At 43.1% G+C, this 72,089-nt stretch overlaps 1 protein-coding gene across 1 annotated transcript; it reads left to right on the forward strand.

Moving 5' to 3' along the window:
• Positions 1 to 20,460: 20,460 nt before the first annotated feature.
• On the forward strand, positions 20,461 to 38,343 carry LOC115329887. The gene is made up of 7 exons (XM_040214441.1): positions 20,461 to 20,503; positions 20,574 to 20,641; positions 29,526 to 29,624; positions 32,006 to 32,084; positions 34,948 to 35,021; positions 35,969 to 36,058; positions 38,248 to 38,343. The coding sequence occupies exons 1-7, from the start codon at positions 20,461 to 20,463 to the stop codon at positions 38,341 to 38,343; spliced, it is 549 nt and encodes a 182-aa protein (XP_040070375.1).
• The last annotated feature ends 33,746 nt before the right edge of the window (positions 38,344 to 72,089 follow it).

The raw sequence follows: 72,089 nt of genomic DNA on the forward strand, positions 1-72,089 counted from the left end.
CTTGTACAAAAAAGTGCCGTGAATAGTAGAGCTGCTCACTACGAAGACAGGGATTCTGTTTACTGTGACAATTTGGCCAGGCATCTTTTGAACGAAAAGCAAATGCAACACTCGCTTCCGACTCTGGCCGAGTATGCAAGCAGTGCCCAGAACGTATTTGGACAGGCGGACCGTTTTACCATTGTGATATGTCTGTTCTCTGTCTCTCTGCTAGAAGACGCCGCAGTTTCTTCAAGAGTATAACCACTTTTAAACCAAGACTGTGGCGATGACGAACACGCATATTACGATGTGGGGTCTGCCTTTTAGCGTTTAAGTGGACGACGCCCTGTAGAATTCTGACTCGACATTTTTGTGGGGTGCCTCATTGTGAGGTATGCGGGGCCGTTTAGCAGCATGCATGGTGGGGACAGCACCCGTGGAAAAGCATGGACGATTTTTTGAGACTTCCATAACCTCTCCATTGATCGCCTGGGCGAGACCTTACGCTTGATGTGTTTTCTTCTGTGGAATGGCCAATTGGCCGTTTATGGCCAATTGGCCATAAGCGGCCAATTGGTAACCGGCGTTTGGCAGCAGCCTCAAAACACTATGAGTATTCTCACTTCCGGTTCGCAGCGAGCAGCCGGCACAGCACCATGGCGACTATGGAAGCGTGTGCGGTTGTTGTACCCGATCAATTCAAGCCACCTTCCTCTGCTGCTGGGCGAGTCACGAATGTCTGAGCGTCCGAAGTTACTTCTACGGATATGTTAAGTAGGAATAGGTACGCAGAAGCATTGAGAACGGCCATGAAAGCCAGGAACACGGTCGGCCGCAAGCTGCATTCGCGTCACGCTTTCCGTATCGTCGTATGAAAATTCAGTCTAGGTTAGCTATTTCGTTTTCCTTTTAAGGCAGCGTTCTTCATTCGGATCTGCTTATGTTTAATGGTTGCGCTAGATGGCGCGACTGGGTGAAATAGACGCGACTGCGAATGTAGGGATGGGACTTGGCTAGCTGAAATGCCCGATCCGAGCATTAGCGTACATTTCTCCCGGCGTTCCAAACGCCCCTTGGAGGACATTGGAATACGCGTGAGTCCTTGGTTTTAAACAATGACGTTTTAGAGCGCAGCTCTTAGGGGCCCGTTCTCGGCTTGAGCGGCGTCGGCGTCGCCGTCGGCGTCGGCGTCACCAAGGTCACCCCAAGGTCACGCGACCCCCCAAGGTCATCCCAAGGTCACTTGGCTCCAAGGTCACTCCAAGGTCATGTGACACCCAAAGTCACGTGACCCCGAGGTCACGTGATCCCCCCTCAACTCACGTGACCCCCCCGAGGTCACGTGACCACCCCCCAAGGTCACGTGACCCCCCGTAAAGGTCACGTGACCTCCACGATGACGTCATCATTACTGATGACGTCATCAGTTACGTCACTGATTACGTCACCGACATCCGCATCGTCATCGTCATCATCACGGATTACGTCATCAGTGACGTCACTGATGACGTCACCGACATCCGCATCGTCATCGTCATCATCGCTGATGACGTTATCGGAGTCCGCATCGTCATCGTCACTGATGACGTCATCAGTGATGTCACTGATGACCTCACCGGCATCCGCATCGTCATCGTCATCATCACTGTTGACGTCATCAGTGACATCACTGATGACGTCACCGGCATCCGCATCGTCATCGTCATCATCACGGATGACGTCATCAGTGACGTCACTGATGACATCATCGGCATCGTCACGTGACCCCCAAGGTCATGTGACCCCCAAGGTCATGTGACCCCCAAGGTCACGTGACCCCCCCAGGTCACTTCACCCCCCAGTGCCCTTCCCTCCTCCTCCTCAAGAGCTGCGCTCTAATTCGGTGTTACAGGGTGTTGTAAACGGCTTTCACTTTTTTATACTTCAAGTAGGTTGTCCCCCGTGTACCATGACCCTCTTCCCACACCTTTTTTTCTTCAAAAATGCCGAGTAAGAATTAATGCATAAACGTGCACACAGTTTAATAAGAATAACGGGTTCGTGCAGTGCATGTAAATTAAATATTTTCCGTGAAGAGTAGCCTTTACGTAGACGCCAATTGTTTCTTCGACATGCGTTTTGTCGACACTGACGTTTCATGGACACTCGTTACTGAAACCGCACGCTGTGATCGGTTCGGCAGCTCTTATCCGGCCCACCCGTTCACGCCGTGTCGCGGCAAATGTCTCAGGCGGCTTCTTACAGAAGAGGCTCACCAGAGCTTCTCGATGTAACAAACTATCGATAAATCGGTCTGTCGTCGAAACGTCGCGAGATAAACTTATGGCCTGCGAAATCGCGGGGAATTCGACGTCTACTCATTTATGATGTTTATCGAACATGATTCTTCCAACTACCAGTGACCCCCATTCTCGATTTAATTAAAATTATCTCGACAAAAGGAATTGAGCATACGAGTTCGACATACGAGTTCGAACAACAAATTGAACGTGGACGAGTTCGACTCTTTCCGTGTCGGGCGTATGCCATCTGCGTCGCGCACGTGGACCAGAGGCATTCTCTCCGTGTCGGGCATGTGAAGTTTGTGTTGCGCAGTAGCTGTGTCCCGCTCCTGGAACTTTTATATTCTATGCTTCCAAGGTGAGCTAAAATGTTTCCCAGCCAAAAAAAAAACAACAAAAAAACACTTGCCTAAGAGGACACTGCGCAGAAGCTGAGTAACAAAGGTGACCGAACGGTAAGAAAGTTAGTGCGCAGAAAACAAGATCTTCAAACCTAATCACCGGTTTTTCGACAAGTTGTCCCAGTGACGGATCACCCTATGTTACGAATAACCCTGACACATGTTACCCTATAACATATTTGTCTTTTAAAGAACGGCCCGCATTTCCTTTTGGATGACGTGTGAGCGGTATGACCCCAGCTTAACACGCACGAAGGTTGAGAGACCAGTTGTGTATGGCAGTGCGAATTTGCTTAAGTGATAGTGGCGCAATAAAAAGAGAAAGGTATATTTTGATCACGTATTTATGATCTTATAGAAAGCAATTATAGTCAACGCAAGGTGTCATTAAGTGTGTTTCTTATAAACATCATCTTCTGCCTTCATAATAAATCAAAATCAGTTGATTTTGAATATATGAGAAATAATGATTGTGATATAAACATTCGCTTTAAGTGTTTATTTATGAATTTAAAATAACTATACATTGTGCTTGGTCTGATGTCTGCTGTCATTCAATTTTCTTAAGATGTGCAATTCTATGATTGCACATCTTAAGATAACACAAATCGGCTTTCCGGGTAAGAAACGTGTCAAATACAGCTTGTGAGGGCCTGGCAAAGCGGGTGAGGGACGCCATATGTGACGCCGGAGAGAAGCCGTCCGCATTGAAATAACTAAAGCACTGGTTCTGAAGTGGGGATCCGCGAAGGCAATTAAGGGGTCCGCGAAGCGCTGTCTCATTAGTGAAAACCGGCAATAAAAGTTTTTTTTTTTTTTTCAGATTAAGAAGAGAGGTTTCAAATTTTCAGCTGCGTTTTATCATGTGTATGCAAATGAGAGACGGGTACTTCGCACTAGCACTTTGTTATATTAAGTTATTGAATTGTTATTATAATTATTCTATACCTTTACCTCCCCCCCCCCTACCCTTGCACAAAGGGGGGCCTCCATCATTTCCGCCGGTCTACAAGGGGTCCGCAAAATACAAATAGTTGAGAACTACTACACTAGAGTGCAGTGTCTTCAATGGCGGATTTACTCTCGAGGCTGCTGGAAGTAAAACGTGCAAATGTTTAAGCAAATAGAAATTTGTCTAAACAAATCCATGAAGTGATGAGTTGCATGTGAATTGCGCCAAGATTGCTAAAGGTTAATCCTCTTGCAACATTTAATTTTATTTCGAACACTGTATGGAAGCCAGACAGGCTTCAGTTGACGGGTTTGTCCCTTATCTCACATTCGCAATACGTTTTAAAGATATGTTCCTGCAACAAAAAGTTTCCTGAGGTGAACTTTGTAAAATACTGATAATACCCTTAGCGAAAAACCGGGGCTCTTAGAATATACTTTATTTGCACTTCCAGAAGTATGCTTGATGCTCTAAATTGGCCGGTTTTTAGTATACTTCTGACGCACTTCAAAAGTAGCATTTCGCCATACTTTTAGTATACTTCTAAGCATATCTTTAAGAGGCATTTTAGTATACTTCTTACGCACTTCATAAGTAACATTTCGCTATCCTTTTAGGATACTTCTTCTAGTACACTTCTGAGCAGCATTTTAGTATGCTTTTATGCAGGCCTTTAGTACTATAAATTGTACCCCGGATTAAACTTGGAAGCAGGCTTTCAAATATAATCGGGGGTACACTTAATAGAACTTTTAAAGCATTTCACCAATTTATTCCTGACCAATTCCAGATAAGTAGAAAATTATATTGATTTAACAATTGCAGTGGTTTGCACTTATCGAAACTGAAATGCATTATGTTACAGGCTTTAATGTAGACGAGTTCAAAGTGATGACAAATTTAAGTAAGAACTTTTTATTAAACAAATATTTTTTTTCAATAGAATGAACACATGTTGCCTACAACAAACACTTACGATGGAACAAAAAACGTAATACTTTTAGTGGCTTACAAATATCACAGATGCACTTAAAGCTTTATAAACAAGCTCTTATTAGAAGAAAAAAATAATTACAAACTATCATGCTGAAGAAAAACGAGTAAAAATAGTATTGCACCTGTTAATATAAAACCTACAATATTTATCATCTACCATGACTGAAGTAACATCACCGACATGACTGAAGTAAAATGAAAGAAAAAAGTTAATGCACTTGTTAAATAAAATCTAAATTAATCGCTAATCAGATTTAAGAGAAAAAAAAAGCCAATGCGCAAAATAAATAAAAATGAAAGCTAATTTTTTTCATTTTTTTTTTCATTCTGCAGTTTTCTTCTGTGTGTTGGAGGCTTTGTTTTGAGTGTAGGAAGCATTGCTGCACTTCCTTTACAGGTATTCTTTCACGGACTTCCGAGTTTCGCCAGGGAATTGGCAGTAACAAAAGCTGAAAAGAGAAGACAATAGACAATTAAGAAACTTGCCTTAAGACTCCATATGTACTTAATACTACTTAAAATTATACTTCAGGTCCACATAATTTTAGAAAATTTCACAAAGAGAAACCAACAACAAAAAGTTAATCATCTAAATATATTGAGCACGGGGACCAATGACTATGTTTATTGCAACTGTGAAATATTGCTGCTGTGAAATAATGTAAAACAAGGCATTTCGTCAATTTGCAATGCATTAAAGGGATCATGAAACAAGTTTACTGTGGAAACAGTCTGGAGCTCGTTACTTTTATTTCTTTTACCTTATCACAAGTAAGAGAAAACACACCGTGATCCCTCAAAATGTCGCGAGTGCACTGCGTAATCAGAAAGGAAAAAAGGGTCCATTTTTCATCATGGAGCTTATGGTGGCCACAGGAACTACTGGCTTGGCGCCAATAGTGGTCGAGTTTGTGAGTTGAGCAGATATCTGCCCAATTTGAAGCTAAGGTTTTTATAAAAGTTGTCATTCACTCATTTGGCTCCCAATTCATGTCACACGCACATGACCTGGAAAGGACTCTAAAGGGTGAGGGGCCCCCCAAGCTTGAGTCTATTCAATTTTTTAAATAAAACTAGTGCACCTTGGAAAAAAATTGTTTTCTGATCTTCACTGCACATGCGATGGTGAGATACAGCCAGACTTACTTGGCCGAAGTCTGAAGACTATTTCATAACCCCTTTAAAAGCCTGCAAACATAACATTCTTTGTGACTGGGACTCTCAAACTTTCTGACATCAGCGAACAAAAATTTACTATTGTTATTGTTAGCCGAGGAGCCCCTTCCACTCTTGGCATTGTTGCAATTGAGTGTATGACAATGGTGTAGGAACGATTGAGGAAGCTCAGGTGCTGAAAGAACCCTCAGTATACTGTACTAGGAACCCTGTTCGAGAACCAGTGCCTCAGGATATTTGGCTAGAAAGTCGGAGATAGCGTAGCTAGACAATAATTTTAAAAACACAGATGACCACATTTTTTAATTTTGATTCTGACATCTATTTTATATTATAATTCAGGGTTTACTGATATAAAACCAACTGAGGCCATACTGTACCAAACAATTACTTTAAAAACAACTGAACAAGCTGAAAGTTTTTGAAAAATTCAGCAGCCTAAAGCTGGGGTAAACAGTCAGCTATCTTCAGAAAATTGTACACAAAAGTAAACAATACTGAAGTTTCGTTAAGTTTAATCGCTGATATAAATCGACAATCAAAATTAAGCAGAAGGAACATCAGAGTGAATTATAATCTAGGCAAAAATTAAAGTATGCTTGAACTGGGGCACATTATTGGTAACCAGAGGTGTAGCGCAAGACCCCAACATAAGCCAAAAAGAAACAACCATCCATGAGTACCGAGACACAAGTCCAATGGTGACCAGACAAAAGCTCACCGGACAGAAGCTCATCCGTTTTTTTCGCAGACCCACACAATAGCTCACCCCCTTTTTTTTTAGGCGACCCGGTGAATCACGAGCTGGGCCAAAGTGCGGACGCAATGGACATTGCACTATTTTTAGAAGAAGTGGTACCCCATCTCATGCAACGGTGTCGACAGGTAAGCCATAACAGGCACAGAAGCAACGATTTGGGACAAAAATTTAGGTCACCAAACTGAGTGGAGCTGAAGCTGATAAGATCAATCTAGGTTGACTGACGGTATGCCACAACCGTCTGGAAAATATTTGCAAGGGGCTCCAGGTACAGGAAAATATTTGCAAGGGGCTCCAGGTACACCGAGATCTACCAAGACTGCTGGAGGCAGCCTGCACGGGACTGCATTTCCTTCTAACCAATCGATAAACTTGTTTCCAGTCTAATCAACAAACCATGTGCCTATCAGATTTAATTCATTGTTGTGTTTTAGTGTCGCACGCATGCACCTAAGTTGTCTGCAGTCGTGTTAAGACGAACATGAAATTTTCACGTGGTGAGCTTTTGACCGGTGAGCTTCTGTCTGGTGAGCTTTTGTCCAAGATTTAAGTCCAATATATGTCAAGAGTAGACTTGGCATTTGTCCCTGTTAAGTTTGATTGCAATAGTGCCTTGCCATTTCTTCTTTACGGCAATTTACTCACCTACCAAGTCCTTAACTCCCTTTTTAGGAAGCTTTCCCTTCATTGCCGACTCAGTAAGGCAGCAGTTTGTCAGGGCCTCAGTTCCAAATACCATGACCGCGAGTTCCTGAAAGTAAATGGATGGCTGCTTCGTGTCGACATGCTTCAACTGCGCTTCAGGAAGCGCAATGTCTCCAAAGGTTATCTGAAACATAAAAATAGAACCAAATACGGTCATTACATCCATATGAATGCCTTTTAGATGAGCGCATGTGCACGAATGGCCGTGACATGCTGGTGGTAAGGAAGTGTTTGATGAAGAGAGCTAGCTAATAGTAAAGAGGGTAATAAGGCTAGTTTGAACATTTACTATATAAAGTCCACTGGTCAGGCTAGTCACCATCACATTGGTGCAAAGCATTTTTGTAGGGCGATTGATGCCTCACTCACACGCTTTTTTCCTTTTTCCCAAATTTCATATGCTTCATGCAGTTCTCTGCTTGTTCTGTCATTGTATTTGCGAGAATCTTAACATAATGCAATACCGGGGAACAGAGGCATATGCTGCAGTGAATGGCGAGGTGGCCAGACAGGCTGGCTCGCGTGACAGCCACATGCTCACGGGCAGGGTCATTCACACATCTGGCCCATATACACTGCCCCTCACAATATTGGTATCTGATACACAACGCCCAAAACACACCCAGCAATTTTATCCTTGTGTTTTATGCTGCAAGGCTAAGACGGCGGGCCTTGGGCCTGTTGATTCTGTGGCAGAGCCAAGCCATCCTATCGTGTGCCGAAGACATCACAGTAGTGCGGTACCGCTGACCGGCTTCCTTGAATTGTGTGACACTGAGTGTACATACCTGCCAACCTGTCGACTTTCAAATTCGTAAAAGTCGCACGGCTGCGGCCGGGGGGGGGGGGGGGGGGGGCGGGGGTTATGCGAAGCGATGTGCAGCTTAATGGCAGCCTGGCCAGCGTGCAAAACGCTTACATCACACGTGTGCGTGCTACACAATCCAAACTTCTCTTGCTTTTTGGGCGGCATGAAGCACGAAAATTTCGACGTGTAGGACTTCAGGAACACCTGAAAGTACCTCTTTTGAGGTTTCGAGTTCGGCATTGCGCCGCGAAGCCACAGTGACCAGGAGAATGCTACAGTTACACGTGCAACAAACACAGACGCCATACGTTTTGCCTCGAAACTGGCCGAAACAACGAAGCCCAACAACGTCTGAAGACGCCGAACCAACGTGCACCTGTGCACCGCTGAACACACGAACAAAGGCTTTGAGCTTTGGATTGGTTTTCGATCCGTAGCCACCGGATAGACGGATAGTAAAAACCACGACGCTGCCGTTGACGGTGCCTATCGCCCTCTTGTGGCAATGCAAGATACCACCAAAAACGGAGTTACAAAAACAGCAACAAAAAAATTTTTTTTTTTTTAAAGATTTGAAGCAAGATTTGTAAAATCGTAAAATTAGTCCCAATTTGTACATTTTACGAAAAATTCGAAAGCGTTGGCAGGTAAGAGTGTAAGTATGGTACCACATCTGGTCTCACATTGGGCCTCTCACGAGCAGGTTTGTTTATGCCTCAACCTTATTTAACAAGCTTTTGGCGACCTGAATTATACACATCTGCAGGTAGCTTGCTTCTGGATAAACAAACCCACTCGTGAGAGGTCCATTGTAAGACCAGCTGTGATACTATACCCTCACTTTCACACAATTAAGGGAAGTCGGTCAGCGCCACCGCATTCCTGTGGTGTCCTTGGCATCCAATAAGATGGCTCGGCTCTGCCACAGAATCAACAGCATAGAGCAGCCGTCTGAGCCTTGCAGCATAAAACACAAGAATAAATCTGTGGATGCATGAATGAACATGCCCATGAGCACGTGGCTGCCACGCGAGCTAGCCTGTCTGGAGATACAATGTGCGGGACTCAAGAAAGTTGCCACGAGATACAATGTGAATGTTGTTTTTTCCGCCCGCTACAAGCTTAGATCTGTGTGCTCCACAGTCAACAAACATGCTAGAAATGACGATCCTAAATCTCACAGCCGCTGCAGCATCAAACACGGAATGCAGTTTGTCGCCTGCATAAAAGGTGTGGTCTATAATATCCCGTTTTCCTGCGGGCGTGCCTACATAGGACAAACTGGGCGTTGCCTCAAGATAAGACTACGAGAACACCACAGTTCTACGAAAGGAACCGCTCACACACATCTCGCGATGCATTGCCGGGATTGCGGATGCCAACCCTTTTTTAACAACACGACAGTGATGTTCCGACACAACCAAAAACTACCCCGAGAAATGATGGAGACATATTACATAACACAAAACGGATCTCTGTGTGTGAGCCAGCCCACAGTGACTTTGATGAAGAGCGAGATCGGCTTTTCGGATCTCGGATAACTCGGCTGGTATTGTGTTGAGTGAAAGAAGCGCCAGGGCCACGGAGGGGCATGCCTGCCTGAGCAGCAGCAGCATCATATGTATTTTCTTTTCAGTAGAATCAGTTGCTAGTTCAGCGCTTGTCCTGTGTTTTCTCCTCTGTCTGTCTTTGTCCTAGTCGCACTGTAAGTTATAATGTTGAGGCTTACTACTCCCTGCCGTTCCCATATGATGTATCTGGGAAATCAGTTTCCTTAGTACAACCCTGCCGTGCCAGTGTGCGTCGGCGGAGGAAGTTAGGAGGTCAACTTTTGACAAACACCATGCATTATTTTGAGTGCTCATTGCCTATGCTCATTGCTCAGTGACAACCAAGAAATATGCGAGCACCGAACGAAAGCTGTCCACAGCACGGGGTCTGATTTTCGTCTTGGCGAGAGTGAAGGAGTTAAAAGACTGTTTGCAAATATGTTGCCTGCATGTTGCCTGTCAGTGCGAGAAAAAGAAGAGTTTGGGAAGTCAATGCACTGGATTTTCTGTGACCAAAAGGGGGACCGAGCAGAGCACAGATTTAAGATTAATAATTAGTGAAGCATCATCAATCAGGTGCGACTCGTGTTCTCACCGAATGGGCAGTCAAGGCTGACATGACACTCGCGTTCAATCCGCGCTTCACACTGACTCCTTTCAGGTGACATGGAAAATCGGTGCTAAAACCTCAAGTTTGTCTAAATTGTGTTGGTTTCGCCTGCCATGAAGTGTTAATCACCGACGAAAACACAACAAAAAAGACATTGATGTATCGTCTGCTAAGCGAGATTTAAAATGATCTGTGAACGTCTGCTATATCACAAAGGATGCAATAGACCTTTTTTAAAAGCTGCACCTACCTACCCTGGCACCAAAAGGCAGTGTGCTGTCGCAAACCAACTGTAGCTGAGGACAGAAAAGGCCGAGCAATACAAGGAAGGCAAGGGGCAAGGCCATTGCAAGCTGAGGAGGCATGTGACAGAGCCTTGCACGAGACATCCTCGCGTCGCCGAAATTCATTTTCTTGCTGCACATAAGCTGACATTTCCCTGGTGTGACATATGGCAATACAATTCCTGCCTTTTGTCCTAATTGAAAAGCTTTCTCCAGCAAAAAAGAAAAAAAAAAGATCAAAAAGGTCTTTGATCGATCCGCTTGCCATAGGATATTCCACAGAGTTGTGACACCCAGCGTCAAGTCTGCGATTGTGGTTCGAGCATCAAAATAATCCGATCAAATTTTGACGCCCAGCGTCAAAATTTCGTGTGAATGAGCCATTACGGTTAGGAAAAAGACAAGATAAAAGATTCACACCTTTAACTGCGATGTCAAGAAAAAAAAATTGTTACATACCATATTCTACACAATATCCTCTTGAACCACAGGGCCTGCCACTCCACGAGTCACCATAGCCGCAACAAGGGATGGCACACCTGCCGGTAGGAAGCATCAAATTATGAGAAAATTACTTGTTCAACAGTCAACACTGAAATCACAGGCACTTTGAAGTTACACACATGTGAAACCTGGTTTAACATCAAGGAAAATTAAAAGTGCACACGATTAAAGCAAACACTGCACCAAACTTGCTTCTAGACTTCAAACTTTTAATATGAATGGTGGGAAAGCATGAAGCTGTGAAATCCAAGCCTGAAATCCCATGCTGGACATGTGTATACTCACCATAAAGAAACCATTCGTGGAATTATCCGAGCCCTTTAACTTGCACTAGAAATATTGCTCTCCCTTCAGACTGCTTCGCCACCCCAATACCCCTCAAATCTCATTCCCTGACCTTATTCAGCTCAGTTCAGTGGCTGTCACTTTTATTTTCAAAATTTCTCTCCTAGTGCACATTGAGTATTTTTGTGCATATTTCACTGCTTTCGACACGGGCACTCACTGTCAACACGCCGCTTCACAAACCGCTCCCAAACCGAGTAAGAATGCTGCTGCCACTCTATATCATACTATGAGTGGCCCCATTTCACCTATGTGCGGCTGCAACTTTAAAGAGAAATGCACAAGCTATTTCTGTAAGGAGAACAGCAAATTGAGGCATGAAAATTGACACTGTGTGTAAACATAGAGACAGTCAAACTCCAAACCCAAGCAGGGTCAGCTCTCGCATCACGATTCAGTGCTTTACCATCACAGATATTGCCTACCCTGATTTTGAAAAAGTCTATGAAGAAGCTTGTTGACCATTTAACGCAGGGAATTAAAGCAAAGTCTAGATAAAAAAAAAATGTTTTAAACTTTCTTTTTTTGCTTTGTATGCATCTTTGTAAGTATGGCCTATGGGCGCCGCCATCTTGCTTGCTGGGGGGTAATTAGGTACACTGTGGGCCGCGCCATAATCTGACTACAACGTCGTCTCAAGGCATCGTAATTAGGTTATGGCGCAGCTCACGCGCTCTCCAGCTAGGAAGATGGCGGCGCCCAGGGGACGTACCTGCAAATGTGTATATGTAATCGATCACTAAAGTTACTTTTGATGCAAATGAACTTCTAAGCGAAAAATCTTTTAGGTTGCGAATCTGCGACATCGAGCAGTTAGGCCTGGACAAATAGGTTATACTGTTTCACCTTACATCCGGATGCAGAGGACGCTATGTTACAACCTCGACCTCCTGTGCTCTGGCCTCGGCCGCCCTAGCCTCAGCATCCCCCAGTCAGGTCGGTCCTGGTCTCAACCTGCTCCATGCTGGCTTCAGCCTCGGTGGCCCTGCCCTGGCTTCGGCCTCGTTAGCCCAGGCTTTGGCCTTATTAGCCGTGGCTTTGGCCCCGGTCTGAGGCTCACTTCCCTGGTCTCGGCATTGTTGGCCCAGGTCTCGCCCTCCTTTATCCGGGCCTCCTTGGACCTAGCAGAGGCCTCTTCAGCAGAGGCCAGGGCAGGTACAGCGAAGACAGGTCCTCGAGCTTGTGATGCAACGTCCTCAGGATCCCCAGAATGTGCACGGAGCTATAAACAGAAAATATAAGCAGTAATGATAGATTATCAGAGTTGTACAACAAAGTATAACATTGGAAGTCCTAAGCAACTGCTTCCCAGAAGTGACCTCTGACTGACTTGCAAAGTTGCATTCCCGTTGCCCACCAACTTTTTCTAATGCTGAGGAAACTAACATCATATGTCATCTGCCCTCACAGTGCAAAGGTTACTGAAACAGTATATCTAGTCTCCAATAACTTCAGCGTTCTGAACAGCTTGCAGTTTGCATGAATGAATAATTGATAAGTACACTTGAAAAAGCAATAATGACATTGATTAAAATATATCTAACCAAGCACCAAAATGGCAACATTATATAAATCTGATGTGCTCTCCATAAAGCTAACACTTTCTAACAAAAATGTTGTTATACATACCCTGTGACCTTTCAGCTCCTGGCGAATCTTTTTGAGAAGCATGTCCTCCACAGTGTCTTTTTTTTTCTTGTGGGCTGCTTCTTCTGCAACGAGTGATTTCAAGAAAAAAAATCAGCAAGTTTTTGCAAAATGTCGAAAGACGTTGCGAACGTCGCTGCTGAAGCCGCAGGATCAAAGCGTGGTTCATGTTCCGAAGTTCCGCAATTATAAGCTGCGCCATTGTAAACTCATTTCCTTGACGTCACACTTCGAGCAGAAGAAGCTCATGTCGAAAAAATAATCAGCGACGGACTCACCCGGTCTGTGTCCGCCGGAGCATCATCTCGTAGAGTGCGAATCGTCATCATCGGGGAACACCATCTGTAGTTCTTCAGCCCATTTCGACCAAGTTTCCAGTCGCTTCCCGGTCGTTGGATGCCACTCAAGCCGTCCCGCTCACCTTCGATGAAGCAACAGCGAGCGTTATTTCATCGCGCCACCCGGACTGCGTTGCGCCGCCACCGTGTTGATATGCGCCTCCCAGTCCCGCGCACTTCATGGCGCTCGCTGCCGACGACGAGTCAGAGAAGGCGGGAATGGACGCCGTCAAGTCTGGCATCGCGGTCACCGATGCGAAGCCCGGTTGCGACGCTAGGGTCCGTACGAGCTCACGGTCCGCGGCCATGGCTGTGCTTTCTCGTCGAGTCAACGGGAACACTGAACGGCCTCTCCTCGGTGGCGGAAACAATGGACGCGCATCACCGCCCGTGAAGAAGACTCACGTTCGTCGGCGTGAACGTGGCTGTCGCAGCCACCACTGTTCCGGGAAGGCTCAGCGGTAATCCCACTTCTGAATGCTAAAGTTTTCGAAGTAACATCATCGAACGTTCATAAAAAAAACTGGTTTATTTAAAGACAACAAAACTGACGGCTGATCGATCCGGCACCATCTGGATGATTGTTTGGGTATGGATACTACTGCGGCACCTTGCAACGCACTTTGTAACGGGCGGTAGCTTGCGCCACCTAGCTTAAGTCTAAAAAGCGACGTAGTTGCAAACGTGGTCGGTCACGCTCACGACTGATAGAAATACGAAGAACTCAAACGCGTCACGACAGCAACAAACCCCAAATCATTCGAATTTTAACACTGCAATGAAACCAATGAAACCACGTGGAGCTCTCAGACGCAGACACGATGGAGCTTGTTTTTTCTGCGTCGACGAAACTCAGGAGCATCGATTTCGCGACCCGGTGCACCACTACACAAACTGCACTGCTTTATAATCCGACTGAGAACTATCGACGACAGAATCTTGCTCGTCGATGTTGGTGGGGCAAATAACACGTAGCACTGATGATTAAACGATGGAATCACAGACGTAGTCGGTCATGCTCGCATATTTGTTGATTGTCACCAAGCAATCACTTTCTTTGTACGCGGTGTTCGGATTCATCCGCCAGCTCCTGACTTTTGCGGGTTGCGATCTGATATCAGCCTCCCGAAGCTGGTGGATCAAACGGTAGATAGCGTATCTCACTCGCTGTTGCAGGCTGCTCACCGCGTCCGTGTAACCAGAGCGAACTGAAAACGACAACAACTACGCTGAGACTGCAGTGGCTACCTTTCACATTCCTGAAGATATCAACTGAACGTACCTTTCACAGTTTTTCTTGCGCTCTGTGAGGGGTAACCACTGCGTCAACGCAACTATTGTTGTCGTTTCCAGGCGGCTCATTTCTTGATCGCCACGCCGGGAAGCTACGCGTCCACAGCGTGTGCGCAACGTATAATGGTCACTACACTCATTCTGGGACGGTGCAATCGCAGACGTAGTCGGTCACGCCTGCCACCGGAACGCTGAGAACTTGGCCAGGGGGCTCACGTACAGCACTGAAACGCCCAGCGCTCGAAACAACGCGAGCTGCTGACGCCATTTCATGACACAGACACAGCGACGAAGCCCAATGTTGTCCTCATTTCATGGTGAGCGCAGCTAAGCATGCTCGGTGCATGCTCCGATTATCCTTTCAGCGCACTTCCATAGTAAACTTTTCGTTCACTAAAAGAAACCTTAGAGAGGCAACTGATAAGTCACTGCACGAATACTTACAAGATCCTTCCAGCTTACTTCCATAACGTTCTTCGAGTGCACTAAAATATACCCAGGGCAGGCTACTAGTAAGACGCTTCGCATGAACTTAGAAGCTACTTAGGTCTCAGCTGGTTTACTAAAAGTATACTATTACAGTACTTACTTTAAGCATACTAAGAAAGGACACTAATAGTACAAGCCTACTTTTGGCTAGCATCCTTTAAGGAAAATTTTAGTATACTTCTTGAGAATAAGTATCTAAAAAGACCGTAAAGTATACTTAAAGTAACCTAGTTTTCGCTAAGGGTAGCTGATACTTGGAAACAATTGCCTCCGCGGAATAGCATGAACCATTAAACCATCTCTCGAGTGCTTAACTTCGATAAAGGGGTCATGAAACGATATCGAGTTGGAATATTTCTTACCTTGCCGAAGCGTGCTGGTCTTAGCCTGGCTCAGGTATACTCGCACAGACCGCCACTGATTCAGAAGCTTCTTTGTCGCGATGAGCTTGCGAGGATAAAAGGGTACTATTTCTCTCAGGCTTGCCTTCGTAAAGCTTAATGACTTAACTGTGGGACCGAAACCACCCGTCTGACGACAGTCGAGCGTGGCTCATGGTATGGGCACGAGAACTGCATGAGCACTCGACTTCGGCTCGAACACTCGATTTCGGCTCATAACAATGAATGCCTCGGCGGACACTCGGGTAGTGTGTAGCTCGTGTTTAACTAACGCGGTGATGAGAATAGCCGAACTCTAACAATACCTCGAGCCCCTCACGCGTTTTCTACTTTGCCAACCCCAGCGCGTGACCAGGGCCGGATGCAGGAATTTCCTGAGGGGGTGGGGTGGAGGGGGGGGGGGGGGGGGAGGGGAGGAGGGTCAGGTGTTGGTCACCGTACCATATGTATAAAACCCCCTCCCCCTCTCTTCCGTTTTACGCCCTAAACTTTACACAAGCAGAAATCAAGAGGGGGGTTAGGACATCCGGACCCCCCTCTAAATCCGCCCCTGCGCGTGACTGTGGTAGACCCCTTTCGAAACTGGGCTTTTTATTGGATGCTGTGTAATCGCTGCACAATGGCAGACAGCAGGGAGAGCTTCTTGGGTTCGAATGCGTCCCGGATTACGAATCCTCGTGTAGTGGCAACTCAAGTTGACGCTACCCGCCCGCTCTACTTGCATGGTCAATGCTCTCGGTTGTTTCATCATTGTGCGGTAGATCTGATTTATTTTTATAAATTGGCACGTGACTTTTGAAAGGCACCAGGCCACGTGGCCGCTAGCTCTGGCTCTGAGTAGAGTGAACGAACGATGCTCATATTGCTCGAATTTTTTTGGCGACTGCCATTGCCTAGAAAGAAAAACTAAGGCAAGTTTATTCAGTTAGTAAGGTAAGAGAGTGATTCTATGTCGTATTTAGCGAAAATAGAAAAATCGTTTCGTGGCAGCTTTAAAGAAACACAATGAAACAATATTGAAATGAATGACGATCGATGAACCGACGAATCACTAAATAAAACTGACACCCGTATTCACCAAGCGCGAGTAGCGCCTGTTTAACCACTGACTAGCGACGTCATCGACTAAAATGATCCCGTGGCGAGCGATAGTCGTCGCTAAGTGAGCGATTGGTATTCACCGTTCCTTTTAGGGCCTAGTCGCCCCACGCGACTAAGAAGTCGACTACCGAATCTTAATCATGGGGTAAGGCTAGTTTAGCCCGGGTTTAGCGGGTGACTAACGGCTCAGCGGCATGGCCGACTCGTATCATCACTGACCGCCAGCGGTAACAAAACACTTACTGTTTTGGAACGCTGGGAAACACGTTCAGAAAGAATTGGAGGAGCAAATATTCTGTAAATAGCCATCTTCAACGGTCAGAGATACCGCTAAAAAGATCTCGGCAAGGCGCTGGACGGCGAGAAAAAAAAAACGCATTTACGTGCGCTTCCACACTTGTTTATGTCATTGGCAATGCGGCTGCCGTGTTTCTTCCTTGCGTTTTTTTTTTTACTTTTTTTTGTAAACCCCTCTCTCGGACAATGCGACTCTCATTGTAACTTTTCTTTATATTCATTTAAATGTTAGTTTTGATGCAATAAAACGCCCATATACGCAGCGGCGTTTAAGTACGCGTAAGCTTGACCCATCTTTCTATGTCATTTCCGCTTGTTAGTTCTGATTAGATAGTCACCAGCTCACTTCGCGCTCGTGAATACCGCAGAACTAGTCGATCCTTAGTCGCTGATTTTTTCTCTTCGTTCGCGACCACTTAGACGCGATACAAACTTTAAAATAGCTCTAGTTAGTCACGACTGGTGAATACGGCTGTGAATGTTTAATGGGGCGAACTTGTGCCAAGAGAAAATAAACCTTAGTGGGAATAACAGTCGTCGATGGCGGCGCAGCGGCAGGACCAAGCGCAGTCGAAAAACTGACTTCCGACCGCCACGCGGAGCACCTTCTGTACTCGAAAGGGTGTCTGGAACATTCGGCGTATAACCCTTGACCCGTAGAACATCTGTAATTCAATCAGACGGCAAGATTCTCCAACTTACGAGAACTCTGAATTGAAAGAATAAATAAAAGAATCGTCCTTCCTCCTGGAATCGAACCTAGGGCCTCCGCGCAAAAGCCAAGCCCTGTATCCATTCGGCGACGCACCATTTTTGAAATGTCTTTATTCGGAATACAGACACGTGCCTGCATGTGTTTACACAAAATTTGCACTGTTAAAATGAGGAAGCACAGTGCTCATGGGTGGCGGTGATTAAAATTCCTTCATGCGTGTCAGGATATCATGCACTTCAATCCACTGAGGCGGGTATTCGCTCTGTCCATAAACGCTATTTACCTGTTCAATATAATCAATAAAGAAAATCTGCGCTGACCTGGAGATTTTCTCTGCGTGCCTCACCGTCATCCGCGACTTTCCACACGCTAAATAACCCAAGAACCATAATCATATCTTGCGGAGGAATCTCGTTTGCCCCGATGGGTAGAAAACGGATAGAATGGGGTGTTCGGCGTTTGTCTTCTTTTAATGTTTGTTGCACAATATCTAAACAAAGTACACTTTGTTCCAGCAGTGCAGAAAGCTATGTTCTATAGTTTCGGACATTCGGCCACGCACCAGCTTGGTCGGTGATGCGCGTGGCAATATCGCTTTTTTTTTTTTTTGCATTCCATCCTCATTAGAGGAAGAGTTCCCCATCGGTAATTTTAACAAAACTTTGGCGTCCTCTAAAACTGAACAGTGAACGCTAAACTTGCCATTTCACCTGCTCTCTGTGATTCAGCACATTGTTAGTCAGGTCGTTGACTTGCATTATGTCTGTGCCTCCGTACATTAGTCTTAGTTTATTTTTATGAAAACAGGTATCAGCAGATACGTCCAGTACGTCCGCAGGCATTCGTAACCTTTCCCCGGCATTATGCGAGTTCTTTCACTGCCGAACCTGACCAAACGAAGTACATAACCAAATAAAGGTGTTCGCAAGAACGTCCAGAATTTAGGCTCGTAACAACGTTTTTAGTTCACAACGTGGCCCATTACCACTGTATCATTGGTTGTGTACAACGAGGGACACATATATATTACAAAGCTAAGCGGAGACGGCATAATACATCAACACGGCCTTGAGTCCGTTGAAATCGAAGCCACGTTATGTGTCAACGCCCTCTGTCCACCGGTCAGGTAACTACAGAGATGGAAACGTCTATAGACATGGTTAAATTAAAAACTTGCTAAGCGTCATCGAAAACCACTAAATAAATCAATTTTAGAAATAGTTCGAGCGCGTGGGAAGCGTAGTACTGCACTAAAAGTACTACTTCTACAACAGGTACCAAGGCTTCTTACTTCTGCTACAGGTTACCAAGGTATGATAAGAAACGGAAAACGTCGCGCAGACACGTCATCGCTCCGGCAGCTGTGATCCTGCTGCGCGAACGATTACTTTAGCGCACAACTGCGCTTCTCATCCGCTAAAAATTTGTCTCAAAACTATTGATATAGTGGATTTCGATGCCGTTCAGCTAGTTTATATTTATTGGAACCATGTGTCTATGTTCACTAATTACAAGTTAACTAACAAATTTCAACTAATTAGCCGGCAGATCGCTACGATTTGCCTTCATATTATGTTCCCCTGGCCGTACAACACGCATGCACAAACCGCATAAATGTAACTTTCAAGGATCTTCTCAAAACAAATCTGTTAATCTTACAAAGACACCCTGTGCAAAGGAGACCCATCAAAATAAAATTTTCAGCCGAGTTTTCAGACGGTAGTGTGTTGCCCCCTTTTTTTACCTTAAATGCACGTTTTTGTGATTTTTTTTCTCACTATGTTCGTTAGACAAGTAAAGCTTTCAATATTTTTTTACATTTCAGATAGAAAATAAATTAATTTTTTTATTAACTGCCGCCATTTGTTAGCCCGCATGAGTCGTGTTTGGCGCTATTTTAATAGGCAGCTCAGTACGCGGTTACAATCTAAAACATTGACCACTGTTCCAAACAGGATAGCAAGAACTGCTTCTTCGCCGACGGGTCAATTCCCGACTTGCGGAAAATTGCTTGAAAGTGTAGGGAGTCCCGTTAGAGCATTACGTTTGAGGGAGGCTGTACACCACGTGCTTCGTACTTGAATTGCAATATTTTAAACAGAAGTCCGTAGGCTTCAGTATTCCCAAACTTAAGTTGTGATTCTGCAAATATAAGAATTGGTTATATTTATAAGGATTCCGCAATAAATGATGATAGTACATTCTTCCACAAATGATAGCATGGCTAAAATAATACAACAAACAATCAATCCTTTCCACCGTTTTTGTAGGAAAAAATTTTCTTCCTTACGGTATTTCTTGAACGCTCTTTCCACAGGGATTATTTCAAAGTATATTCTACATGTTCTTTGTCCTTTACGTAATAGTGTAAAAGTTCCTCATACAAGGCATTTCGCTCGGCACAAGGACTTTTTACCAACCTAGCTCTTGCTACAGTGTATTTTTTTTTCTTTGAGCATTCACGCTTTTTAGGCACATTTTCTATAGCTTCACAAACACCCATTGGTGTCGTGCCTTTAAACAGGTCCAAGTGTCCGAGCTGAATTGTTCAGAGTAAGATCACGCATAGCAGGTGTTGGAGCGTCAACCCATTACAGATCTCTTCACTTTCGCTAGTCATATGGGAAGGTGAACGACGCGCTCTCTTTGTCCATTGTTATTATAGGTACACGCGTCTTAACTCACACAACCTCATATATAAAAAGGGGGATTACTTACCGCTTGCAGAGAGAGACAGCTCTAGCCTTTTCCTCACCACGTACCTCAGGCTGATATAGCACAAGTTTACCGTTCTTCATATTTCAATCCTTTGCGAGAACCGATAATGCCGGCCGCGAGTTTTTTCATTGTAATCGTCGCTTGTTTAGGTAAGCCCTCAAATATTGTATATTATTGCTTCACGTGAGAGATATCTCTGTTTATTTGTGCTCCCATCAGCTGGTCAAATAACGTGCGGTGAACTCGATCCTGCTTTGAAGAGATGCCAAGACCAAGATTTCGAGAAAGTAAGTGATTTTTCACTGCTGATGGGTAATCGCAGTGTAGTCAATTTTCTTTATTCTTTATTTATTTATTCAAAGATTACCCCGCATTGCCCGGAGGCGTTATTGCAGGGGGGTTACAGTTTTGAAAAAAATACATCTTCATTTGTAGAGCTCACCTGGTCTTTAGACAGCCTATTCCACTTTGCAATGGTTTTAACGAAAAAGGAAGTTGCATACATGTTCGTCCTGGCGTGGTACTCTCGGATTTTGAAAGCATGGTAAGTCCGCCTAGAAACATAGTGTGGGTGTTTTAAATATACTTCTCTGTTAATGCCAGTTTTATTATTATATATGAGAAATAAAAACTTCAGTCTCAACTTTTCTCGTCGAGAAGAAAGCAGTTCCCAATTCAATTCGCTTTTCATTTTAGTGCAGCTCTCCCTCCGCCCATAACGACCCAGTACAAACCTAGCAGCTCTATTTTGAATTCTTTCCAATTTGTCAATCAAGGTTACGTGCGGAGGGTCCCAGACGGCGCAGGCATATTCTAAAATTGGCCTAACACATGTTAAGTACGCGGTTTTCTTTAATTCGGGTTGTGAACATTTCAAATTCCGTTAGAAATAATTGAGCGCCCTGCCAGCTTTTAGAATGACGTCATCAACTTGAGCATTCCAAGAGCAGTCGGATGACAGTGTGACACCAAGGTACTTGTAGGGAGTTTCGTTTCTTATTAGGGCGTTATCTATCTGATAAGCACTTTCAATTTTTTTCTTTCTCTTGGTAAAACTCAGGTGTACACACTTCTTTGGATTTAAGTTCATGCCACTTGGAACACCAAGTATTAATTCAATCCAAGTCTCGTTGCAACGTAGCAGCATCTTGTTCGTCCTTAACTTCCCTATACAGAACGCAGTCGTCAGCGAACAACCGTATAGAGGAGGAAATTCCCACGGAAATATCGTTTACATAAATCAGAAGCAAAAGTGGTCCCAGGACCGAGCCTTGCGGGGCTCCTGACGTTACGTTAACATACTCCGAACTTTTTCCGTTCAAGACAACGCATTGGTGACGTTGAAATAAATAATTTTCGATCCATCGGAACACATTTAAGTCTAAGTTTAACAACTCTAGTTTACTAAGAAGGAGCGGATGCGACACAGTGTCGAACGCCTTACGGAAGTCTAGAAAAACAATCCGTTTGCCCTCTATCGTCGATATTGGACGCCAGTTCATGGTAAACTTCGACGAGCTGTGTCGTGCAAGATAGGACTTTACGAAACCCGTGTTGTTGACTAATTAGTATGCTGTTGTTCGTTATATGTTTCATTAATCCTGTATATAAAACATGTTCAATAATTTTGCATGAGATGGCTGTTAGTGATATTGGCCTGTAGTTTGAAACCTCTTTTTTTTTTAACCACCTTTATGAATAGGGACAACATGGGCGATTTTCCAATCGTCTGGTAGGATACCAGTGGAGAGTGACTTTTCGTAGATTACATAAAGATACAACGAAATAGGTCCGGCACAACGCTTTAGTATACGGGAAGAAATACCATCAGGGCCATTTGCCTTAGCTTCGTCAATGTTTCTTAAAAGCAACTCGATGCCCCTCACGCTTAGTTCAACTGGCTCCATTAACGGGATGGCACTTGCATGTGCTGGAGGACAGCTGCTATCTTTAGGTAGGAAGATAGATTGAAAGTAATCATTCAAGCACGTAGCCTTTTCAGTATCGTCTAAAAGGATATGATGGTTGTGCACAATTTTGTTTATTCCTAAGACTTCGGATCCACAGCCTTTTATAAACTTCCAAAAAAGTTTAGGGCTAGTTTTCATCCTGTCGTTAAGTCTTTTAAAATATCCTTTTTTCGCAATTTGTATGGATAATTTATACTCCTGCGCTAATTCAGACAACTTCTTCAAGCGATTGTTACTTCTAGTTTTCTTATACTTGAGAAATGCTCTCCTTCTTTTTTTAATTATCCTTAGGATACGTGAAGTCACCCAGGGTTTTTTCATTTTTTTTCAGTCTAGTAGAATCTATGCTTGGAACATAACAGTTCATAAGTTCAAGCAGCTTGTTCTTAAATACACACCATAATTTGTGGACGTCGTAATCCTCAGCTAGGCATTCAAAGACCGGCAAGTGGTCAAGCAGCTGCTGAGATATACTAGTATAGTCGCCTTTCTCGAAGAAAAAAACTTTCCTTGTTGCGCATGTCGTCGGTCGGATGATTCCTGATTTGACGCTTGCAATGACGGCATTATGATCACTTATTCCTGGTATAATGGTGACGGAATCTATAAGGTTGGGTGAACTGCAAAACAAAAGGCCTAATATGTTATTATACCGAGTTGGATCCTTCATATTGTAACAGTCCATAAGTATCTACGATGTTCTTCACTTCTAGATTAATCCGACTACTAACTTTGCATGAACAAGTGCCATCATTCCATTTCAATTCTGGCAGGTTAAAGTCACCTGCAAGTAAAATAGGGTGCCGAGAGGCCTCCGAAACGATTTCAAACAACGACTGTAACGTCTTTAAATCTGAATTCGGTGGCCGATAAAACGTTCCGACAGCGTACGACGAATTGTCAGATAAAGTAACTGAGCACCAAATTGACTCGACATCGTCAGGATCAATATCTAGCCTAGATGATTTTAGAGAGGAATGAACTAGCAAAAAAACGCCTCCCCCGAGGCTGGGCCTATCCTTCCGATAAACAGTAAATTCGTTTGGAAACACCTCACTATCGGCGATAGTCGGGTTCAGCCACGATTCTGTACCAAATACGATATCAGCTTTTACAGACTCGAGCAGGGCAGTGAACTCATCAACTTTGTTTATTACACTTCTGCAGTTTATTACGACAGCAACTAGATCGCGGCAGGCATTTTTCTTATTCTTACTGGGGCGTCATTGTTTCAAGAGTGGAACGACCTCCTCTTTTTCTGTGTCCCATGTGAAAGTCTTTCCGTTAATAACAAGCTTATCATAAGTTAGCTTTACCTTGTTATTACTATCTGCTTTTTTAACCTTCGCGTATTCCCACAGTCGCTTTCGAATATCTCGGGTCTCAGGGGAATAATCATTATCAACGCTGTAGGACAACCCCTTGAACTTCTTAGCGTTTGACAAGACGTCCTGTTGTTCCTTATACGATGCGAAATTTACAATGACTGGCCTTTTGAACTTTTCATTGTATCGACCAACACGGTGTGCTTTTTGAACCGTCTTTAGTTCGATCCCCAAATTGGCCTTGCAAATACTTTTAACCAAGCTTTCCGACTGGTTCCACGTTTCCGAACGGTTGTCGTCATCTATTCCATAAAAGACAAGATTTTGTCTGCGACTTCTGTTTTCGAGGTCAATATTTTTGATTCTCAGATAAGCTACTTGTTGTGCAAGGTCTCTTATTGCGTTTGCTCGTTCAGACACTAGTTTGTTAACCGCTTCGACCTGCCCCTCGGTTTCACAAAGCCTTTTGTTTACTTCCGTCACCATAGGTTCCTGTTTGGCTAACCGAGTGTCGATAGTATCTAGCTTGCTCATGATTATTGCCTGGCCACTTTGACGATCTCTAAGCAGGTCCATTTCTTCTGCAGTAATAGGTCCAGGATTGAGTTCAACATCGCCGAAAAGTAACAGGAGAAGAATCAAATACAGCACCCGATTCGCAAAAAGGCGAAAATATCTACGAGACAATCGCACAAAACACACTCGTTTGCGACAGTGGGAAATAACACTTGTCATGGGAGGAGCCGGCAACGCATACAACAGTTTAAGCACTTGAACAGGGCAGTGTGAACTAACTTGCATAACCAACAGTGTCGTTAGGTGCATGTCTGCAAGTGTGCCGGCTCCAAATCCCACGAAGCCGAAGTGCTGCGCGCTTAAGTAGGCTTGCTTGATGTCACGTGGCCGTCGATGCTCGAAGCAGACTGTTGGACCGCTGTCGGCGAGGGCTTTATCAAAACGATGCTTGAAGTCGGTGATGACTGGCAGTTCGCTCTTGTTGTTGATTGTCGGTACGTGCCATCCGAATGCGGTTGTCGAAAATGGTTCTGGCGATAGCGGGAACACTGCCCGCTCGCCAGCCACGCCGAGCAAGAACGCCGATCCGATAGGGTTAAGAACCTGCATAACCAACAGTGTTGTTAGGTGCATGTCTGCAAGCGTGCCGGCTTGTAATATGAGCGGTGTTTCTATATCGTTAAGCGCAGTTTTTGTGCGTAAGCTAATAGTTCGTGTTTTATTGTTGTAGAGCTTGTACACTGAGCGGCAAAGTTATCATAAAGGACAGTATGATCACGGTGTATCTTTTTCATTAAAAAAAGTCCATGGGACTTCATCACTCTCGATAGAGCAAAGAAAATGAGCAGACGCAACTTCACTGCTTGTTGATGGCAGATTTTTGGATGTAGGAGAAACTTAAAAACCATAGCAGTATTCTCTCAATAACTCAATCTGGTTCAAGATATCATAGGTAAAGTACAGTGTCAAAGCTCATCACACGTCTTTTTGAACTGTCTGGAATAATCTGAAACTAGAAACAAACTGGTTCAATAGTCCGTGTTTATTACTCAAAATAGCGTCTTAGCTCAAACGTAACGCAGAGCCATCAGAGTCCATAGGCATTTAGAAACTTCTAAAACTTATTTTAGTGTTCTGTATACTATGTTGTGTGAATTAAAGCCCCGAAAAAGAACCGGCATGCAGTCCTTTATGGCGTCATTTTGTTTGGCGGTTTAATCTCCACAGCTTGGAGTTCCAAATTGCCCAAAAGTATACTCTTCTAGAGTGTTCTTGTATCTTTTTTATGAAAATATAATTACTGTAAAGCCACACTTCATGCTCTTTTCTGTATATTTTCAAACATTGCTACAATTTCTTTACATTGCTTTGCGTGCTTCGTTTCTTTTTTTTTTTACGCGACAATCATCAAATCATTTTGAAGCAGATTTTATTTTGCCCAATGATGGTTTGTTTTCAAAGGCAGTCCAATAACGAGTGGACGTCTATACAAATGCCTAGCTATCTCTATTTTATAACTTATGTTAATCTTTTGGCAGCAGGTAGAAATTAAACATTTATTTTATTTATGTGCCTCAAACTAATTGAACGCTCAAATATTGCTGTCTCTCAACGCTTTCTCTACGAAGTCCTAATTTTTTTTTTTATACAAAAGCGTCAACCCACCCTGGGAAAAATATGTCTGCTGCTTGAATGTAACCCGTACAGCTAGAATGACCACGCCCTCAACGTTTTCTTTTATTTTTTATTGCTCTCTAAAATATGTTGTGTGTTTTGCGTTTTAAAATGTTTCATCCTCTCTATTCTGACCTACACAAAGCGGATAAAAGGTTGATTGGTAATCTAGGCACTTTCATCGACTTGGAAGAACGGTTCTAGAATAAGCATCAATTAATTTCACAACCGCCCTACATTTTTCTACGAATGCGAACTAAAGTAGAATAAAAATATGCTTTTCCAAAACATTGGCATAGACAAAAAAGAAACAAAAATCAAGAGGAAAATATATTGTTTGTGTGGACCAAGCAGTGGCCATTTTTGAAAGCCTGACTTGAATACAAAATGATATGAGATAATACACGTTATCCCTATATCCAATATAACTTTTCGCTATTGGAATTATGGAACACGAGATCAAACTCGCAATGTTTTTCGAAACCTCCCCCCCCCCCCCCCCTTTCCGGAACAAAATCCTGGTTACGTGCCTGTCAGTAATTCTGATTAGGAAACACTTTTAGGAATATTACTTCATTCGCCTATTGTGTTAGGGTAGAAGTACGGTTTAAAGAAAGTTCATATTCTGATAAAAGAAGTTCGTATACTGATAAAAAAATGTTCATAGTCAGTAACGTACTATTTCAGATAAAGTTTTTTTGTTAATATAGCAATATCAGAGTGACTATTGTTGACAAAGCTGCATATCCCTTTCTTTGATCGCATGAAACATTGAACGCTTTCAAAACTAAAAATATGACGCTGCTATTTTTTAGTTTAGCTAAAGCAGCAGGTTGGAGGTAGGTTCCGGGCCTTCTTATTGTCATTTAGCTATGCGCTCAGATCCATTACGTGGTCTTTTACCGGACCGTCGACGTAACGCTTCTTATTGATGAGGAGCTTGTCTCAGCAGATTTCGAAGGGTGCGTGAAAATCGAAATAACTTGCCACACGTAAAGCCAAGACGATTTGGTATATTCCTTTATTATCACCAATGTGCTGTGTTTCATTCTGTGACCAGACACCAAAATATGTTCCTTAATTTTAAATCAAAACAAATTTGCAACAATTCGGTTGTTTTTATTCTTTTTTTTTAGCGACCTAACTATTTGATATTTTGAAATTCGAGGGGTTAAAATCAACTTGAAATTGAGGAAGAAAAATCTAATTGTGTTCTTTTCGGATCTCACTTACGTTTCTGACTGAGACCAGGCGCATTGTTTGGGTCGCGCACCTAGCTGTGTTTGAAGATTGGTGTTTGTCCTTCGTCCACCTTGTTTCGGTTTTCCAGATATCTCTATCCAGGCCGATAGAAGAACGGCGGTCTGGCAGGTAGCGCCACCGTGAGGATAGCTACTGGAGTACCCGAAGTAGAGAGGTTGATCTAAAGTGGCGGAGCGTGCGAGCTGGTTTATGATATAAAATTTAAAAGCGCTAACAAAGACCAGGACAGAAAAGGAAGGCGAACAGGACGAGCGAGGTTGATCGCTTGACAGTTCCGACATGCTGTGCTCAAACTGGAAGACGGATCGTGCGGGCTTCTGTAGATTCTGACGCTAGTCACATCACGTACCTAGTTGCAGACGCCAATGAAGTTGCGTACTAGGTGTTGCTGCTCGCAATATGGCCCGGCTTGTAGTAGCCTTATACCCAGTGGATCAGCCATGGAACAATCTAGGGAGGTTGGTATACAGGCAAATCTCTGTCCAAACTGATAGAAGAACAGAGGGCTGTCAGATGGGGCCACCGCGAGCATTGCAGCCAGGAGTACCTGAAGTGGAAATGTGTATGGCTTGACAGTTCATATGGTAATACCGTGCCCCAACTGGAAGATGGATATGCTGGGCTCTAGAAGATCCTGATGCGTCACATGACGTCCCTAATTGCCGTCTGGCAACTGGATGAAGTTCTGTACTATGCTGAGCTGGTCGCAAAGTGTGCTCGCTTATAGCTGCCAAATATCCACTGCATCCAGTAGCGCAACAATCTACGCAGGTCTGTATTCCACAAGGTGTATACAGGCAGATCTGTATCCAGGCTGGTAGAATAACGGTGGGCTGGGTACAGCCACCGCGAGAGTAGTGGGCAGGAGTACCTCAAGTAGCAGGTTGAATGGCGTGACAGTTCCCACGTTAATGCCATGCCCCTTCCAATGTAACCGCTGCCTTTACCACTAGCTTGACATAGGCAGTAGTCACGCAGAACGTGATGCATTATTGAGAAGAAACTGTGTACACATAGGGACAATAGTTGGCGCAAAAGGTAGTGTCAGCAATTTATTAGTTTAAAATAAAATAGCGGGGCTAAAGCGGTGTGCACCACTAGTAGACGAGGCATGCTAGCAACAGTGCAATTGAAACACTGCACCATGGACTGAACCCAGCTGCCAGCTCGCGGCAAAAGAGAACCATACAGCGTCCGCTTTCCCCTTTCTGACTTTCTGTCGTCTCTCGCGATATTTTTCTGTGAGGAACGGAGAGTGCTGGTTCCGCGGAAAAGAGCACTGCGGTCTGCTTGAACACATAATATTTGATTCCCGCCTGAATTAACACGAATTTACACGTGGAAGGCGTTCGGTTTACATCTATGTCCAATCAGTGAGACGAGCGCTTCTAAAACGTTCGGCAGCGAGTCGGCTTACTGACTTCCGTCTCTGGTTTCCGAACGCAAATGGTTCCGTACCTGTCATATACCACACTCTGTATTAAATAAATACCAGTCTTAAAGGACCTGGAGAATCCCATTTGCCCAGCTGTGCGCCTCCGTTGCGCAGTAGCTAAGTCTGACGCTGCACCGCAGCCGCTTGATCGCGCTTCTCATTTTGTGCGCATAAGCTAACGCTACGTATATCCTGGCATAGCCGAGCTAAGCCACCGCAATATTTTACGGCTGTCGCGAATTCGCCGATACTTTGAGAACCAGAAATCTGCACTCGAGAAGAGAAACAGAAACGAGTTCAAAGAGAATGTTGCTCTTTGCCCACATGATACCACCAGGAACGACGTGAAAAAATCAAAGTCGAGGTGGTTGCTAAACAACCACAAATAATGGCGTCAGGTGGCGGCGTTTTGTTGCACACGTGATCAGTGCCTCTTGTAGATTCTCGCCTCCTCTCTCACGCACAGAGAGACATGCCTTGTTTATTTTGATACTCCTATAGTTTTATGGTTTTTGTGCTCATTTGCCTTATACTCAACAACGGATACGAAAACCTTTAATGGAGAACAATGGATAACAAATAACTTTAGTAAACACAAGTTAATGGCTGAATGCCATAATTATTCGAATTTCTGACCTTATATAGACACCCCCCGCAACAAATTTACCTTTATGGCAGCAGCGCGTTAAAGGACAATCGAGATATTGTTAGCGTACGGTTAAAATTGTTAAAAGAACGTAGCTTCTAAAACAAAACCCGTATATTTAAACTCTATACCTATTTCCAGCATTTTTGTTCACTGCACTTTTTTGCGTGGATTAATTAACGACTGCTCTCTTTCTTATTCCGCTAGAAGCTGAAGTATTAAAGACAAATACGCATCGAGATAGTTTTATATAAATTAAAACCTTCTCCCAGTTTGTTTAATTTTAGTATAATTTAATTTTATCACATATTTATTGAATAATTTCTCTTCCATGTGAACTAGCCGGGATATTCGCCGGGCTGCACTTACACCTGCAAGAATGGGTCAATGGAAGATACAACAGAATATTGGGGTGAATATAGAGATGCTACCCTGTGCGTTGTAAGTACAACTTCACAATTACTAAGATCTTGTTTACCCCTATTCCCTTCAGTTGTAACCTGTAAATGTATGTACAAGGCATGACCGTGCCATACATATTTCAGTTCAAGATGACTGCATAACGTTATGGCATTTATTATTAAATTTATTTATTCATTATTTAAATTGCGGGTCACTTGTTTCAATGAGATTATAAAATTCATTTACACAAACAAATAAAGATATTACTTAAGTCAAACGTGTTGGTCACCTTGTAGAGGCAGTGCGACAACTTATTTAACCATTTTGCAGTAAGAATTTGATATGAACACTTGAACTTATAAAATTTACATTTATTGTACAATCCTCAAGCAATGACTCAGCTCATTTAAACGGACAATTTGTAAAGTAGAGTGTACTATTATATTCTTTCGGAAAAATATACGTATTTATAAGTATTATTTTTAATAGGAGGAATTATCTTAATGGTTGTCTTCGTTTGAAGATCGTACGAAAAGTTATGCATTCATACGTTTTCTATAACTGGTGACAAATGATGTCCTCGATCTCGATAATACTTCAGCGCAGATATTTCTTAACTGACTTATTAATTGTTGCATAAGACCAATGATGTCCGATGTATTTATTTGTTTAGAACACTATAACTCGTTTCACGGAAAGTTGTTCAGATCTTCTTCCACGTTCATAACTGTTGTTGGAAAACACAAGATATAATCTCGAGTTCAACAGAAAAGTCCCAATGCAGTGCAAATCGAAACTCCAGGGAATTCACCATAAGCTCTCACTCAACATCAAGAAGTTAGCTGAAATTATTATCTGAGTGCTGTATTTTTGTAACCTTGCAAGCTGTCAAAAATATACCGTTTGACGGCAAGGTAAAAACACGGTTATTTTTTAAACAAGCACGTTACTCAGTTTAAAATGTGTCCCACGATAATTGTTTCAAAAACTGCGCTAAGTTGTGGGCAGGCGTACATAGTACGAAGCGGCGCTGTTTCAATTAAAACAGTTTTGTGAAATATAACTGCGGTTCGGGCACCTGCAACGCATGCAGGGTTGTCACAGAGTTGTCACAAACACATCATCGACGGTCACGCATATTTTAAAACTGAAAAAAAATCTTAAAGCGTTGTTATTTTTTTTATATCCTGACGAGTGCGTTGCCACGCCATAAATTTTCTTAAATTACAAGTTTGTTTTATTTCTTGTTACTTTCTTTTTAAAACCGAGCATTCCGAGATATATTCTGTAATAGGGGTAAATATGTCACATTTTTACTGTTGTCAGTAGCAGGGTAGGTGGGTGTACAGCTTGAACAAAATTTTGATTAAACCAGCTGAATGTTAGCGTCCCTCCATGTTTTGTGTGTCTGCTTCTCACCGGACTTTTTAGCTGTTCCAAATTAATTAAATGAAGCACCGTAACGTAGTTCCAAACTACTTTTCTTCACTTTCAGTTTTTGTTTTCACGCCTACGGCTTCTTTATATGGTCGATAATAAATTTAGTCGCAAAAGACTGAAAAAAAAAGTTTCTGAAGTTATACTGCTTCAATAAGATATTTGGTCAAGAAATAAACTTACCCTTGCACTACGGTTGTGATATTCCGTAACATTGAATGATTTTATTTCACGAATCATAATTACGCCTGCTACTATCTATAGCTCATTCACGAAAAAAAAAAGATGCTACAGCTCAACGCAAATTATTGCTGACAGTTTTTTTTTTTCACATGCGTATATGTTAATTTATTGGCTCTATATTCTTTCCATAAGACATGACTCAATCAGAACTAAAGTGGTATTAACTAAGGAATGAATAACTCGGTTCCTGGGCACAAATATGTATATAATAAACAGTTTAACCCATGTTTAAACGCCTAACAGACATCGCTTGCCGAGGAGGGGTGCGTGCCAAAAAAAAAATATTACGCTCCAATCTATTTTCCGTCCCTATTGTAAAAAAAATGTATATGTTGTACAAATCAAGGTTGTTCAAGACAAGCAAAATTTTGTTTAGGCATATTCTAGAAAAACCTACCTGTTGATAAGATTTCCGGAAACTTTTAACAAAACAATCACGATTCTCATTGTAATGAATGTGCTCTATAAGCGTCAATCCTAATGCATGGCCGCTGAGTACTTTTAATCACGGTAGCCTAGACGTATTTCAGCACCGTGTTTCCTACCCTTAAAACGCTATTCCTTTATACAAAGGGACCGCGGTATATTATAATATATTCGAATTACCTTGGTGTTCTGATACATGTGTTTTGCCGTACAAATTCAACCCCGGAAGCTTTGCTTCCTAGAATGTATATTATTACTATATGAATCAATATTTTTGTGGTATGTGAATTTAAGAGACAACGTTTTCATTGCAGGCTCTTACAAATGATAACCTTACACAGTTCACACACATTGGGTCTTGCAAAAACGGAAAATGTGTTCAATATGCTGAAGGTAAGAAGACTTGGCATTTAATTTTTATATTTAAAATGTCGAGAATAACACAATTAGCAATTTTAATGATAATTTGTTTTGCACTTTGCTCTTTGCCAAGTGTTGTTACCAATCTAACATGCTGCATCGACAATACCTCAAGAAGGCACTAGTTAACAGTTTTTGATCAGAGGTTTTGTGTAAACTTCCTTCATGCAGTCATCTTTGCACATTTTATATATTGGAGACCTTGGCAAGTTGTAGCACAATCAGCCAAAAAACGTGGCACAATAGAAATAAACGACACAAAATACACCGTCCTAAGCCACGATGTTGAGTGCTTTATATATCCTTACAACTACTGCTACACCATTAGTTGGAATACTCTGCTGTGTGTTCCATTCGGAGGAAGGACAGGAAACGATGATTTTAGCTTAGGAAGAAAAACTATTTCATTTGACGAAACGAGGTACGAAGCATTGTGGTAGGATGGATGTTTGGGCCAGTTAGTGAATCATACTCTACGGTCACAGCGCAGAGAAACAATCACTCACCAGTAACTCAGAAAGACAAGCACTACAAGCACACGCGCTGAACTTACAACATTCGTGTATTCAACTACTTCGTTCTGCTCTTAAACGTCTGGATTGACTTTCCAGAACGTGATAAGCAGAAGAAATATCGCCAAATACAAAAAGGCGAACGACAAGACAAAAAAATAAATAAACGTAAAAATAAAGATACGAAAAAAAAAGAATTTGCTTTTCCCGTTTCAGTTTCTTTCCTCGTTTTTTTTTTTTTGGCTTTTCTATTTTTTTTTGTCCGGTCTTTCGCCTTTGTTTCTAGTATTTTGTGCTATTTCTTCTATTTAACAGTTACTGGAAAGTCAGTCGAGACGTTGAAGAGAAGAACGAAGTAGTCGAATACACGAGAGTTGTAAGTTGAGCGCGTGTGGTTGTCTTTCTGAGTATCTGGTGTGTGATTGTTTCTCTCCGCTGTCACAGTAGAGTCTGCGAAGCATCAACATACACGGGGCCATGGAGCGCGAAAGGAGCGGAGAAACGCTCGTGGGGAGCTGTCACCGGCCAGCAGGCACGTACACTCGTGAATAATATGAAGGTAAACAGCCCTCTTCTTGTTTTTGACGCTCCTGCGAGTTTTGGAACGAGTTCTGTTCCACAAGAGGGCTAGAACGCAAAGTCTAGACCCCCAAGTCACCTACCATTTGAAACGTTATGAGCAGAGTTGATATAGATTGAGGGAGCCGTAAAACAGGCAAGAAACCGGGTAAGGTGTTCACCTCCATATTTCCGGCGGGTGTACATACGGTCATCTGGTTCCACGCGTATAGGGACACATTGGGATTTGCAAAACACAATTGCTTGGACTAGCAAATGGGCTCTGCAATTGAAGCAACACAAAAAAAATCACGTTTGTAACTTTTCTGAACTAAGGCCTTTGTGCAGTGCGTGGTAACTTCTGAATAAAGAATAAAGAAATTAGGAAAGGACAAGACTGACAAGGAACACTGGTGGCTCCAGCAGTATCTCCTCCTCAGCTCTCGTTGTCGTTCCTTCGGATGGGACTTTGACCTGTTAGTGTGGAGCATTCCAGACAAAAGTTTCCCCTCGAGAAGTATTTTATATTTGAGAAGGGTAAAATAAATAAGAACCTCCCCGAAGGTCACATGGAGAGTCACAACAGTGTTTCACAACAAAACAAAGTTGAGCTGCAGCGCGTCACAATTCAAGCAACATTGGTCCCAGACGAATGTTTGTTCAAATATGCTCATGACATGTACCTTCGGGAAAGTGAGAAAAATCATGTCAAAGGCTTTTTTCATTGCGTCAACCGCACTCCAGTTAAGCCTGGTGTAACACAATCCCGGTTATAAAGCGTCATAGAGTTTCACTGCGTCATCAGGATGATTGTGGTCGATAAGCTGAAGTAGTCCATAATGCCGGTATTGGTCAGGTGGAACTGTACAAAAAAATATAAAAACTAATTCCTAATTAAGCCGGTTATTGCTATATGAGAAACCTTAAAAGTACCTGGTCTTATCCGTGAAGACCCGCAAATTAAACATCATGAAAAAATTGCGTCGTACTGCATAATTAACGCACCAAAAAAGGTTTTTCTCGATCGGAATTATCGAAACCCTATATTTTAGTCCATTTATCAGGCGATGGGCACAGCATCGAATATGGTAGTTTTGTAAGAGTCAAGTAACTTACGGTGTTCCAAAATCAAGGAGGCGCGGCGCAGAAAGATGCAGTGGAGTGCAAGTGGAGCAGATGGCGTTTTATTTCGTAAAACCGCAATGCTGCAGCCGTTCGAAAGATAAATCGGCAGCGGATTTTTTTTCCCACGTAGTTGCTATTGCTCAATGTCTACATTTTCTCCGTCACCGGAAGTTTTAGAACCAATTTGTGTAACGTTCCACACACAACTATAAAACTATTAAATTTTATACACACAGCATCTTTCAAGTTTGGTTTTCAAACTACATAAAACAAATTCATATTCCGTTTTTAAATTGTTTATGCTTGTGCCTCGATTTTCCTCCTTCAGAAAACATTACCATTTTAAGTGGGTCATAAACGACTGATAGTTTATTTTAAGGACATACAGTTATTTTCAAAGCAGAACATTTCTTAGAGAGTGTTTGACTAGCCCAAATATTTAATGGAACACGCCACGTTCATAAGCTGAGAATAATATCCATAAAAATATCCAGCTATATGTTTCGATTCCCGACGTTCTCCAACATACCGTTTTGAATTATTTTAATCAATTTGTTATAAACCATACTTTTCAAGGGTTTGTCTTTAGCCATGCCCAACATCGCGCAAAACTAATATTTCATACATTTCCATTACGACAGATAACATTCAAAGGGTATGGAGCCAACTTCCTGAGTTGCAAAGCGAGTTTCGTAATTGCGACACCATTTCAAGCGTGAGTTTCGAAACAAATAAATATAATTATGAAAAGTAATACAAGCCAGACGTACAGTAGAAACGATGTCATTGTTTAACTTTCTTCCTCAATTTTATATTTTGTTATTTAGGCACAACAGCTCATTTGCAAGCTAATGCAATATTCTGCTGTGAACAGGCAACTCAATATTGAGATATAAAACAAAGTGTATGGTTCTGTTAAATCCTTTTTTATAGAAACCATAGGTAGTCTGTATGAGTTAATTTGTGGCAACGTATCAAAATATTTGATGCACGCTACGCGTGTCGAACCAATGAAGAATTTTTCACAGATCTGTTAGGCAAGCCTCGATATTTTGTCGATGTGCCTAAGTGCCTACTTAAAATAAATTAACCACATAACTTTTTAAAACACAAATTTGTGCGCAGATTGTCGAATGCAAAGTATGTGCACCACATTTAGAAACATATCGTGTTTTTTTCAACAAAGTGGCCTACGTGTGTTTAGTTAGTTTCGAGGTGTTCTTAAACCTCGTAATTGTCGCGTGATACTTAAAAAAGTCCCACGTGCACATACAATTTGTTTTTTAAATCTAGACATTTTTTATGTTTAAAATCATTAGACAGAATAAGACGTTCAGTAAAACGACGCTATTCGATTATTTCAACGCTCTTTACAACTTTTGTATTAGATGGTGTGTGTACAAAAGTAATCTTAAAAAGTTAGGTATTTATTGTTTGTTAATTAGCCACTTGTGTTTATCACAAACGTTTCATAACTCGCTCAATAACACTTTAAAAACTACTGCGTGGTTTCGGCATATGTAGCGTGCAGAAGCTATTTTTATTTTCTTGCGTTATTTACCTGAAACTCCCCCTATATCTATGCCATTGATGTTAAGAAGGAAATGTTATTGTTGTTTTATGACGAGTGAGTCATGGCGCTTTGTAACATGCCTTCTTCAGAACGATTCTGTGGAAAACTGCCTGTATATTTGCAAGACAGATTTGAACGGATATTCCTACGGAATTTACCAGGATCGTAGCACATGCAAAGTGAGTACTATTAAACACGTACCAGTAAGGGCCCAGCTGCATTGTTTCAAACTATTTTAGATTCGGTTAAGGCTAAGCTAGATGAAAGCTGGTCTACATATTTGTGTTTAATTGTTGCTGACTTCGTTCCGATTGAATTTGACTGTTTACAACGAGAGATCACGCCTGCATACTGGTGTGCAGGCGTGTAACTAGACTGAAGGTTTGACCGTATTTACGACACCAAATCTATCCACACTTCATGAGCAATGGTCGCTTAATACATTGTAAGGAATATTTAGGCAGTAAAATAGTGGTGACTAAACATAAACAAATATGCGCAGAAGCAGGTGACATTATCCCCAACAAAAGGTTCATTACAAAAACAAAATTTTAAAATTATAGCGGGAGAAAGAGCCCGTAAAGTACCCACGTCCGCCTTCCCAAATCCGACACTTCCTTGCTTCATTCATTTATTTCCGTGATAACGTAGAAGATGAAGCATTCTTTATTAGATATTTAGATATGTTTCAAGTTGCACATCTGTGTAACAATTGTTAGTGACGTTACACCGCTGAGTTTGAAATGCAAAAACTTGTAGCCCGAAAGTAGCGCTGAAGAGTCATTGGCCGTTACTTGGTTTATATTCATAACGTGTTTAGAAAGTGCAAAGGAACACCACGGAAACCGCTACGAAATGCGTAACTCGTGGTTCAGATGGCAATCTGTACGAAACGAGACATAACTGAGAAGATGTGGTAAACATTGGATAAGAAAGAAGAAAATCCTAAACGCCCACGAATGAATCGAACCGACGGCCCTACGATTTTGCAACCGAAACTCAACGACTGCGCTGGGAAAGTTTTTTTTTCTTTTTAGCTTATTTCGCATTAAATGAGTTTCCTTTTTTTTTTCTTTTTGATATGCCAAAGAGGTAGGGCAGACGATTGGCACCAAAAGAATTGTTGCGGATGTGAACGCGCAGTGTCCCACGCCGTCGTTCGGCGTTTTCACGCGTTAAAACAACAAAGGCAAAAAAAGCTAGCTTTACGTCCTTTCTTATTTATTGTCACAATGCTTTCAGTGCATGAAAAAGCCATGCAGGCTAATATTTTGCTAACGCACCAGTCGAGTTATGGTCAACACTGTTTTACTAGAAGGATCTAAAAGCAACCTGCCCGTCGAGAACAGGGAACCAATCTGGGGTATCTCCCAGAGCCAGATACACCTCTCGAATATGTATGATACTACAAGAAAAGAACCGGCTTGCAGCGTGTACATTACACTGGCATGCCGCGTTGCCCAACGTCTCCCCCCCCCCCCCCCCCCCCCCCTTACAGATACAGTGTAATCCAACGAACATAATGATATTATGTGGTAGAGTGTCTGCTGAGTCAACGGGCAGAGAGCGTACCTCATGCGCAGTTTAAGGAAAGTCCTTCAGATAACACTGTAGTACATCCGAGTCCCAAGAATCTAAGAACAAGCTTTGCGTCTATTCAATAATTTTTCCGATTAGAGTTTTGTGTTTCGAAAATCCTCGCAGGCTCTTATATCCTCCTCTTCCTTCCGGTGGCGCATTCGAGCTGCAGCGACAAAACGGGGACGCAGGATCCAGCAAATTATTATAGAGATCACTGATTATGACTAAGACAATTTTATACATTTGAAACGTGGATACCTTATTGTGAAAAGCTTCAGAACCGCCAATGACCTCTTTGTTTATTGCGATAACGCGTAGTTGATCTATGCTTTTTTCTTTGTTAATGTAAACATGTGTAATGGCTGTTCCTCGGCTACAATTTGCCCTTTTATTGCTAAAGGTCTACGATATAATAGTAAATAATTTATTAATGAAGACTTTATACAATTTAATACAAAATTTGGGGTGATAATATTTTTTGTTTCTGTGAAATATTATCTTGAAATTAAATATTTGCTAGTGCTTTAAGCATTATTTATGTATTGTAGTAAAAAACTGCAAATTAATTTGATGATTTGTTGAAGTGGATGACCTATATTTTAAGACATATTTTTATGTCAGGCATTTACTTATTTATTTAGCGACAGATGCAAAGTAACTTATGTTCAGTTATGGCTCGTGCCGCAGAAAAGTGTCGTGTTAAATGTTATTTAGCTCTATATCAACCAATTTGTTACATTTGATTAAGAAACCAAATGTTCACCGAAACATGTTTCTTCTCTTTTAGGTAAAAAATGGCGGGCTCGGCATCTGCTTGAGTGGATTTTGCCACGGAAAAGAATACTTTCCGACAACTGATAACGATACCCTGAAACTATTGTAAATAAAATAATCTTGGGCACTGAATTGTGTTTACTGCTGCTATAAGCACGAGATACTGGGAATTGCATCTCCTGGTACTGCTTCTATTTCCTGTACGAAATATTAACTTGTTCTTGTCTTCCAAATATTTCAATAAAAAAGTAACGGTATAGTTCTATTTATACAATATATTTTGTCACTATAAGTGAGAACAAAATAACTTTCTAGCCTGCAGGGTTAGCTATTTTCGATATTATAGGAGGAAGGGGGTGTATACAAGTATGTTATATATTTTCAGAAAAAAAGAAATTTGCAATACGAAAAATTGCCAAAATGTCTTGGTGGAACTGACTTTACTTTAAAACAACACCATGACTTAGGACACACCTGTGATTTTATAAATTTCCTCATACTTGGCTCAAGAGTTGCCTTTTTTTAAATTTGTCTTTCTGAAACATCAGGTTGAAAAATCTCAAAATCGTAAACTGCATCACACGATATGTTTAAATCAGACATTTGAGTGTGTGGGAAATCATTGTTCCCCTTTCATAAATATTGGAATACATAAATAAATCATATCAATCAATATAATAATCAATTATAATTATTGTGCCCACAAACAGTTGCAGGCTTTAGGAGGGGTGGACGCGCATGATCAATACAGATGGCACACAAGGCAATCGTAGCTTAAAGCTTTGGATATCCTGAGTTATCCAAGTAGCGCCATCGTTTTATCGTGCCGCGGGCAATCCTACTAGGTGCAGGCGACGCGCCGCATTTTGGCTTATGAGGTGTCCTGCACACGGACGCGATTGCTCCTCCTATTCGTCTGCTGTGGCAGCCGCAGACTCGCAGCCGATTGAAAGCACGCTCTGATTGGTCTAAATTAGATTACGTAACCGCGCCGCAGCGACACACTACATTGGCGTAGACGCAATTTTCGTCTCAAGTACGTCCCAGCATGTGACAGATCTGCGGTACTTTGAATCTTATTAAAATATATCCAGTGCTTTATTGCGGCTAAGTAAGTGAGTTCTTGATTGTGCGCGCATGAATGCGTGACAAGTCCACGTCTTCCGCCACGTTTCTTGTGAAAAATGTATATAAGCAAGATCACGCTGGCAAAGACTTCAAAGCGGGATATGTGTGATAGGACTTACATCTATCGGCGTTCGTCTGCGCGGCCTACGGTAACGGCTCTTCCTGTTGCTTTCGACATTATAAATGGAAATAAATATATAATAATTTTTTGCGTTCCCCATTGTAGAGACCGGGACCAGACAGTGTCAGCTGGACCGGATGGGCAAAGACCCGCGGCAGTCTTTATTCACGACATATATACAAACGTAAAAGTAAAGCGGCGCCCTCTATGATAGTATGTTAGAATCGATTTACTCGTGTTAAGAGCGACACCTGACGGTAACAAACAACACTACATCCCCCCTTCCAGAAGGATGCCCTTCTCTCAACTAAACCAACAACAATCACAAGTCCAGTCTCATAGGCGGAATAACCCGTCGCCCTGATCTTGTGTAGCGATGCTCCTGCTGCCTGAAGTCCCCTGATGTCAAAATTCCGTTCACCTATGGGTTTGCACTCGTCGCTGCCGATCGTCGCTGTTGCGGCTCAGCCGGCGTCTCTGAAGGCGGGGCTGGAAGACCAGCGAACGCCTCCTCGGGAACTCGAGGAGCAGCAACCGGCTCCTCAGGAACTGCAAAACCAGCAACAGGCATAAAAGTTTTTTCTCTCTCTCTCTCTCCCCAGGAACTGGAGCCCCAGGAGCGTGAGCACCGTAAGGCACCAGGTGTCGCTGGTTTCGCTGTAGCATGCCCCGTTGAGTTTCCATGACATAGGAACGTGGACGCTGCGCACCGTTGAGCACCCGAGCAGAGCACTGAGCATCGGTTACCCAGACCTCCTCTCCCGGCGAGAGGTCTCGAAGCACCTGCACCCCATGGCGACGGTTGAAGTCCACTGCCTGCTGCCGCCTCGCCGCACTGTCCCTCTCTTGGAAGGCACCCAGGGCCGGCACCTCAGGACGCAGCTTCTCCTTGGCCCTCGGCATCCGAGAACGCAGACGCCGCCCCATCAGCAGTTGCGCCGGGCTGAAACCTGAAACACCTGGGGTGTCCCGGTTTGACAACAGTGCCAAAAAACATCGTCGCTCTTGCGAAAAAGGTCCTTAATGGTTCTCACAGCGCGCTCCACCTCCCCGTTCGATTGGGGGTAGCCGAAGCTGCTAGTGATATGCTGAAAACCATAGTCTCTTGCGAAACTTGCGAAGTAATGTGAAGAAAACTGTAGCCCGTTGTCGCTTTTTAGTACTTCCGGTATACCGAAGCGAGCCATGGAACTCTGACTGCTACAATCACAGCCTGGCTTGATGTACTTCTTAGTGTTACAACTTCTGGGTAACGAGAGGGGTAGTCCACAAGTAGAAGAAAATCCTGCCCGTCCAGATGAAACAGATCCGCTCCCACCTGTTTCCATGGCAGGTCCACTGGAGGCGTTGGCAGCAGGGGTTCCGCTCGTTGCGTCCTGGTAGATGCACAGCGTTCGCACGTTTGCACCATGGCCTCGATCTGCTGTCCAACATGTGGCCACCAAACCGAGTCTCGGGACCGCGCCTTACACCTGTTCACCCCCTGGTGTCCTTCATGGATCAACTGTAAAACTTCGGGTTGTAGAGCTGCTGGGATCACTAGACGGCCACCCTTGAGAAGCAGACCATCGCAGACGCTCAGCTCCCCACGGAAATTCCAGTACTTCATGACATGGCTGGGAAGCTTGTTCCTCTGAGGCCAGCCGTGGTTGCAGAACTTTTCCAGCGTTACGCATTCGCCTTCTGATGCTTGATGCCGACGGACATCTTCGGGGCTGACTGGAGAACCTTCCTGGATGGAATGGATGACGTTCTGCACGTAAAGCTCCACGGAGCTCGCTTCTACGGCTGATGTCAATGAGGCCCTGGACAGAGTGTCGGCCGTAGCCAACAGCTTTCCGGGAACATAAAACATCCTGTACTGGTACCTCATGAGCTTGATCCTCAGGCGCTGGATCCTTGGAGGCAAAACGTCCACGTCCATTTCTCCCAGTAGGGCTGTCAAAGACTGGTGGTCTGTCTCTACGGTAAGTCGCAGACCTCTGACGTACTCGTCGAAGCGTTGTACGGCCCAAACGACTGCCAGGGCCTCTTTTTCGGTTTGACTATACCCCTGCTCGGTTGGCGTGAGTGCACGGGATGCGAAAGCCACGGCTCGGCGTTCACCCGTTGGCTGGTCCTGCAGCAAAACTGCCCCAAGTACAATCGAGCTGGAATCCGGAGATATGATGGTTGGGTGTTGTGGGTGGTAGTTGGCCATGCAGACGTCTGAAGAAATCATGTCTTTCAATCTCTGGAATGCCGCTTGCTGGTTTGGACTCCAGAGCCAAACACTCCGCTTGTTCAGTAGCTCGCGAATTGGTGCTGTAACGCCGGAGAGATGTGGCAGAAACCTCTCCACATGGTTGACCATGCCCAAGATCCGGCGCACGCCCCCGACGTCGACCGGCGGTTCCATACGCTGCACGGCTGCCACCTTCTGCGGATCTGTTGCAATTCCGTTTCCGCTCACGATCACGCCAAGGAAACCGACGCTTGTGACGCCAAACTTGCATTTGGCCTTGTTCAAAGTCAGCCCTGCCCTCGCCAGACGATCCAAGACTTCCGCCAGTCGGCGATCGTGTTCCGCGCTATCCCGGCCGAAGACGAAGACATCGTATTTCATGTTGACGACGCCGTCTTGACCGTCGAGAATGTAACTCATTTGGCGCTGGAAAAACTCTGGCGCCGACGTAATCCCGAAGGGCAACCGGCGAAAACGGTAGCGCCCGAACGGGGTTATAAACGTCGTGAGTTCCTGGCAGTCTTCGGCCAGCTTCACTTGATGGAAACTGGATGTAGCGTCCAGCTTCAAAAAAACTCGAGCTTCGGTCTACCGTCGGAAGGATATGGCGCTCTCGAAGCACCACCTTGTTCAACCTCGTGAGGTCGACGCAGATGCAGTATACGCCGGACGGCTTGGGCACGACGACCATTCCCGCGCACCACGGCGTAGGATTCGACACCCGCCGGATGACGCCCTGAGCTTCCATTTTGTCCAACTCCGTCTTCACAACGTCGCGCAAGGGGATAGGAACTCTTCTTGGAACGTGAAGCGAGAAAGGAATCGCATCAGGCTGAAGGCGAATGATCTACTCTTCTTTGAGCTCACCCAACCCTTGGAACAGCCCCGTCGGCGAAGTATCGTTCCTTCCTTGCTGGACGGCAGCCACCGGCTCGACGAACTTGACCACGCCGAGTGCCTGGATACCCGGAAATCCCAGGAGGCGGAACCATCTTGGACCGGACCACATAGAGCTTCTGCCTGGTCGTCTTGTTCTTCCATTCAAGCGTGGCGACGAACGTCCCGAGAACATCCAAAGGCTGGCCCGCTGGACCGGTCAGCTGTCCGTCCGGCGGCTCGAGCCGCGCCGGAATCCCAGAAAATGTGCTGGGGATGACCGTGACTTCGGCCCCGCTGTCGACCTTAAAACTCAGTGGCATCCCGTCGACTTTCACCTCGACGAACTTCGCCCGAGTGCTGCCGTCCGAACTGACGGCACCCAGCGCAACCGACGCGAGCCTCTTGCTGTGCCTCTCTAGCTTTGTTCCGGAGCGACATAGCGCTGCGAAGTGGCCCTTCTTCTGGCATTTGCTGCAGAGTGCTCGGCTTGCAGGACACTCGGAACGCGGATGAAAGTCACGTCCGCAGAACCCGCACGGCGAAGAACCCGCATTGCCTACGGCAACGTTGCGCGATGCTTTTGGTGGGTGGTTCCCCGTGACTCTCGCCGCGTCGATGCTTATCGCCTTCGCTTCGGCAGATGCCGCCGAGGCTCCGGTAGAATCGCGAATCCTCCGCTCCCTCTCGGCATCTTCAGTCTGACGTACTTGAATCAGGGCCTCTTCGAGTGTCAGTCTCGGATTGCGACAAAGCCTGTCTGACAACTTGACATCTCGAAGGCCGACCACGAAGCGGTCCCGTATCAAACGCTCCTCCACTTCGCGCGAAGGATAGTTGCATTTTTTTACGAAGTTTCCCAGAACCGTGAAAAAAGAGTCGGCCGACTCACCGGCTTGTTGGACGCGCCGATGAAAGCGTGTACTCTCGTACAGTTCGTTGGCGGGATGGATAAAATAGCCGTCGAACTTTTCGGCGATGTGGTTGAATTCGCTGAAGTCCGCCTCTTCCACTTGCAGCGAGCTCAGGATGTCGCGTGTCTTGGGTTCCATGCAGTACAGCAGTGTCCGCACACGAACTTCGTCACTGGCTGCGTAGAGGCCTGATGCGTAGCAGTAGTCTTCAAATTGCCGCCGCCACTGTCGCCATCCTCCGGGGTTACCGAAGTCAAACTGCGGCGGCGGGCGTAGGCTTGGCACGCGCACTGTTACGGGTCCCGCTCCGGACTCCGCCGGCTTGCCTGTAGCCATGGTCTCCGAACTTCGCCGCGGCCGCTGCCGTAGGAGGCAGCCTAGCGAACCACTGCTGACACCATGTAGAGACCGGGACCAGACAGTGTCAGCTGGGCCGGATGGGCAAAGATCCGCGGCAGTCTTTATTCACGACATATATACAAACGTAACAGTGAGGCGGCGCCCTCTATGATAGTATATTAGAATCGTGTTTGTCGTGTTAAGAGCGACACCTGACGATAACAAACAACACTACACCGATGAGCTCGCATACATCCTGCGGCCGTCTGCCTTGCAAGATCATGCCCAAGGTGGAAGAAGATAAGAGATATGCGCCTCAGCGGCATCGCCTCGCCTCGACGCAAGTGTGCAGAAGATTCCCAACCATTTCCGAAAAACGCCATGAAATGATGGAGCGTGAGAGGAATACGAGAAATCGTCCTTATTCGCCCACTGGTCTTTATGCCAGCATGCATGGCGTGCGACCGCGTCCACGAGAAGGTTTCCGTTCTAGAGTGCGTGAGAGCCCGTGCTCAACCAATCTTTTATTCTTATATGCAATTAAGGCAAATATGGCGAGGGCGCTCACCTAGCCATCGGAACACTCATATCCCCCGATTTCGGCTTAAAAGAGAAAGTCACAATGCCCTGGCTTTCTAGTCCGCATGCACCTATGCAAAGTTGGGGAAGCCGTGGTGACCTGAGGTGGCTCGACGATTGCTTGTGAACCCACTGCTTGTGGTAATGGTTGTAGAGCTACTGGTGTTTCATTTACTGGCACCATTGTCTCTGCGTGAGATGACCGTATCTCACTAAACGCCGGGATTAAATTTCTTTTAGACTATTCTGTTGGGGTATCGCGGTACTCGGCCATCAGGGCCTGATACGATTGCCGTGCCTGAGCCAATTGATTCAGTCTTCCAGTTGTACTTCGACAAAAGATGAACTTGTGGGTGTGATAACAGTAGCTAGTACCCAAAACTGACCTGGCCTGAATTTCTCTCCAATCAGCTGTCTAGGCCTTGAAACTTCAGAAAAACGTGCGTCGTTGGCTTGGAGTAGCTTCCGTTTCAACTGTTTCACAATAAAATCGTTCTAGAAGTCCGAACACAGATCTTACTGACGCTTTGGCAACATTCAGCTGGACAAGAACCTGTCAGATTCTGAGGGGTCAACGAGTACACAAACAGGAGCCTGGCTATCTTGGTCATAAATTCTCCGGATACCGTCTTTTTCAACTTGTGCTTTGCCAGCTGTACTTTGGCCTTATTTCCTATTTTTGATGCAGGATGATATTTTGACACCTTGCTGCTCCTGCTGTGATTTATTCAAAAAAAAAAAAACTCGAGGAGTTGCGCACATATAAATGCAGTACCATTATCAAAACCATCTTATAGCAGAGACATCCTTGCCATCTGTACCCGGCCATCATCAGAATGTAAGCGAAACAGACTAGGACATGCTTGGAGCAAGAATGTTGGGGCTGCATAAATCATCGATGAAAACCTTGTGTAGTCGAAAAGTCCTCTGCCGTGTCGATCTTGATATATTTTCTTGGCGCTGTATTGGCGACGAATTGCTGATAGTTGTTCTTTGGGTCAATCTCGGTGAATCTGGCCGTACACCAGAAAGCTTCGTCCTCAACTCCTCAATCTGGGAAATTTGGTATTGGTTCTGGACTACATCAAGGTTCACAGACACTTTGCAGCCTCCGAAAATGCAAATGCGATCATCTTTATTAAATACTTCGACGATCGGTGCTGACTAGTCGGAGGACATTACCCGTTCCAGGGCACACCCTCACTGAAGTCTTTGCAGTTTTCCATGTATTTTGTCAGGTAAAGCGGAAGAACACTTTCTACCTTGATGATTCGCTGTTTTTTTTTTTTTTTCTTTTTGGGTTGTCCGTTTCACCGTAACCTGGTTCATCAGAAAACTAGGCGGCGCGCTCATTTATGAGCAATTGAACATCATTGTCGGAGACATTTTTAACGCTGATGTTCTGCTCGTCTATTCAATCTCGTTAAGCAATCGTAGCAGCATTGCCTTCGGCTACTATTAACAGGAGCTCAAAAGAAGTGATGCTTGAAGTTTACATATACAGATGCTTTTCAGAAAACAGGCTTCAGCTGCCTGGTTCTCATTTAAACCTTAAAACATTTAAGAGAAATTAAAAAAAAAAATATAGAACCTTTTTACTCGAATATTGGAATATTCCTCTTTTGTCGAGGCTCATTTTCGTTGGTTTTTCTTGAAGCTCCAGCTCATCCATTAATGAAATGGTCTCTTAGGATCGTCTAATGTCCACATGTCATTGATTTCTGCTTTGCTGCGCGGAGGCTTTTCGCGTTCTGGTTGTTCAACGACGTGTACTGGAGCAGACTTTTAAAGCCCATTTTTATATATTTTCAAGCAGACGTACGCTACAAAGGGTCTGCACTTATTTCTTCGTACATTGGCTGGGTATTCTTGTTGGCTTTCTTCTTGGCTGGGTGTTCTTTCAATGAGTGCAAATGCCCCGAATTCGTGGCCGCTCCTTTGCAAAGGGACACTCGCAACATCGGTAGTAGCTCACGCTATCTTTCATCGGTATCCTTGACTTTGGAAATCGTTGGAAATGAAAATGCCACTGCTCGCATAACTTGGACGTATCGCGTTTTCCGGATTAAATTGCCAAAGTAGGTTCCACTCCAGGCTCCAACGTGAGCTTGTGATATTCCTGCTGTCGAGTGTGCATGTGCGTGTCATTAATCTCGCAAAAGATCAGTTCTCTCAGGAGATCATTGAGAAACGTACAAAATCCTCAGTGTTCTGATAGTATCGTCAGTGATCGCATGTAGTCACTAATCGATTCGTTCTCATCGCGTATTCGGATATTGTTCTTGAAACCTACACCGTGAGCTAGGAATTCAGCAAGAATTAGTTGCTCAGCGTTTGTTAGTAGGGGGCCAACGTCGTTTCCGTCGGCTTCTTTGGTGCGAGAAAGCTTCGGTGGATAAAACAAATCAGTAACACGCAGCAGCTGAGTTAGACAGCGCGTTACTTGTTGGCTGAGATCTAAGTCTCCGCGAAGAATGGCTCTGTTTGTTCACAAAGTTTTTGCAAAACTTAATTCTCGGAATTCAAAGATTTCAGCGTACACTGTTTCGGTATCTTGCAAGATAGTCATATATGTGCTTTACCTTGAAGCCATAAATAAAAATATAAACATAAAAAAGAAGCGAAGCAAAAAAGCTGAAAGCTCAGTCATCCTAAGTTACTGGAAGCGGTAAGCACAAATCATCCGGGTCTTGCAAACACTATATCTGAGCGCATAGCAGAAGGAGAAGAAATAACCATGAATGATGGCCTGCTCCGTGTGCACAAAAATTTGAAAATTGAGAAACTCTAAAAAAGGCGCAATTAAACTTTTCGTATAATTTTTGGTGGAATTACTTTTGGACACACATTTAATTTTTTTTTTAATTTTTCAGGGAATAGCCTAGAGGGCTTTTACTTTTTCTCTTTCGCCAAAGCTATCCTGGCTTATTAGTTACACCCACAGCTCCTAGTTTATTTGAACAACGAACGCTCTTATATATACGACAAAACACTACAAAAAATGAATCCAATCCTCTCCAGCAGGTCCGGCTTTCGGTGGCCTAGGGGGTAGGAGGTGTTTCTTCTTTGACAGAGAGGGTCCTGGCCGTATATAAAAAACCGTTCGTTGTTCAAATAAACTAGAAGGTGTGTTTAAGCCTTGTTGTTTTGTCTTTTTTTTTTTTTTACCGTTCCGTGTGTTCGGTTACTATGCAAGTCCTTCACCCAACTCTCCTGTGTTTTTTCCCTTTCTTCGACATTAGTGAGTCAGTATATTTAGTTTTGTTGAGGCGTGAATCTTTTTATCACTAGTTGACACTGTTCACCTGAAGAATAAACTCGAAACCATTTTCTTTCTTAACCCTTTAACAAGTGAATTACGAGACATATGACTAGTAATTTATTTCTTGCTTTGTTCTTGCTTTTATAAACCTAGAGAGTCTACAATAAAAGTATAAAAGCGTTGGCACTAAAAATGCTAGAAAAGAACATGTAACGTCAACAATCGTTTTTTTATCTAACCAGGTATGAAAAATGTTGAAAAATCGGGATGGTTCTCATAACCTCCTCTTGGTGCTTCTCACAACTTCACATCTAAATAAACGAAATTAAGCAGTTCCTTCCCTTTTTAAGGCATAAGAACGCCTTGCATTTTGTGCACTTGAAGATAGAGACGTCTTCAGGGTAATGTGAGATGTCCTCGAACTTTTACTCAGGGTGATAGCTCCTTGCACTGCTCTTCTGCGGCAACTGGCCTGTTACCTGTATTGTCGAACCTACAGTCATATGTTGGCATGGCATGATTTTATATTGCGTTGTTGTTCTAAAGACTTCGCAGAGGATGCTTTCCTACAGGACGCGTAGAGTTTAATCGGAGAGTGATTTTTAGTGAGTTTCCAACACTAACGCGGAGAGGTTCAGTGGCACCGTTTTTTCCTCCTAGTACCGCACAGTCCCTTTTATAAACTAACAATGTATTCACACTGCAAGCGTCAATAACATATGTAAAAAAAGTTAAAGGCGCTTACAATTCCCAGTAACACCGAATAAAATCGCAGCTCTTGAGGAAGATGAGGAGGGAAGGATACGGAGGGGAGGATATATGCCCTCCTACCCCTCCTTACCCTCCCCTCCTCCTCGCCTGCTGCCCTCCCATTTAGCGGGAAATTTTCGCCAAATTTCCTGCTAAATTTAGATACAACAGGAAATTTTAGAATAACATACGCAATTTTAGCGCACGCTAGCGCAAAATTTAGCGCTTGCGTTAGCGCACGCTATGCACGAGCGTTTTAGAATGGCGTTTCTCTGCTGCGACGCAAAAGCCCAAGCATCTCGCAGTTGCAACGCCACCAAGATAAAGTCACTATTTTTATTTCACACGTGAAATTCTGTAAATTGAGAAAAGGTAAGTTTTTTTGTCCACAGTAACATTTTACATTTGTTTACAAGAATCCGCTCGGCCAGCGCGTGCCATTTGCCTAGGGAAAGGGGCTACTAGTAATACTGCTGCCTGCTGTCGATTTACTAGATTGCAGAACGGAATTCTTTTTTTTTTCTGCTGTAGTCCGTTGCAACTGAAGAAGGTAGGGCGAGGGAAAGGAAGGCCGGGGAGGAGAAGCAGGCGGAACGCTGGAGAGAAGAGGAGGTTTCCCCCTCCCCTCTCCAACCTTCTGTCTGTCTCTACTGGCAAAAAAAAAAATAAAAAAAAAAATAAACATTTCCCTACCCGTGCACATCACAGATGGGCAGTCGGACGAGCGACCCGGGCAGCCGCGAAGCGGTCCTCTGGGCGCAAACGATCCAGACTATTTTTTCATACTATAGCTTTAGAATTGAAAGTTCATTTGCAATGGGTAGCAGTCTGTGATCCGCGGTACACTATGCGAACAGTGCCGGGGAAAGCTTTTTTACCCTTGGTTTCGGGGGAGAAACAAATGCGCTCCCTGGCAGCAGTGGAGGCCAGCCACGTAGAAGTGCTTTCGCGCGAGCTGTGTGCCGAGAGAACTAGTGTCACATGGAACATTCTCACTTATGCTCGAAATACTTTTTAGCCGCGTGCTTCAACTTGACTATCCTTCTGCAGCTAGAACAGCTCCAAGCGCTGACTCCAGCCGGCTGTGACCATCACAACATCCGTACAAACGGGAGCGCAAACAATATCTTAAAAAAAGTGAACAGTCGACACTTGGCGCAGTCAGAGTTGTTGCTCACAATTGCCTCAGAGGATTTTTATTTTCATAAATATTATATTCTCTTCGGACATCGAATCTAGCTCGGGCTACTCTCGGAGTTCCTCTCAGGCGGCCGATCTGTCGAAGACGAGAATCTAAACAAAGTCCAAGTCTGAGTTTAGACATTATTTTTGACACAGTGTTTTTCGTGTCTCATGTTACATATTACATCTGGCAGCTCATTGGAAGACATGCCAGTGCAGTGTAGCTTTTAACAGCACCAGCATTCTTGCCAGAAAAAAAACAATTCTCATGCACGCGAAATGCTCGAGGCGCTCGCCACGAGGAGCACGCGAAGGAATGCGTGAGCACCCCATCAATCACCGTACACAAAAAAGAAAGACAAAACCAACGAAATGTAACGCCCCCCAAAAAAACAGCACGAGCTTGTGGCGGGTTAGTTTAAAAAACAATAATTGTCTAGGGATTCTGTGTAAATGCTTTGTATATTTTTGTATGAGTGTAAATATTGGAAGAGATCTTTATTAGTGGAATAGGGTAATTTATATAATAGGTTTATCGTGCTCTACTTGGGACTAAAAATTGAAGGAGCAAACGCGCAAGCAAGAAGTTTACGCTAAAACATCGTTGGTAGTCAGCTGTGTGTCCTATCCTGTCCTTTCTTTCTTTGTGTTCTAGTTTAATTCTGAAGTTCAAGCTGATATATTTACAGTATGTGCCAACAAGCTCAACTCTTAATCGTTATTGTAATCCTTACACCCCTTGTCACATATACAACATTCCAAAACTTCAGTTCGCCGTGCAGCCCACTGACGTCAAACTGACGGCCCCAACTTTTACGAGAGGCTTGATGACGGCGCAATATATGTTATTAAACAGCTAAAGTACCCATCAAAAAGTACCGAAAAACAAAAAAACAAAATAACGAGGTTTTGCAGTACGGCAAAAAAAAGAAAAAAAAAAGATTACTTTTTCTTTTTTTTACAGTCATTAACACTTACTTAAGCTATTTTATTAAGTTGCACAACTCGGCTATCAAGCCGCTCGAGAAAGTTGCATGCGGCGGTTGAACGTCAGTGCGTATTACAGTCTATCTGAAGTTTATGGTGTTGTATGCTATGCAAAACCTGCCTATTAACATAATCGGCGTGTTTGGGGGTTTTATTTATTCCTCTATCTAAAACAAATATTTTAATATACTGTACATTTGTTGTACCGTGTTATTTCCAACATTGCTGTCCATCTGGCCAAAACTGCGCGTTTTAAGCGCTCGTCACAAACGGCCGGCTAACACAGACGCGCTTTTAATGCTTCGAACGTTTCTTTATTTGCTTTGTAATTACATGAAAGCAAATAAGGGTTTTCTGTCTTTTTAAAGTGCTTGGAATAAATGGTCATGTTCCTTGTAACGGCCTTAAAACGCGAACCCATGCCCGATTTGTATTGCTCGACATACCATTGCGCGACGAGTTATCTCATCCTTATGGCGAAGAATGGACTTTCCGTAGGCCGTCTTAGAGAGTTATTCATTATTAGCCGGAGCGTTTTCCGTCACGTTGAGCACAGATTGAGCTGGCGGCCATGCACAAGACCAGAAATTCGCAGCGTATGCGATATACGAAAAGTCCGTAATGAAATTAGACCTCCCGGTTCTTTGTGCAAGGTTGTTGCAAGGCGGAGCACAAGCATTCCTTTTTCACGCGCTCGCTTTCTTCGTTAAAACGGCTTCAGGCATCAAGGCCAGCAGTCCCTGCCACCGTTTCCGCGCTATCGTCGCCTCTGCCGTCCCCGCGCTCCTGGTTCTCCGTTCGTCCGCGGGAGGGCGAGTGGCGCGCTGGAGTTGCGAATAGAGAATGCCATGAAAAAAATCGCCTGCTGTTGGGAACGCAGGAGTCACAGCCTCGTGTAAACAATATATTGGGCACAAACATCGGTTGCGTTATGAAGAATGGTCATTGTGTATCTTTTACAATCCTGTAACTTGCGTTAATTAAAAAAAAATTGCTTATTGTTACGTGTCAACGCGGCCTTCGCGTGTGCTTGGATTACATGAATTACACAAGAATACATGATTTTTTCACTTGCTGTAAACATGTTTCAAAAGAAACCAAGTTATGTTTGCTAAGGTTAAAACAAATAGCTGAAAAATACCTTGCGAGAAAAGAGCCTGTTCACTTATGTACGTTTTTGATGAAAAGTTTAAGTTTAGTTGCGCTATCTTACGTTTCCAATAGTTGAATAAAAACATCCCAGTATTCCAACATCATGCGTTTTCTTGCAGGCATGCAGGCATAGTTTCACTTGAGCCCTGTGAAGAATGAAAATGATGACATACCATCGATCAGAATTGATAACGGAACAAGTTCCGTTTCAAATATTCGTGCCATAAGTGGGCTAAAGATATAATAAAAAAAGAAAATGTGTTGTCAAAGTACAACAGTTGCATTAAATTGCTGATCTACAGCTGAGAGACTAGTCACCAATTGAGTCAGTCTAACTTCAGGATGTATGAATATGCACACAAACACACACACTCACACACATACACATATTACTGATTTGCATGTTCATGAATAATATTTATGTGGTTAAGAAACTTGTCATTGTGCCTCGGCACTCAAACAAATAAGTGTGAAAAGTGTAACACTGTGGAAATACCGGTTCGAGTCGATTAGCACAGCGTCATTCCTATCTTTAGCACACTTAATAAGACCGGTTGTCGGGGCAGTCTTTTCCACTGGAATTTTTTAAAAAAAGGTGCAGTGCTATTTGATTCGAACCGGTAAAACCTTAGAGAATCGGCAAAGCGAAGGAGTAACCCCGTTCGGGCTCATTTTATTACTTGTTTCACATTTCATAAAGATTTTTTTTTAAATTTTTCTAAGCTCAGGCTTTGTTGAGCATCGCTTAGAGGGAATTCTCGGCAGTTCGTCCTTCTTTCCCGTTATTATTTTTAATGTGGAAGAGAAATCTTACTGGAAATCATTTCAAATCTAGTTTCCATCTTTTTTATACCTTTTCCGTCGGAAAAGAACGTCAGTTCTGCGATCAAAGAAACGCGAACGAGGACGGAATGTCCGCACGTCCTTTGACTATAATACCGGATTTCGGCACGATTGGATCTGTGTTGTCCCTAAAGGCTCTACTATTTAAAGGCAATAACGTATCTTCCCGCCGCGACTTAGTGCCGCGTAATAAGATGCCACTTGTTTGAATAAAAACTGGCAACGTATGAGACGTGGAGAGAAGGCAAAAAACGTACTCCATCGCCTTACTGAGCATTGGTCATATGTTTTTTATGAACGAAATGTAAATAAATATCTCGAATTCTTTTATAAAACAAATGTGTGCGTGTGCTTGGAAAACGTTCTGAATACATTTGGAGAACTATATACTAATGAAATTATATAAAAGCATAATAGACTAGGAAATACCTGGCCTCTAAACGTAACTCCTAAGTAGAATCCGGATTGAAACGTTTTGACTATGTTCATATCAATAAAAAACAAGATTGCTTTTTTAGAATTGCGGGTCATTAAGTCGTGCTTTATGAATTGATCTATATTCAAACAAACGCTTTTTTATTTCAAAGAAAAAAATGCTTCAACCTAAAATGTTATTTAGATGATTTTTGTTTGGCTATATAAAGCACAAATGTGTTCAATTAAAACAGAAAGCAATAATCTTTAACACAAAATCGCCAATATTTGTTTGTGCTGCTCGAAAAAAATATGTGGAAAGGAAGGTATACACCACGTTTCGGGCGGACGACATTCCTCAACTACTCACTTGAAGAAGGGCGTCCGCCCGAAACGTCGTGTATACCTTCCTGTCCAAGTATGTTTTGAGTAGCACAACCATATATTTGCGATTTCGTGTTCAAGGTCATTGTGCTCGGCAGCGCCACATTCTCTTGGATAATATTAGGAGGTAAGAAGTTTAAGATGCAGAATGTAAAAAAGCTAGTTAAATTAATATGTGTACCCTTGCATTTAAAACATTAGCAAGAATAGAACCAGCAACTTAGGCTGCGGTGGACATACCTTGCATCGAAAAGGATCATCCACGTTTTAGAAACAGGATGAATACTTCGTGCACAGGTTGCCTACACCACAGGCATCAAAGTGCATTTGCTCCTCCACTCGCAAGCATCCACCTCTTTCTGCATCCTGCGTTTTGTACATAATCTTTATGAGAAGGAGCTCGTACCGTTGTTCAGGTTTAATACCTAAGCAGAAGACGAACATATCCGCTATTCCGAGGATAGAATCGGCCTCTACACCAGCGGTCATTGCATGACAATTTCTTGTACAAAAAAAAGTGGCGTGAACAGTAGAGCTGCACACTACGAAGACAATGATTGTGTTTGCTGTAGCGCTCTGGTCAGCCCTCTCTTGAACAGAAAGTAAAATCAACACTCGCTTCCAATTCTGGCAGAACGTGCCTGCAGTGCCCTGAACAAATTTGGATAGGCGCACTGTTTTAAAAATTGCGACCCGTCTGCCTCTGTCTCTCTGCTCGAAGACGCCGCAGTTTCTTGAAAAGTATGACCACTCTTAAACCAAGAATATGGCGATGACGAACACGGATGTTACGACGTGGGGACTCCTTTTTCGCGTTTAGGTGGGTGATGCCCTGTAGAATTTCGGCTCGATAATTTTTGGGGTGCCTCGTTTTGAGGTGTGCAGGGCCGTTTAGCAGCATGGAGGTGACTGCACACTTGTTAACTTACGGACGATATCCTGAGCTTACAATAACCACTCCTTTGCTCACTTAGACGAGACCTTACGATTGGTGTTTTTGTTCTCTGAATTTCACAAACCATTAATTGGTGACCGATGTTTGGCAGCTGCCGCAAAGCACTATGGGTATTCTCACTTCCTCTTTGTGGCTAGCGGCCGGAGCATGACCATAGCGGCTATGGCAGTGTGTGCGGTTATTGAACTCCATCGATTCGAGGTAGCCTTTTTTTCTGCTGCCAGGCGAGTTACGAAATTTTGAGCGCCTGAAGCGGCTTCTAGGGGTATGTTAGGTAGGAATACGTACGGAGAAGCATCGAGAACGGCCAGGAAAGCGCCGAGTGCGGCCGGCAGCTAGCTGCGCTCGGGTCGCACTTTCTGTATCGTCGTAGGACACTTGAAGCTAGGTTAGCTATTTTGTTTTCCTTTCAAGCCAGCTTTCTTCATTGCGCATCGCTTATTTTTTTATGGTTAAGTTAGATCAGATCTTTGAATTAAAAAGGTCCGACTGCTAATCTACGCCGTGGGACTCGGCTAGCTGAAATACTCAATGGGAGCATTGGCGTACATTTCTCGCGCGAACGAAACGGCACTTTCGTACTGAGGTTCGTTTGGACGACGGTGTTTCTGTACTCCGCGTAAGTCGTACCCCGTGTATTATGAACCCTATTGAAACATCTCATTTGTAGGAGACATTTTTGTGTCGAATTCACACATATGAATCGTACAAGATATGTATGAACATATAAGAGCCATTTAAGAACTAAATGAGAACTATATAAGACATATAAGAACCATATAAGAAACCTGTGAGAAGTTACATATAAGTTTTTTGTATGGTTCTATATGTTTTAAAATATTTTATATAGTTATTATGTGGTTCTTATATGTTCTTATATATCTTGTATGATTCATAGGTGTTTATTGGACGAAAGAAAGTTCTCATACAAATGGCTTTTTCACTGGGAAACCTCTTCCTGTACTTTTTTTTAAGGATGTCGAGTAAGATAACATGCATAAACGCACACAGATTTTGACATGGGCTACGGAGGGTCGCACAGTGCATATAAACTAAATATTTTGCTTGAAGAGTCGCATTTGCTTGGACCCCTATCATTCGTCGACACTGACGTTTGATGGACGCTCGTGACGGAAACCGCACGGTGTTGCCACGTTTTCTCGCGCGTGTTTCATTTGGGCGCGAGCGTGCCGTGCAGCTCTGATCAGGCCCATACTTTACACCGCTTCGCGGCAACAGTCTCAGCCAGCTCTTTACAGAAAAAGATAACCTGAGCTGTTGATATAACGAACTATAGATCGTTAAATAGTCTGTCAATGAAACGGTCTATCGACGAAACGTCGTGCGATACACTGATAGCCTGCGAGATCGCAGGCAATTTGACGTCTGCTCATTTCCTGTTCTTGCGGTTGCCTCGTACGACAAGCAGTGCTCACCCCTTCGCCGACTAGTCGATTCCTTTTTCATGTTGACATGAGATTTTGTTCGAAATTTTAATTTCGCGCGCCCTTACCTGAACAAAGCGAGAACACGTTGTACTGACCAGTTATAAATTGTGCCGGTCCTAAACCGGCACCAACGCTTGCTGCACCCAGACACCTCGCTTTGTTTTTCGTTCCAAGGAAACCGGAACATCATTTGTTGTAAATTGCTTGCATTAGAACAATGTACCGCGGAGCTGTGAAGCTTTTTCAAAGCAAATACTGCACGGCTGCCAAATTTAGAAGGGCTCTCGATGCAGCTGAACGTACCATGACCGGCACCAGACGAACCGGAAGCCTCATGTGACGACTCGTTTCGGATGACAAAACATCCGTCTACAACCCTGGTAACCTTTAGACCAGGGGTCCGCAAACTGTTCCTGCAGCGGGACAAATCGCCGCAAAGTGGGGCGTAGGAGGCCGGACGGAGAAACGGAGATTGGGGGAGGGAAGGGGGGGGGGGGGGGGTTCTTTGAGAATTGCATTTACGGAATCCATCAGATTCTAAGCGTGATATGCAAATATAAATATTGCTTGAGCCCCCTCTCAATAAGATTTTTGGTGATCAATATTGCTTACCATGCTGCGAAAATTCCAAATAAAACGCTTAACTAAAAGTTGTACATCATTTTAGAGAAGCATATCTGTGGTTGGCAAGACCGAGGTTTGCCTCCCCATCTTTTTCTTTAAGAAGCTCGCAGAAATATAGGCACATGCTGTAGCAAATACTTCGAGCAAGGCCACTCCCAGATTTTGCATATTTAAACAGTTTAATTCATGGAGGCCAGCGGAAAACTCAGCAAAGTCGTTCGCTGTAAATGTATTCTTCAGGTTATTGTCTGTATCGAGACCCTCTGGTTAGTGAACTCTGAAATATTTATTGATCTTGTTCAACGTTACTACGTCCGGTTGCACCGACTTCGCAAACAAAGATACCCTTGCAAAAACAGTTAGGGCGCAGGCAAGTTGGTGTAGGTTTACCATTTAAAACAGTGATGCCGCAAAAAACAAAAACAACATTACCAATGAAAACAATGATGCCGCCAAACTGGGGGCGGTTTTGGGTAGCGTCCACAAGAGGCAAAGACACCGGAACGAGTGTCCCCAGACCCCTAGTTGCCTCACGAAGCTTGATCTGGCTCGCTTTACGGAAATGTTTTGTTTATTTTTGTTCAATTCCAAGGAGAGAAATACACTAATATTGTTCTTGTTTTTGTTCTTTCTTTTTTTTTTTTTGGGGGGGGGGGGGGGGGAAGAGAAGAAGATGAGGTGCGGTCGTTTCACTCAACAATTCGGTTTTGATGAAAATCAGCAAAACAGATTAATCGATTAATTATTCAAAGTGCGACGATTATTCAGAACGAAATTTCATTCGACGCCAAACCCTTATATACACATGTTTGTGAAACGTTGCTCAAACGTATCGCTTTGTGCATAGTGATACGTCCGAAGCAATTTAGTTTTAATGTGCTTTGGACGTATTGTAACTTGATGTCAATACCGTAACAGTGGAACCCAATGAATCTACGAGTACGCAAACATGCAGGTTTGAAAACTAAAAATGAAGATATCTTCATGTGGAAAAGGAAGCAACACCCTAGATTCTACCTCTCGCTACCTAGCCATACCCCATATCCTTGAAGCAATATTACTAGAACGCAGATACGTCGATGTAAGTTTGTGTGTATTTTCATCACTCCGGTGCCCGGAGGCCTGCTTTCCCACGCCTCCAACCTTCGGGGAACAGCTTCCAGTTCCGTGGCCTGCGGAGAGGCAAACAATGGTGTGTGAAACGAACCCGTCGCCTGGTATATCCAACCTAGCTCTTGAGAAAGTTGACATATGAAACTCGTGTAGCGATAGCCAACCTTGAGTGCCTTATGTACCAGGCCTCTGAACAGGACGCAGTTATGACGGCGGTTTCCGTGTCTAGGTGGAGGAAGCAAATCTGTAATGATAGTAACAGTGACAACCCCCTCCCTGATACCTAGCTTAATGAAATACTTTACTTTCTTTGAAACGAAACTGCTCATCATGAGTTTGGAGAAACACCTTCTCAAAAATGATACCACGTTAACCTTAGTCTCGAGACTAATCGGGCCCGTTTGTATTGAATTATAGGATAAATTCATAAGCACTTGGAACACAAAAAATAAAACCCATAGGGACGGACACACACAGAGTGGAACACTCTTTCATGTCCTCTCTGTGTGTGTCCGTCCCTATCTGTTTCATTATTTCTTGTTTTGAAGTCATTTGTTCCAACCTGCTCTTGGTGGATGTTGTCATAAGCAGATAGCCGGCGAAGTTTTTAAAAGGAACTCTCAAACAGCATGTCTTTTGTTGATTGGAGAACAGTTTGATGTTGCTGGTGTTAAGGTAAATTTTATCGTAGCCGGAAGCAGTTCTTGAATTGTAAAAGGTAAGATATATATATATATATATACACATATGTATATATTGATGTTCTTAGATGGATAATGGAAGGTTGCTTTTAATGAATAACCGAGTGGGTTGAGGACTAGGTTCCAACTGATTCGGCCAGCGTGCGCCGCGTGAGTCGATGACGATCACGGTGGTTGTGAATGAAGACGATGACTAAGTATGAACGTCAATCTTCTTAACATTTTCCCCCTCTATATGAAGGACGGCAGATTGGCGTCATAGGGGTATCACAGAGCTGCGATTGGTGGGTAGTACTTTCTGAGTCTGGCGACGTGAACGGTGTCACGGTAACGATGGCGGTGGTCCACGGGAACCTCAATAGCTTCTATGACGTAGTTCACTGGGGATGTTTGGGATATCACCCGATAAGGTCCGTCATATTTATACAGGAGCTTTTCAGAGAGGCCTACTTGGCGTTGTGGGATCCAGAGCCACACTAAATCTCCGGGATTAAATCTGTTTGGCTGATGACGAGAATCATAACGGCGCTTTTGTTCAGCCTGGGAGTTGATGGTTCGCAGACGCGCGATTTGCCGGCACTCTTCTGCATAGGAAGCCATTTCTGAAAGTGTCTGATTTTCAGTTGCGTCTGAACGGTGTGGTAAGTAAGATTGTGTCCAGGGTAACAGAGGCTTCCCTGCCGAACAAGAGGAAAAATGGTGAAAAGTTGGTGGTGGCTTGGATGCTAGTATTGTAGGTGAAAGTTATGAATGGCAGAACCTTGTCCCAATTGGTTTGGTTGGCGTCGGTATACATGGCGAGCATGTCGAGAAGGGTTCTATTGAGTCTTTCAGTTAACCCGTTTGTCTGTGGATGATATGCAGTGGTTGTAGAAAATGGAAAGTTTGTTTGTGCTATCTAAATGATGTCGTAGTATTTTCTCAAACGTTTGAAGAACACCTCCGCCGTCTAGACACTTCTTAGATGGATACTGGAAGGTTGCTTTTAATGAATAACCGAGTGGGTTGAGGACTAGGTTCCAACTGATTCGGCCAGCGTGCGCCGCGTGAGTCGACGACGATCACGGTGATTGTGAATGAAGACGATGACGAAGTATGAACGTCAATCTTCTTAACAATATACATATATAAGGTAAAATATATATATATATATTACTCAAAAATGCGTACTGTCGGAGTTACTAATTCGAAGTCTATTACGACGTTTTGAGCAGGGACCCCTGATGAAGAGCGGTCCCCGCTCGAAACGTCGTAATAAACTTCGAATTAGTAACTCCGACAGTACGCATCTTTGACTTATTAACTTTTCCCGGTTTATTGTTTTTATATTTACCTTACTTTACCTATATATGTATATATATATATATATATATATATATATACATACATACACGGAGCCAGGATTTGAACCCTGGGCCTCCCAATGTCCGGTCGGGTACGGACCATCTGACACTTGGTGTCACATGGTCCGTGCTCGTTTGTGCTCCAGAAATCCTCCCACTGTTCTGTCTCGTCCAGCGTACATGTAGTATTCCTTGTTTATGAGCTTTAGAGGCACGGTATCATCATCATCTGCGAGAATCAAGAGCCACGTTATTGAATAGGCAACACGGGCACTTCCCACCATCGTACGTGGTCTCCGAGGAGGATATAAAAGAAACATATCCAGATAAATGAACGGTACTTAATCCAATAAATCAAAGAATTAAAGTTTTCAGGAACACGCCGGAAGCCAAAATAACGGCGGAGCCAGGATTTGAAGTCTGGGCCTCCCAATGTCCGGTCGGGTGTGCTAACTTCTACACCTCTCCACCTCGACTTTCTGGCGTTTTCTATCTGTCATATTAATGCACAAGAAACGAAATGTATCATATCGGAGGTGTTCTGAAAACACACGCGGCCGCGTGGAACGCGGTACAACGCTTGGTGTCACGTGGTACGCGCTCGTTTGTGCTCCAGATATCCTCCCACTGTTCTGTCTCGTCCCGTGTACATGTAGTATTCTTTGTTTATGAGCTTTAGAGACTCGGTATCATCATTATCTGCGAGAATCAAGGGCCACGTTATTGAATATACAACACGGGCACTTCCCACCATCGTACGTGGTCTCCGAGGAGGGTATAAACGAACGTAGGCAGATTATGCATATGTTCAAATTCAAAGTCAAATTGAAAAAATGAAAAAAAATTTACTCAGATAAGACGTAGCAGACAATTGGTTTTGAGCTACATCCAGCTGAGTGATCAAGTAATTTTGGTTTTCGATTAAAGAGTGTGTCAGCAAATGTCGACAACTTATGACTCTAAAAAAGGGCTGTAGTCTTGCATCCTTTGGCAGATATACCACCCTAAAAATTTCAGTTTTTCGTACAACGCACTGACGTTTAACTAGCGGTACCAGATTTTACGAGCGCCTTGATGACCTAGTAGGACAACTTATCAAAATAGCATATGTACTTGTTTCTCACTACAAAACATATAATCGGGGTTTTCTTGGCCCTGCTCCAAATGCTCAGTTTTTTTGTTTTTTTTTCTAGTCTTTCCTACATAGTTTAGCTGTTTAATAAGTTATATCACCATGTTACCTATCCCCTCGCAAATTTTGGGGCCGTCAGGTCGGCGTCAGTGCGCTGGACCTCGAACGGAACTTTTGGGTGTTGTAAATGTGGCAAAAGGCGTAACGCTACGCCGTTTTATTAGAGTGACAATAAACAATCAGATGCTGGGGTTTAGGTAAAATTTACTCAACAATGTGGACAACTGTTTTCGAAAAAGACCGCTAGAGGTTCGAAGAACGTTCATTGTATAAGATACGGTGGTACCACAATTATTTATTTAGCAAAGGAATCCACTCTTGCTTCAGTGTAGGTGTACGAACAATGCTTCCGCGATGCATGTTGTCTCAGACAGATATACAATGAAGGTTGTTCATTTTACAGTCTTAAAATAAACAACTTACGTATGGAAGTGACGCTTGCTTGAACGTCAGTAAAATACTAAAACTCAAGAACAAGTATAAGACTCAAACAATGATCTCTCCTTACTCGACAATAGAAATGGATAGGAAAGCTCAGAACAAAATGGGATTTCATTCGTGGCAAAACAAAACGTTTCCTTCTGGTGCATTTGTTCAGTTATCGAAATCCGCGCATGTGGAAAATCTTCTTACATCTAACAATAAACAGAAAGAAAAGTTCCAAGTGCGGGAGTCTCCATGTCCTGCGAAAGTAGGACCTGCAACGTCCGTCGCAGGTCATACTTTTCTAGTGTGAGGAATAACTTCGAAATGAACCCCTGCTGAGGATCGTTAATTCCCTTATTATTAAGAAAATGCATACCCTAACCGTAACTTGATTTGGAAACATAATCTAAACATCATTTCATACAGAAAACAAAATCTTTTAAAGTCATATTAAAGGTGATTACAAAACAAATAAATTTATTCCTGATTCAGAAAACTAGAAATTGCTGGTAACGTTGCTTTCTGTTTAGTATCAATTACTAACTTTTAAAGCATGAAATGTTTTCAAACGCACCACCCTCCCCCCCCCCTAAAAAAAAAAAGAAAGATAAAAAAGTCTGTTTGTCGTATTGTTTGTTCATTTTTTTTAAACATTTAGCGGGGAAATTGATTGCACGTGACCAATAGACTTTTAACGTTCCGTGACATCGGCGCTGCCATCTTGAAATTACCTGACGCGGCCACCATAATGTGGCTTCAACTCGTCGCTCCTCTGCCCTCTCCGCGCCTTGGAAAAATTGTTGTAATTGTGTTTTTACCTGCTTTACAAAGTGTCGTCTGTTGGCTCTCTTTACTGCCTAACTTCTTGCCATTATTATGGGCACAACGTCTTCATTTGGTTTTATAAAACGTTTTGACTATTTTAACCGTCGGCGTACCGGATGCGTGTGAGGAATTGAGCCATGCAGCATTAGCACCGGCACACATTGACCATGTTGACGACTCTGAGAAACACGAGGGTGGAGATGCCAATTATTTATGACAGCGCGAATTTGCTTAGCTTGTAGTGGCTAAGTTATAGTGGCGCAATAAAAAGCGCAAGCTATATTTATGTAGTATCACGAATTTATGATCTGAGATATCATAAGTGCTCGTTTCTTGAAAGCATCGTGCTCTGCCTTTATAACAAATCGAACACAGTTGCTTTTGATTATATGGGAGGATTAATTTTGCAGTATAGATATACGCTTGATATGTTTATTCATGCATTAATAAATACAAAATATGTGCTCGGTCTCATGTCTGCAGTAATTAAATTTTTTCTAATATATCCAATTCGATATATTTATTTAGACACAATGCGTTAGGTTTTTCCGTGTGCAAAATGTGATACATCCAGCTTTTGGGGGCCTGACAAGAGCTCCTGAGGCACGCAATGTGTGACTCCGGAAAGAAGCCGTCTGCATGGAAATATTTTGTGTGGAGCATTATCGATGCCAAATTTACTCTCGACGCCGCAAAAAGTAAAAAAAAAATGAAATAAAGAAATATATGTCCACCCATATTCATGAAGTGGTGACTGGCATTCTCCTTGAGCCAAGCTTGCTGGACGTCAATGCTCTTGCGCCATTTAGTTTTATTTCGCAAAAAATACGGAACACGGACGTCAGATTTCAATTGACGGCTTCGTCACTTATCTCATGTTCTCAATACGTCGTAAAGAAATGTCCGTATAACAAACCGTTTGCTCAGCTCAACATTGTGAGATTCAGCTAATAAATACTCCAGTATTGCTGATAGTTGAAAACGATTTGATACTTGGCCAAGGTTGCACCTCCAAAGCATACCTCGAGTACTTAATTTATTCAAAGAAACCGATGGAGACAAGATCGCTTCTTCTGTTTTTGCATTCCTCCGCATCAATATTCGACAGTTTCCCGGTCGGAAATTTTCACAAAACTTTGGAATCCTGGAAAACCGAATAGTGAGCACAAAACTTGCGAATTGATGTGTTGTTTGAAGAAGTGACTTATGTTGATGATTGTGGTGGTCCAAAATTGTTTGGATTGATTGCCGGACGGTACGGTTCCGTGATTTCGGATATAACCTAACAACACTCGCGGGTGAATGTTTTTTTTATGAGCTCCGTATTTTGAGGTCACGATAGCAATTAACAAATGAAGAAAGACAATAAAGCATAAAAAACAGGGATAAGTGTGCTTAAAAAAAACTTACTATGCTAATATTGTCAATGAGGATTTTTCCTACTTTACTCAATATACTAAAACCCGAGATGGGGGCAAAGAAAGAAACATGCACAACTTAAGACGTTTTGTTTGTCCTTTTTTGGGGTTGTCTTTCACAAGTTGTACGAGTTATGCTGTGACTCCTATTCTGAAGGCATGCACTACAGAACGATATGAACTTGGGCGAGCTGGTGGTACGTCATAGATAATTAAAAGCGCTAAAAGCATGAAATACTAGTAGAAGAAAGGGGTACAGGACAAAGCGCTGCTTTCAACTAGCCTATTTTTCTAAAACAAAGACATACGTACAGCAATAAAAAAAACACATTGTTTAATCTTTACCACCTAAACTTGTATGACTGCTCCTTCAAACCTTGAACAACCGCAAAAATGGCAACTCTGAATAAAAAAAAAATTATTTAGGGGGCACTCACAAAGGTACCTTCCTTCAGATTACAGAGAGGAAGCCTTTCCTCCATGTAAACTGGAGGAAAGGGGCTTTTCTCTTATGTTTGTATTAGGGGACGGTAGATAGCTAGAAAAATAATCTTCGCGATGGAAGGAAAACCGTGGAGCGTGAAAAGGCAAAAGTCCAAACAGTGGTAACACCGAGTCTGCATAGCATCCGCCAAAGCTTAAAAAACGTGAAAAAAAAAACCATCAAATTCCGGTTGTGCTCTCTGATCCACTAGAACTGAGTAAATTATGTGGGAGGATACAAGAGGGATATCAACGAGTTGGCGGGAATGCTGAAACTTTGTATAGGTCGCGTGACATCAGGTCACGTGACGTCAATTTCCCAACTAAATTTAGCTCGGAAACTGAATGTACGTGTAGGTCAAGTAACATCATTTTTCCCGCTAAATCTATCGGGGAAACCGAATAGATGTTAAGATCACTTGACGCCAATTATCCTGCTAAATCTACCGGGGAAATTTAATCTGGCTTTATGAAATCCGGAACGACTATTCTTTGTCTCACCAAAAACCGTGCAGTACAGCCAAAACTGTAGCGGAGAGAGTGTATTTCGACCTGCTCAAGAGGAGGGAAAAGAGGAACGGGAGAATCGCAGCCATCTTTCACTGTTCTTCCTTTCTTCTCTTTTCAACGGGTTGGCCTACGCTCTCTCCCATGTAGCTCTGGATGCACTGCACGGTTTTAGTGAGACTGAGTATAGCGACGTGACATGAAGTCATCTGACATCATTTTCCCCGCTAAATTTAGCGGGGGAATCGAATTGGCCATGAGGTTACGTCACGTAAATTGTTCCGCTACATCTAGCAGAAAAACTGATTTTCCGTAGAGGTCACGTGAAATCAGGTCACGCATCGTCAAACTTCCCCCCTAAATTTAACAGGGAAATTGAATTTGTGCAGGTCATGCGACGTGAATTTTCCCACTAAATCTAGCGGTGAATCTGAATGTGTGTATAGGTTGCGTGACACGAAGAAATCTGACATCAGAGACTTATACGAATTCAAATTTTCCACTAAATTTAGCGGAGAAACTGAATTGCTGTTTACGTCTGTGACGTCCCATTTTGCAACATTGTGCTTTGCATTATAGGCTGACTTGGTGTTGAGGTCTCTCGACCTCTATTTTCCCGCTAAATCTAGTAGGAAAACATAATCCGGAATCATTCAATCTGGTTTCACTTAATCCGGATTCTTTTAATCCAGCTTCACTTAAAGAGGAACTCTGACGACTTTTTGTAGTCTTCGATTTGCCTCGAAATTGGCAGACCACGTAAATATCAATTCTTTAACTGATAGCCAAAAGGTTTTATAAAAATAAAGTTTTCTGTGAAGTTATTATATTTTCAAGGTACGCCGGCCCCGAAGGTTCCAGGAGGCAAACCTTTACTGGCAACAATGAAAAACTCCTACTTTTTTTTCCTACCCGTGTACGTCACCGGCGGGCAGGCGGACGAGCGACACGGGCAGTCGGGAAGCGGTCTTCCGGGCACGAATGATCAAGACTCTTTTTTCATAGCTTCATGGCTGAAGGTTCTTTTACAATGGGTAGCAATCTGTGCTTCGTGGGGCTACGAAGAGTGCTGGGGAAAGCTTCTTTTTTACCCTTGGTTTCGTGGGAAAAACAAATGCGGTCCATGGAAGCACTGGAAGCCAGCCACGTCGAGGTGCTTTCGCGCGAGCAGTGTGCCAAGAGATCTAGTGATACATGGAACATTCTCGCGTAAGCTCAGAATACTTTATATTCGCGTGCTGCAACTTGAGTATCCTTTTGGAGCTGGAACAACTTCAAGCATAGACTCAAGCCGACTGTGGCCGCTACAATAACCGTCCAAACGGGAGCGCTAACAACATTTTGAAAAAAAAAAAATGTTAACATTCTAGTACTACAGTTGGCACTTGGCGCAGTCACATTGGTTGTTTACAATCACTTCAGGGATTTTTTTTTTTTTCAGAAACGTTATTCTTTTTTATGACATCGAATTTAGCTCGGGCTACTCACAGAGTTGCACTCACGCTCCCGATCCGTTGAAGACGAGAAGTGAAACGTTTAAACAAAGTTCAAATCTGGGTTTAGACATGATTTCTGACACAGTTTTCTTCGTGTCTGATATCAAAGAGGTATAGCGAAAGATGCTGAGGCTCCGTTCAGCGTCTTTAGTATAAGATAGAGTCGTGGCATGATGTGTCAGCTCACACAAGAGGTGGTGAAAACGTCCTTATTTTAATGCAAAGCATTAACTGTCGCATGGAGCGAACCGACGTCATCAACTTTGAAGCCGCGCCAAACGGCACCCACCCCTGTACCAATGAAGCGAAGCCTGTGGTTTGTAGCTGGAATCTGATGGATAGGCTCTCATTGGCTGGCGCGCTTCATCAAGGAACGAAGCTCCCATTGGTTCTCGTAGTTCCAAGGACGCCACCAGAGAAGCCCTTTCCATGGCGGCCGCCAGTCAAAGGTGTGGCGGTGCGAGCCATGGCGCACAGCTCGTTCGTGTAAACTCCAGAGAGGCTGTGCGGCGGAGTTTAGCGCGGCGCGGCCACTTCACCAGGGCCGCACTCGGACGTCCACGCCACGACGCCACAGACGAACTAAGGGAGCGGAACAACAACATTCATGCTTTCGCACTTGCAGCTCCTATGATGTGCTTACGTGTCCTCGGACTTTTATTTCATTGCGGAGAAATATTAGATAGGACTCAACAGTTTTAAAACCATGAAAATAATAATGTCGTCCAGGAGAGAGAGGCATGCAAATTTACAGCGGATGGAGGCTGTCTAAAATAATAATAATAATAATAATAATAATCTTTATTTCACCTTTTCCACATACAATTTTACAGAGATTCATACCCCACATAAGCCTAAGCGGCTTGTGCGTAGGGCAGCGACAGAGCTCTAGTCACTTATAACAAACCCTTTTTTTTCACTTGTTCAGTTCATTGCAAAAAAATAAAAAATAAAACAAGAATGAAAACAAGACATATATACATCTTTACTCCAAATTTCTCTACAAAATAACACACACAATACTACACAATTTAGATTCCAACCCCTGGTAGACTTCTCTTCTGCTTATTGCAGCTCTTTTCTGTTAATAAACCATTGTTTTAACTCACGTTTTAACTCGCTTATTTTTGTAATTTCTATTATTCTTGGTTGTAGCTTATTGAACACTCTAGGTACATATGATGCTCTGACTGCTTTTCCATATTTCGTCTTAACCTTTGGTTCTTGGAATAAATTTTTAGGCCTTAGGTTTCTTATCGGGATATACTTTGTTTTATATTTATCGCTTAACTAATGTTGAATTATAATATTTAATTCCAGTAAGTCACTAAGTTTTTGAATATCCAAATGTTGATACATGTAATGCAAAGGTCTATTTTCATCTACATACAAGTTTTTTACTACTTTATTTAAGATAGTATTTATTTTATCTTGTAAATACTTTGCACAGTGCCCGTATATAGTAATCCCATATACTAAGACTGATTTTCCTAAGCTATGATATATCATCTTTAATATTGGTTGAGGTAAACACGATCTTAGGTGGTATAATTGGGCTGCCACTGATCTAAGTCGTTTACAGATGTGTTCCACATGTTCCATTTGAGATGCTCGTCAATGTATAGTCCTAGGTATTTCACACTCGTAGTTAGTTTAAGGGGTTCACAATTACAATTTTTACATGAGTCACTATGTATTTTTATATTCCCTTCCATTTGAGTTCGTCTTTGTGGACTTCTAAAACACATCAACTCTGTTTTCTTAGTGTTAATTATAATTTGATTTTCTTTGTACGACTTAACTAATTTGTAAACATCCTCTTGAATTTTATTTTCGGCTGTCGTATAATCTTTATCTGCATACAGAATAACGGTGTCATCTGCAAACTGAAACAACACGCTATTTAAATGAACATTCACAATATCGTTAATATATATATTAAACAATATAGGTCCCAATACAGTCCCTTGAGGCACTCCCTGTTTTACTAGTCTCTTTTCACTGAAGCTACTTGCTATCTTGACAACCTGAGTCCGACCAGAAAGGTAGTCCTTGAACCAGTCTAGTAGTTTGCCTCTGACACCTAAAGAGAATAGTCTGTCTATTAGTGTTTCATGTCTTACTGTTTCAAATGCCCGAGAAAAATCTATAAACAGTGCTAGCACATAATTCCCTTCGTCTAGTTTCTTATTTACGAAATCACTAAAGTCTTCTAGTAGAGTAATTGTACTTGAATTTGTCTTGAAACCATATTGCGTTTTTGTTAGTAGGTTATATTTATTAATGAAGCCATTTAACGCTTTATGGACATATTTTTCCATTGTGTAATTAAGGACTGGAAGAATACAGACAGGCCTATAGTTAAGAAGAGTTTTTTTATCCCCTTTCTTGTAAATCGGTCTTACCACAGCTGTTTTTAAACCACTTGGTACCTTCCCGATGGCCAAGCTCTTATTATACAATGCTAGCAATACTGTCTTAATTATATTTACATTTTCTTTGATATCGCGCGGTCTGATCGAGTCGATTCCAACTGCTTTGTTTGTTTTCATGTTACTTACTATTTCTACTAGATCTTCCTCGGTCATTTCAGGGAGATACATTGAGTTTCCAATTCTAGCTCTAGTTTCCGTTTTATTTTGGTATCCATGATTGCAAAGTAATTCTATTGATTGTATAAATTTGTTATTAAAATCATTTGTTATTTTCTCATCATTGCAGTATGTCCCAAAGTTCTTTTTGATTGTTTGATCTATTGACAGTCTAGTGTTTCTACCCAGTACTTGATTAATTACAGACCAACATTGAGATGGAGCCTTGGTGTCTTCAAACTTTTTCCAGAAATAATTTCTTTTCTCCTTTTTTATTATTGATGTCACTTTATTTCTTATGGATCTGTACTCTTCCTTGCGTTGGCTGCTTTCCGGACTGCTTTTAAGTAGTCGCCACGCTTTGTTTTTTTTTCCTGATTAGTTGATCTATTTCTTTTGTCACCCATTGGTTCCCTGTTTTCCTTTTCTTTACGGTGACCTGTTCAGACGACTTTTTATATATATCCGTAAACGAATTTTTTATTTTATTGTATATAATTTCGGGGTCTTCTTCATTGGCTATGCTTTCCCAGTTTCTCTCTCTCACGTATTTATCTACTTTTGTGTTGTTGATATATGTAGTTACTTGGTCCCTTTCGCTTTCAGGAATACCCAATTCTGGAATTGCTATTCCCACAAAGTAGTGGTCGGCTAATTTTTCAGCAATGACGTGAGCTTTACAGTATTTTTTTCTCCTAATGCAAATATGGTCAATACATGATCTTGTCAATTGCAAACCCAAAATTTCTTCTCTCGTAATATCTTTAATCATTAATTGAAGTCCATGTTCAGCCAAACAATTTAGGTACTTGTCTACTAGATTACTTTGCTTAGTCATATCAATATTTATATCTCCAGTAATTATTAAATTTTTCGAATTCTCTACCTTTATCCAGTTATCGATATCGTCAATGAATTCTGCTATATTTCCTTGAGGTGCCCTATATACTGCCAGAATTTGTATCTGTTCCTTTTCATTCTGAATATCTATTTGTACTGCTTCTGCCCTCGAAAAATTTATTTTTTTACTATTCTTTATATTCCACTTTTTATTGACCATAACCATGATTCCACCTCCTCGCTTGTTCTTCCTGTTATTTGTAATCGTTTCAAAACTTTTATTTTGGAATAATGCTTCGTCGCAGTCCTTTATGTTCGTTTCAGATATGACTAAGCAATCAATAGAGTTCATGAATGGATCAAGAAGTAGGTTCATTTCACTGTAGTGTTTCTTCAAGCTCCATATATTTACATGTAACAAAATGAAACTGGTTTCGTTTGCTCCTGGTGAAATCTCTTTCCACCATTCCTTGAGTGATGAAATCGTTTGTTTTCTTTCCATGTCATCCATCGACTGTAGCGGCTGCATTTACATTGCACTTACTTTATTTTTACCTGGTCCCCTTCGTTCTCAATCCGGATAGTTGGTGCGCCTTCTTCTTTTCGCTCATACGTACAACCTTCTTTGTGCCAAATAAACTTGTACCCCATGCTTTTTGCCTTCGCTCTTGCGTCGAAAAACGTCTTTCTGTTTTGTGCAGTCATGTTTTCTTGGATAAGAATAGTGCCGGTATCATCGCCGCCCCTCAACTTGCTCTTGTTTCGTAGCCACACGTTCCTATCGTTACGATTGATAAATCGCACTATCACCATGGGCGTTTTGCTGCCTTTGTTTGGAACCCGGTGCACCGCTTCGACGCTATCAACTTTTAATCTAGGCACCTCTATTTTGTCAGCAATTTGATTCAGCTTTTCGAGCAAGTTTTCATCCTGGGTTTGCGCTAACCCATGTACTTCTAGATTGTTCATTCTTCCGTATTGCTCTAGCTTGTTTAAATCTTTCCTTGTGACGTTTCGTCAGTTGCCTTCTCCTTTTCGAGCACGGTGATTCTTTTCTTCAGCTCTTTAATTGCGGTGTCTTGTTCCGTCATTTTCTTTAACACCTCGTCGTACTTGTCCGACCTAGTCTGCATAGATTTTTCAATGTCTAGCACTGTTTGTTTTACAGTCATCAACTCATCTACTTGTTGTTTCAGCGGCGTGAATACTGCCAACATCCTTGTCATTTCTGTCAGTTGTTTTTGTATGTTTGTGGTATCATCCGTATTGCTCCTAGTTCTCGCTTTCGCTCCCCGACAAGTTTGACATTTCCAGGTTTCTTTACATCCCGTTTTTTTTTTCCGCGAAAGGTGCTTTCGCTAGTACCCGAGCAAGCGCCAAGGTGATAACAAAGGTGACACTCGCAACATTTTAACACACTCTCTTTCTCGTTATCTTCAATACTTTTTTTACAGCTTAAACACCTTTCATCAAGATCGTTTGCTCTAGCCATATTCGTGAACACTCGCAACGGTCAGTCAGTCAGTCAGCGACAGGGATTAGCTCTGAATTTAGTAGGAAACGAAAATCTTCCCACCTCCGGATGCAAGTTCTTTTACTTTTCGCTCTAGAGCCCTGTCGCTGACTGGCAGCTGTCGTCGGGCGCTCCTCTTTATGATGTCCTGGTGTCGCTCTAGTCGCTGCTCTGGTGGCGGTTGTCCTGAACGGTCCGATGTGGCAACGTTCCTCCGGTGACTTCGCTGTTGGTGGATCCGCCCCTTCAGCTTCGGCTCTCTCCTTTGTTGTTATCTGCGGATGCAAGTTCTTTTAGTTTTCGCTCTCGAGCCCTGTCGCTGACTGGCAGCTGTCGTCGGGCGCTCCTCTTTATGATGTCCTGGTGTCGCTCTAGTCGCTGCTCTGGTGGCGGTTGTCCTGAACGGTCCGATGTGGCAGCGTTCCTCCGGTGACTTCGCTGTTGGTGGATCCGCCCCTTCAGCTTCGGCTCTCTCCTTTGTTGTTATCTGCGGATGCAAGTTCTTTTAGTTTTCGCTCTCGAGCCCTGTCGCTGACTGGCAGCTGTCGTCGGGCGCTCCTCTTTATGATGTCCTGGTGTCGCTCTAGTCGCTGCTCTGGTAGCGGTTGTCCTGAACGGTCCGATGTGGCAGCGTTCCTCCGGTGACTTCGCTGTTGGTGGATCCGCCCCTTCAGCTTCGGCTCTCTCCTTTGTTGTTATCTGCGGATGCAAGTTCTTTTAGTTTTCGCTCTCGAGCCCTGTCGCTGACAGGGCTCGAGAGACATAATTAGTAAAAAAATCTTATTAACAAGATCCCCCCTTCCATGTGCCCTCGTGGATAAGTGATTCAGAGCGTTGCGCCCTACTCCAAAAGTAAAAAAAAAAATGTTAACTTATGTTGAATTTAACATTTTATGCGGCATTTTTGTACTTTACGCACTATTTCAAGCAAAATATTCTTCTTCTTCGCCTTCAATATGCGTTAAAAATAATAAATGGAGATGGTAGTCATTCTAAAGATTGAACGACTACTCCATACCACCAAATATTCTTTATATGAAGATTAAGATTGTATTTGTGAATTTTATACGCCTTTCACTGCACCTTTTGAATGGCTTGGTGTTTGCGAAGTTCTTTTCTTTAATTTTAGCACGATCTTCATAAATAGTAACCTGCCATCTTGCCTACACGTTTGCAGTTCCTTTCATTCTATGCATTTTAAAGTTTACGAGGATCATAGCCTACA

The sequence above is a fragment of the Ixodes scapularis genome, unplaced genomic scaffold (genome assembly GCF_016920785.2).
Source record: "Ixodes scapularis isolate PalLabHiFi unplaced genomic scaffold, ASM1692078v2 PGA_scaffold1__304_contigs__length_218370807, whole genome shotgun sequence".
NCBI classification, from domain to species: domain Eukaryota; kingdom Metazoa; phylum Arthropoda; class Arachnida; order Ixodida; family Ixodidae; genus Ixodes; species Ixodes scapularis.

Excerpts from the sequence above, each read along its gene's own strand:
- LOC115329887 (XM_040214441.1), top strand. The coding sequence starts at position 20,461 with ATGCCGGCCGCGAGTTTTTTCATTGTAATCGTCGCTTGTTTAG. Across the intron at positions 20,642-29,525 it reads AAGACCAAGATTTCGAGAAA|CCGGGATATTCGCCGGGCTG; the intron begins GTAAGTGATTTT and ends CATGTGAACTAG. Across the intron at positions 32,085-34,947 it reads ATGTGTTCAATATGCTGAAG|ATAACATTCAAAGGGTATGG; the intron begins GTAAGAAGACTT and ends CCATTACGACAG.